This window comes from Lycium ferocissimum, chromosome 9 (assembly GCF_029784015.1).
Source record: "Lycium ferocissimum isolate CSIRO_LF1 chromosome 9, AGI_CSIRO_Lferr_CH_V1, whole genome shotgun sequence".
NCBI classification, from domain to species: Eukaryota; Viridiplantae; Streptophyta; class Magnoliopsida; order Solanales; family Solanaceae; genus Lycium; species Lycium ferocissimum.
In genome coordinates, this window is record NC_081350.1 from 31,445,502 (window position 1) to 31,517,590 (window position 72,089).

Consider the following 72,089-nt stretch of genomic DNA (forward strand, 5'->3'; position numbering starts at 1 on the left):
CAAGAAATAGCAAGATACAAATAAATGTAGCAATAAATAGTAATACACATCAAAGAATAAGAGACTACGCGATAACTGAATACTAATACTAAAATATTTTTCAAATTATTTTTCAAATTAATTAATTACACAAACTAATACTTTCCAAAAGTACTCACGGAATAAGCTATAGATCATTTCATGGTCGACCATTGAGAAGCCTTGTCTTTTTCCTTCCTTGCCTCAAAGCATCCAATCACCGACGTTCCATCACGACACCTTTTTAATATTTTGTAAATACTCAAAATTCAAAAACTTGTGCTCGAGAATAAATCAATAGCGTCTGCGTTGTGTCTATGGATCAATTGGAATAGATTTCTCTGACTTGTAATGGGTCCAGTGAAAAATGAAATTCCTAGAAAAGGAAAGCAAAGACTTTGGGTGTATTCAGTATGGAGAAAAATATTTTTCTCTATTTAGTGTCAAGATATTTTGATTTTTTTTAGAAAAATAAATTTCTTAAAATTAGTTGAATTAACTTTTTTAGTCAAAGTAGAAAAACAAATTTTATAAGTTACATTTCGCGCCAATAGTCTCCTCTCCACCTTCAGACATCCCATCTCATCCCACCCTCACTCCTATAATGTTGTTTCCAAAATACACATAAATGTTCTTGCAACACTATTTTTTACTTACTTACAAAAACAACAAAAATAAATAAGAAAATCACTTATTTTCTATTAAAAACATTTTTCCGGACATATTTCCTTCTTAACAATCACGTCATTTACTTTTCCATAAATAGAAAACATTGGAATAGAAGTTGAGCGAACCCAGTAACTTTGGATCAAAACATGTATTTTTGTTAAAAAAAAAATTACATAATATGTAGAGTACAAAAAATCAATTCACATCTCAATCAACAAAATAATAGTAGTTCAGAACTCATAAATTAAAAATCTTGACTCCGCGTGTAAATATAAAGAAAAGGAAAGATATTTGCATTGGTTAACGTAAGTATGAAGTGCAAGTCTTGTTTTGTTTTTTAGTTATAGGCCACGCAGAAGGTAGTACGTTTTGTGGGGTTTGCTTAATTTTGCAAAAGAAAATCATTCATTGATTATCAATTTATCACCACCACAAATACGGCTGAGAATTTAGTGGGGAAAGCAAACCAAGGACAAACACTTCAGTATATGCCCTCCATTCTTTTGACTGTGTGACATTGTTTTCATATACTGTGCACCTTTTTTCGTCGATCACAAAAAGTTAATGAAAGTTGAGATGCATCTTGAAGTTAAAGGTCTTGGAAATACCTAGAAACATTGTGCAAAATATCTTGAAGTTAAAGGTCTTTAGAAATATCTACAATTATCGTGTCGACTCTTTTTGGCAAATAATATCTTACAGTTAAGCATATTCTAAATACTGCTTCTCATTGGCATTTGACCTTTTATTTTATTTTTATTTTATAGTTTCTTTCATCTCAGAATTTGAGGAGGACTAATAAGGAGGATTATAGCTAAGATATCCTCACTCAAATTATGTTTAGTTTAAGGGTTAAAGAATACTAATTGGTACATGCCCAAGTGAAGTACCTCTCTTATATATATTTTTTTCCCCTCCTTAAAATCATTCGATCGTAGAAGTAAAAAATCTCAAATCATATTGTTTAATTCCCACACCTGAAACTTTTTCATCCTAGCCTTTAAAGCCCTGGGCGGCCCTATGTGCATACAGCAATCGCACAAGCTCTAAGGGGTCGTTTGGTGCATGGTATAAGCTGGGATATCCCAAAGACTAATTTTTTGTACTGTGTTTGGTAAAAGGCATAAATTTATCCCACTACCAAACACGGTACAAAATGAAGCATAATCCCAAGGGTGGATATCCCTTCTTATCCCACTTATCCCGGGATTATTTTATACTATCTTTTAGATGGTATAAAATAATCTCAAGAGATTGGATAAATTAGTCCCGAAATTATAATCCCGGTATAATTTTGGCTACCTACCAAACGACCACTAAAAGTCTTAAAAGGTTAAAATTCATAGAACTTGAATCGTAGGCCTCCTCTAGCTCTATGAAGTCAGAATCAAATATTTTGATTTACCTTGGCCAGAGGCGGATTTAGGATTTAAAAGTGACGGGTGCCATAATTTTCTTCAATATACATCTTATTAGGAACGTGTATTTGAGTCGGATCCATCTCTTTTTAGTTTATTAGGGTCAACTTAATAGGCCTTTTTTAATTTGCAACTATGAAAATTACATCTCAAAAATAAAAAAAACGAACATAATTAGCATCTTAAACAAGGAATCACACCCATTAACAACAAGGTAAAATCAACATTTTCACCAAGGGACTTGCATCTTTTATGTATATTAAAAAATGAACTTGCACAAGTAAAACAACATTTTCAATAAGGAAATTACACCAATCAAAATAAGAAAAATAATAGAAACTCTTCAATAAGTAATTACACCTCATAAATAAATGTAGAATTAGATAAACTACAAGTTCTACAAAATAAATCATAAATTTCATGTCTTTTCTAAGCAATGCTTACGAAATTTCCATCATAATTTAAATAGTAAAGTGATTTAAATTGAATTTAACAATTATAGAATAGCACAAATTTTTATAATACACTCCCTCCGTCCATTTTTATTTGTCCACTATATTAAAAATATATGTCCACCTTTACTTGTAAGTTGTATAGTTTGAAAAATCAAGACACAATTTACCATTTTATACCTATTTTACCCTTATTATTAAGTACTCCAATTTGTTTCTCATTTTATTTATTGCTTATTAAGAGTATCTCAAGTCAAATATAGACAAGTAAACATGGACGGAGGGAGTAATAAACAAAAGAAATTATTAAAAAAAAAAATTGAATGTTAATCTCAATCCAAAATTCTCATTGAGACCCAAGTTTTTCGATTTAAATACTCATAGATTTGAGATTAAGAGAAATTATTAAGTTAAGGGATTTTGAAGTTTCTATTTGTGTGTTTTAGTTAAAGATCACAGATAAAATAATAGAATAGAGGAAATGCAATATGAATAATAAAAAGATAAATACAAAATTGGGAGAACCGAAAAGGAAATTACTAGTCATGTGAATCGCTAGAAACATGTGAAATGTATGGCTAACCCAATAACGAAAGTCTCGTAAGGGGATTGGAGCAGGCTACCATGAGACAAAAGATCTTCTTTCTAAAGAGATTCGATTCGGAACTAACAGCCTCGGTTAATCCTGTCTTTCTTTGATAAGAATCAATACAATCTGTACAAAGGAACTAAAAAGCACAAAGAAAAACGGGAGTAGAAAAATGTTCAAGATGGATTCAAACTTGTGTCTACCAGCCATGTCACCTTTGTCTAATTTGTGACTATGGGTGGCAGGATCAAATATTTAACTTAGTTTAAGCAAATTACAACATAAGTATATAAAAAATTTATCAATCTAGGGAGTTTCATATCACCCCACCCTAAAGGGTGGATCCACCCTTGACCTTGGCAACTCTTCGTGAATAATAATTCAAGAGCATGAAAGAAGTACCCTTGAGGACATGAGGGAAATTCATACATCTTTACTTTTACTCTTCATTCTTCTTTCACCTCCTTTTTTTTTTATTTTTTTTGATAATTGTAGTGTTCTGACCAGCTTGCACGCACCTCGACAGATTCTACGAATGGGGTACCTGTTACCTCCCACCAGCACAGATAACCAAGTGTTTTCGTCTCTACTGGAATTTAAAATTGAGACCTCATTATTCTCAATACACTTCATTGATCATTAAATCATAGCCTCTAGTGCCCTTCACCTCCCTTTTTTCACTCCAGCAAACTGTGAAAAAAGATGGGGGAAGGAAGTAGCTTCTCTAATTTCTACTATAAATTTACCATATTAAACATAGCCAAAATGTGAATGACACATTGGCAGTATACAGTAACGCGTTTTTTCTAATGTCTCTATTAGTACACTGTAATTTGGTCTTGGAATGCGACAAGTAAAGATAACTTGGACAATACCGACATAAGATGTGCCAGGTGGATTACTTATATTCTCAAGGACTTAACTTACGAGCATCATTAATAGTTTCACTTATTATAAACAGTCTATCTGCAGTTGTTTCTAGGTAACTTCATAGTGTAAAAACAGAAATTAGACTGTTCTCAGAATAAGAATGTAATTTCCCATAACTGCTTCTCTTTTAACAGCTGCAATAAGAAGAATAAAAAAGTAATATGAGTCCCCTCCTGTATCAAGTGAAAGTAATAGTACTATTTAGACATCAGATGATATATGTGTAATTTGAAATATCTTAGACACATTAAACTGAATCTTGGTGTAATGTTAGAGAACATAAAGTGGGCGTTATACGTGTCACCACGTCAAGTAGGGGGAAGACTGAGAAAAAGAAAGCTGACACTTTTTTTTTAAACTTTTTAACTTTCTTTTTTACATTCTAAGTAGAGCCCAGCACCAGACTTGTCTCCATCATGCACCTGAAACCTTGCTTATATAAATACTCATGCCTGCATCTTCAATTATCAGCACAATCCTACATCTTCTATTATAAAAAAAACAACACATTACATCTTCTATTATCAAGAACGGCAACAACGAAATGACTTTAACACTTCAATTATCAACTTCCTTCATCAATTTAAAAGAAACCAAAAGTGTTAAAACAGCTGATGATTTCTTAGGCATGGTTTCTTTTGCACAAACCAAGCCATCTTGCCGTCTCATAGTAAAAAGTTCGATGCAAGAAGATGAACTCTCCCATGAGAGAATCATGGCTAATCCCATGGAAGTGAGGGAAAATGAGAAAAGAGAGAAGCTTCATGGGTTAAAAGCTACTCACAGCAATAGCAGTACCAAGGTACCTGTTTTTGTGATGCTGCCACTTGACACCATGACAATGGGAGGGAAGTTGAACAAGCCACGAGCGATGAATGTGAGTTTGATGGCCTTGAAAAGTAGTGGAGCTGAAGGGGTAATGGTGGATGCTTGGTGGGGATTGGTGGAGAAAGATGGACCCTTGAAGTATAACTGGGAAGGATATGCTGAACTTGTCAAGATGTGTCAAGAACATGGCTTGAAGCTTCAAGTTGTCATGTCTTTTCATCAGTGTGGTGGAAATGTTGGAGACTCTTGCAGGTACTGATATACATAGGTCTTTTTTTCTGTTTATGTTTTATGATTTAAACTATAGCACAATCATTTCATATCGGTCTTTATCAAGATCTAGTGATACTCTATTCTATTTTCATTAGCCTCTAATAAGCTGCAGTATTATAAAGTTAGTAAAACTTCAAACCCCATGTAAATAGCAATCTGCACTAATACACCATTATTTTCATAGATTCATAAATAATCTAGTTAAGTTCTGATGAACTAGGAATTTCACCTTTTCAATTCTCATAATTAAAATCACGACACCAGTAAGGCACTTCCTGTCATGTTAGTACTGTTTCTTAAATCTTCTCACTATTCAGACTCTTCAATTCTAGGAGAAATCGAACAGCCACTAAGAATTGTTATGGATTTTGCAGTATTCCCCTACCTCCATGGGTACTTGAAGAAATCAGCAAGAATCCTGACCTTGTCTACACAGATAGATCAGGCCGGAGAAATCCCGAGTATATTACCTTAGGTTGTGATCAGTTACCAGTGCTCAGTGGAAGAACACCCATTCAGGTGTATACTGACTATATGAGGAGCTTCAGAGAAAGGTTCAACGATTACTTGGGAAACGTCATTGTGGTAAGATTTCTGCTTTACAGTATCTTGTGTTATTACTTCAATAGTACACTTCCTATTAATTCACCATACCTTAAAGCAACATCAACTGAAAACTCCAAGCATACACTTTAGAACACACACAAGAAGGCATAAATCGATATATCTTTCTCTAAGGGAGAATATGAGTTAGTTGGAAACTGAAGCTGCTAATTAATGTGAAAAAAGAAAAAGGTTCAAGCATAAAAACCACTGCAGGTCATACTGTCACAATTCCCTTTTAGGATAGAGATTAAACAATTCATCCAAATCCAGAAGAAATATCAGTTGAAGCTTAAGTTGAAGTAATCTAAAAAAAGTTACTTTATGTCAGTGTCATGTAGAGTGGCGGAACCAGAATTTTCACTAAGAGAGTTCAAAATATGTTGAAGTGAACACGCGAAGAAGTTAAAGGGGGTTCAACATCTACTAAATATAAATAAAAATAATCTTACTTAGTATAATAGGTGTAATTTTTCGAGGGGGTTAAATGCTAAGCTCGCCTGGTCATGTGGTCCACTTAATTTGTTGGTTACGGATCTAGGTGGACCACTAAAGAATATATAGTCACCCAAATGACACAGGGGACCTCCTAATATACTCTTCAGGCTAAAATGGTATGAAAACTTGAAATTGACATTCTGTTTTCTTCTACAGGAAATTCAAGTGGGATTGGGTCCTTGTGGGGAGCTAAGATATCCATCCTATCCAGAAAGCAATGGTACATGGAGGTTTCCTGGAATTGGAGAATTCCAGTGTTATGACAAGGTAACTACTTGCATCTATGGCTTGAAATATAAAATAATCTTGTTGATTACATGACTAGTCTCAGAAAAAAAGTAGGAAGACCATCAGATGCTGGAAAACAAATAACAACTTCTTTGTTTATACAGTTATCAAAAAAAAAAAAAAAAAAAAACTAACTTCTTTCTTTTGTCAACACAGTACATGATAGCTTCATTGGCAGCAGCCGCCAAGGCAGCTGGAAAGGATGACTGGGGCAAGGGAGGACCTCATGACTCTGGGCAGTACAACCAGTTTCCCGAGGATACTGGATTTTTTCAAAATGATGGAACATGGAACAGTGAATATGGACAGTTCTTCCTAGAGTGGTATTCAGGAAAGCTACTGGACCATGGTGACACAATCCTAGCAGCAGGAGAAAGTATATACCAAGGTTCTGGGGCTAAACTATCTGGAAAGGTAGCTGGGATTCATTGGCATTACAATACTAGATCACATGCTGCAGAGTTAACGGCTGGATATTATAATACAAGAAAAAGAGATGGTTATCTACTTATAGCACGTATGTTAGCGAAACATCGTGTTATTCTTAACTTTACATGTATGGAAATGAGGGATGGTGAACAGCCCCAGAGTGCAAACTGCTCACCAGAAGGCTTAGTTCGACAAGTGAAAAATGCAACGAGAATTGCTGAAGTAGAACTTGCTGGAGAAAATGCTCTAGAGAGGTATGATGAGGAAGCCTATTCTCAAGTTTTGGCAACAAGCAGGTCAGATTCTGGAAATGCATTGAGTGCATTTACATTTTTGAGAATGAATAAACGATTGTTTGAGCCACAAAACTGGCGGAATCTAGTGCAATTCGTTAAGAACATGTCGGAAGGAGGTCGAAATGCTGGACTTCCAGAGCGTGACTCCAGCGAGACAGACCTTTATATCCATGTAGGATTTATCAAAAAGAGTCATTCTAAGAAAACCAAAGAGGTTGCAGTAGTGTAAAGATACGCATCTGTATACATGTAATATAGTCATCCCATTGTAGGTTAGCGGAGAAGCACAAAGTATTAGCGCCATACTCATAGAACCTAAATGATTCCACAAGAATTCGAGCCTGTGTCTGAAGCTAAACTGAAGAAAACAAGAAAAAAGAAGCTAAGTATGTCAATATTTGCCATCCTGGTTCAGAGGTTGTGAAGCTCTGGGTCATTGGGAAGATGAGACAGTATCAATGTATCATACAAGTATTTGGATGAGCATATTATTTTTTTTTTGTATTCTGCCTTCCACGTTTATTATTGAAAAATAAAGGAGCTAATATTACTGCTTCCTACAAGCATTTTCCTGTTAATATTTGTGCTTTGTTCCTTCGTGGTATTAATTCAACGAGCAACTTACTAGAATGTAACATACTGCTAGCCCAACATACATTTCAAGTAGAGAAGATCACCAATACCAATTCATTGTGGTAACCCTTTGACACAACAATCCGTGCTGACATATTATAAACATATCAGCAATATGGTGATAAGTCAGCTCTAGAGCCTCCGCGGAATTATTTTTGAGCTCTTAGCATTATCTGTTTAGCCATGTTTAAGAGTATCTGACAGTATTATTGAACAAAGTACACAGCTTAATGATAATATGGGAAAAATTACGCAGGCGTTCTTACATCTTCTTCCGAGTATTTACTATCATGACTTCTCCTCACATAAAGAAAATTTATGGACCGCCATTTGCCATACTTCTTGACTGAATTTAGCTTGGTCAATAAATGGAGACGGTAAAAGGCATTTACAGGGACACAAATCAAGAGAAACAGAAATAAAGGTACCAAAAGAGGTCTTCCGTATTTGGGAGATAGAAAAAATAACTTTTGGAACAAAACATCGTTACAATAAATTACAACATATTAATATACATATCATTACAGAAAAAAGTCAACGGTCAAGAGGTCACAATTCGAATAACAGTGTCATAGTCAGAAATCAGAATCTAGTGACTAGAGCAAAGCTTAGCAATCCCAGAAGACGTGATTCAGAACCGTTCAGCAATTTGACAGTGAGGTTGATCCCACTTTATTTTTAACATTACAATGAGTTTAAATTTTATACACTGTCAATATAAATAATTTTTTATATTATCAGATCATTCAAGTCACTAAGTTTGATAGAGAACAATCAATACAAAAAATCTGACTGTGTTTTGTACCCTTAATTGACGGCAATTCCCTGCCTTCCTTCATTTGCTTTTATCCATATTGCAAATGTGTGCTTGCACTAATGAATGCATATTGTTATTAATGAATTCATATCGAAAATCCTGGAATATAACTTGTCGGTAATGTTTCTGATGGATTTGTTGGAAATCAGCGATTTTCTGGTAGTTGTGAGAAGCTTTTTCTCATTAAATCGTTTCATAGTCCCACCATTGAGAAACTTTTTTTTTTTCTTCCTTGCTTCAAATTTTGACCGACGTTAAAAGTTTAATGCAAACTAGAAAATATCCAAAACTACGGACAATCCTTCACGGCACCTTTTAAAATTTTTGTAACTAAAAATTCAAAAAGCTTTTACTCGTTAACAAATCAACAGTGTGTGAACTCTGACTTGAAATGGATTTTGATAAGAAAAGGAAAAAATGAAAATCTTGAAAAAAGAAAACAGTGGAATATAAGGGAAAGTGAAGATTCTTTTGTTATGGTTGTCCACGTATGTATGAAGTGAAAGTCTTGTTTTTTGGCTGTAGGCCACGCAGAAACTAAGGTAGCTAAGTTTTGTGGGGTTTGCAAAAGAAACCACTCATTGATTATCAATTTATCACCACAAATATGACTGAGAATTTGAAGGGAAAAGAAATTCAGGGACACTTCATTATTTGACCTCTATTCTTTTGACTATGTTACATTATTTTCATACATACACCTTTTTCGTCGATCAAAAAAGTTAATGAAACTTGAGAAGTATCTTGAAGTTAAAGGTCTCTGAAATATCTACAATGTCGTACCGACTCTTTTTTTTGCAAATAATATCTTACAGTTAAAGCATATTCCAAACATTGCTTCTCATTTGCATTTGTGCTTTTATTTTTATTTTTATTTTTATTTTTCTTTCATCTCAGAAATTGAGGAGGACTAATAAGGAGGATTATAACTAAGATATCCTCACTCAAATTATGTGTAGTTTAAGGATGAAACAAAACTCATTGGCACTTTCCCAAGTGAAGTACTCTTCTTTCTTACATTTTTTCCCTTCCTTAAAATCATTCGAGTAGAAGTAAGACATCTCAAATCATATATTAATTCCCACACCTGAAACTTTTTCAATCTTGCCCTTAATGACCTAGAACAGCCCTACACGCAGACAACAGTGACACCGGCTCTACGCACAGGCGAATAATTTAAAAAATACACTGAGTTCAATACTAAGAATCTTGCGCTGACTACAGAGAACCTAAATTCTAAATCCCCTGTGACTCCACATAGTAAAGATCAAATATCTCTATTGACTTTCACAATTTATCCGTGAATAATAATTCAAAGGCGTCAAAGGAGTACTCTTGATGACATGAGGAGAATTCATACATCTTTACTTTTACTCTACAATCTTCCTTCACCTCCCCTTTCTTTTTAATTGTAGTGTTCAGACCAACTTTAACGCACCTCTACTAATTCCACGGGATACTTGTTACCTTCCACCAACACAGATAACCTAGTGTTTTTGCCATTGCTGGGATTTGAACCTAAAACCTCATGGTTCTCATACACTTCATTGACCACTAAGTCACACCCTCAAATGCCCTTCACCTTCCCTTTTTCACGCCGGTAGACTCTGAAAAGGATAGGGGGAAGAAGCTGCTTCTACTATAAAAATTACCATATTAAAACACAACCAAAATGTGAATAAGATATTGGCAGTATCCAGTAACGTGTTTTATATTGGCAGTATCCAATAACGTGTTTTTTCTAATGTTTCTATTAGTACACTGTAATTTGGTCTTGGAATACAACAAGTACAAATAACTTTGAAAATACCGACATCAGATATGCCACGTGGATACATTATATTCTCAAGGACTTAACTTACAAACATTATTAATAGTTTCACTTATTATAAACCGTCCATCTGCAGATGTTTTTATGTTAGCTTATAGTGTAAAAAACGAAAACCAGAGCCCACCACCAGACTTGTCTTTTCATGCATGCACCTCAGACCTTTAGGGATCTTGCTTATATAAAAACTCATGCCTACATCTTCTATTATTAGCACAATCCTACATCTTCTATTATAAAACACAACACGTTACATCTTCTATTATCAAAAAAGAGAAACAAGAAATGGCTTTAACACTTCAACCATCAACTTCTTTTATCAATTTAAAAGAAACCAAAAGTGTTAAAACACCTGATGATTTCTTAGGCATGGTTTCTTTTGCACAAACAAAGCCATCTTGTCGTCTCATAGCAAAGAGTTCCATGCAAGAAGATCAACTCTTCGATGAGACAAACATGGTTAATCCCATGGAAGTGAGGAAATATGAGAAAAGAGAGAAGCTTCATGGGCTAACAACTACTCAGAGCAATAGCAGTACAAAGGTACCTGTTTTCGTGATGCTTCCACTTGACACCATGACAATGGGAGGTAACTTGAACAAGCCACGAGCGATGAATGTGAGTTTGATGGCCTTGAGAAGTAGTGGAGCTGAAGGGGTAATGGTGGATGCTTGGTGGGGATTGGTGGAGAAAGATGGACCCTTGAAGTATAACTGGGAAGGATATGTTGAACTTGTCAAGATGTGTCAAGAACATGGGTTGAAGCTTCAAGTTGTCATGTCTTTTCATCAGTGTGGAGGAAATGTAGGAGACTCTTGCAGGTACTAATACAAGGCTCTCTGCTGTTTATATTTTATACTTGAACTAACGGACAGTTACTTCATATCTTGCTTTATCAAGATTTAGCTATTTTCTGCTATATTTCCACCAGGCTCTACTAAGCTGCACTATTATAGAGATAGTAAAGCTTCAAACCCCATGTAAATAGCAATCTGTACTAATACACCATTATTTACATAGATTCATGAATAATCTGGTTAGGTTCTAATGAACTAGGAAGTTTACACTTTTTGTTCTCATAATTCCAAATCACAACACCAGTAAGACATTTCCTGTCATGTTAATAGTGTTTCCCAAAGCTTTTAAAGGGAATAAATACTTGCATAGAATCTTAGTATTCAGGTTCCAATCATTAATTTGAAATAATTAACAGATTTATAATCTGCCAACGATCTATTCCACTGCGATCTAATTATCTAAAGAAATAGAGTTCATAGCTTTTAAAGGGAAAAATTCAAGTGGAACTAGAATTTCTTCTCACTATTAAGACTCGTTCTAGGAGAAACTGAATTGTCACTAAGAATTGTTATGAATATTTCAGTATTCCCCTACCTTCATGGGTACTTGAAGAAATCAGCAAGAATCCTGACCTTGTCTACACAGATAGATCAGGCCGGAGAAACCCCGAGTATATTTCCTTAGGTTGTGATCAGTTACCGGTACTCAGAGGAAGAACACCCATTCAGGTGTATACTGACTATATGAGGAGCTTCAGAGAAAGGTTCAACGATTACTTGGGAAATGTCATAGTGGTAAGATTTCTGCTTTACAATCACATATCCTATTAATTCACCATAACTTAAAGCAACATCAACTGAAAACTCCAACCATAAGCTTTAGAACACGCACAAGCAGGCATAAATTAGAGTATGAGTTAGTTGGAAACTGAAGCTGCTAATTAATGTAAAAAGAAAAATGTTCAAACATAAAAACCACTGCAGGTCATACTGTCATAGTTCCCGTTTAGGATAGAGATTAATAATTCATCCAAATCCAGAAGAAATATCGGTTGAAGCTTATGCTGAAGTACCCAAAAGAGAAATTGGTGAATAAGAAAACAAGTGAATAAGCAAAATCAGTAAGTTACATTATGTCAGTCTCATGTGGTCCACTTAACTTGTTGGTTACGAATCTAAAAGGTGGACCACTAAAGTATAAAGAATCACCCAAATGACACAGGGACCACCTATTATACTCCTAGTACTATATGTATTTCAGGCTAAAATGGTATGAGAACTTGAAATTGATATTCTGTTTTCTTCTTCAGGAAATTCAAGTGGGATTGGGTCCTTGTGGGGAGCTAAGATATCCATCCTATCCAGAAAGCAATGGCACATGGAGGTTTCCTGGAATTGGAGAATTACAGTGCTATGACAAGGTAATACTTGCATCTATGGCTTGAAATATTAAAATAATCTAGTTGATTACATGAGTAATCTCAGGAAAAAATTAGGAAGACCATCAGATGCCCGAAAAAAAACCTAACTTCTTTCTTTATACCATTATCAAAAAAAAAAAAAAAAAACTAAACTTCTTTTTTTTTTTTCTCAACACAGTACATGATAGCTTCATTGGCGGCAGCTGCCAAGGCAGCTGGAAAGGATGACTGGGGCAAGGGAGGGCCTCATTACTCTGGGCAGTACAACCAGTTTCCTGAGGATACTGGATTTTTTCCAAGGGATGGAACATGGAACAGTGAATGTGGACAGTTCTTCCTAGAATGGTATTCAGAAAAGCTACTGGAGCATGGAGAAAACATCCTAGCAGCAGGAGAAAGTATATACCAAGGAACTGGAGCTAAACTATCTGGAAAAGTAGCTGGGATTCATTGGCATTACAATACTAGATCACATGCTGCAGAGTTAACAGCTGGATATTACAATACAAGAAATAGAGATGGTTACCTACTTATAGCACGTATGTTAGCAAAACATCGTGTTATACTTAACTTTACATGTATGGAAATGAGGGATGGTGAACAGCCCCAGAGTGCAAACTGCTCACCAGAAGGCTTAGTTCAACAAGTAAAAAATGCAACGAGAATTGCTGAAGTAGAACTTGCTGGAGAAAATGATCTGGAGAGGTATGATGAGGAAGCGTATTCTCAAGTTTTGGCAACAAGCAGATCAGATTCTGGAAATGCATTGAGTGCATTTACATTTTTGAGAATGAACAAACGGTTGTTTGAGCCACAAAATTGGCGGAATCTAGTGCAATTCGTGAAGAGCATGTCGGAAGGAGGTCAAATTGCTGGACTTCCAGAGCGTGACTCCAGCGAGACAGACCTTTATATCCATGTAGGATTTATCAAAAAGAGTCATTAGATATGCATCTGTATTCATGTAATATAGTCATCCCATTGTAGGTAAACAGAGAAGCACAAAGTAGTAAAGTGACATACTCATAGCACCTAAATGAGTCCAGAAGAATTTGAGGCCGCATCTGAAACCAAACTAAAGAAGACAAGAAAAAGAAGCTAAGTACGTCAATCTTTGCCACCCCCGTTCAGAGGTTGTGAAGCTCTGGGTCATTGAGACGATGAGACAGTATCATAAGCATATTATGTTCTTTGTACTCTGCCTTCCACGTTTATTATTGAAAAATGAAAGAGCTATTATTGCTTCCTACAGGTATATTCCTGTTAATATTTGTGCTTTCTTCCTTCGTGGTATTAATTTAACGAGCAACTTACTAAAAATGTCTGATAAAAATATCGCTAGCCCAACGTTATTTATAACAACAACAACATTTGGGGGCAGAGTTAGCTCATCGGATGCGGGTTCGGTCGAACCCAGTAGCTTGGAACAAACCTTATATTTGTATTAAAAAATCTATTAAACATATACAAATTATTAATTTAGAACCCATTAAATTTAAAAAAACTAAAATCCCGAACCCATAAAAGTGAAATCTCACAAAGTGGGGTCTGCGGAGGGTAGAGTGTACGCAGACTTAACCCCCACCTTGGGAGGTAACTAGGTTGTTTCGGCACAAGGACAAGCAATTCAAAGCAGTACGAAAAAGGAAATAACGGAAGCGAATAGGCCATGGCAAAATACTATGGTATCGATCTTTCATATTATGTTGTATATTATATGTTTTTTATAGCAGCATTTCGCTATAGCAACCAAAAAGAACAAACGACGCTGATATATAGAGTTTTGACTGTACAGACTTGTATCTCGAAAATAAAGGCAATTTAGTTATGACGAACAAGGAACTAAATTTTCCAGCAGAAGAAGGTTGAAAACATGAAATCTAAGAGATTTCTAGAAACGTCTATGTATCTTTAGTTGTCAATGAGGCATCATTCTCTTCTATCGATCATCTTACTCCTCCTTCTCAATTTGATACACTGCTAGAAGAAAAAACATAGAAATTAACAGCTCGTAATTTCAGAAAAATAAACAAAATCAAAAAAGAAAAGGGTTAAGACAAGTAATGAGACTAACAGTTAAAACTTCGAAGCTACTGACAAAAATTACTGATGTTTCTTTTAGGATAATATCATAACTAAACTGTCACTATTTTCCTCAAAATATATTAAACTCAAAAATCATTTTCTCCTTATTGGTATGTCATATCATTAAATCTCATTTTATTTTTTAATAATAAATCTATTTAACTCATCAAACTCATTAACTAAACTCATATTTTATACCCGATCAAACATGACCCGATTAAAAAGCAACAAAGGAATCAAGCCATACTTTCTATTAAACCCCTACATGTTCAACCAAAGATTATATCTACTGAACTAAAGATCACGTTTTGTTTGTATGTAATGTAATTTTTGTGGTATTATGGACAAATTCACTCTAAGACGAACTCGTACTTTTTAGTTAATTCGGGAATTAATTAATCGTTTATCAAGGCGATAGGTGATTGTTTCCAATTTCCATAAGCTTCTGATTTCCGAATCTTTGACTAAATAGAGTGAATTTGGGCTTTCGCAAAATAAAACAAAAGATCAGGTGAATCAAATAAGCAGTCTGTGGCCTACTGTCCCTCGAGGTTAAATAATGGGGAAAGGGTCAAAAATGTCCCTCTGCTCGTGGAAAAGTGCTAAAAATACCCTCATTATAAATTTGGATCAAAAATACCCCTCCCATCATTAAAGTTTTTAAATATACCTCTGTTTTAACGGAAATCCCCAACATAATCTGATTTCATTTTTAAACCCGCTCCATTTAAATCCAACCCAACTACATAAAAAATTCATATGCGACCAACTTGTTCCCGAGTCCTACATCTGGAGCCACTAGGCACAGGAGTCGGTAACCCATATGCGTTTTTTATTTAGTTGGGTCGGGTTTAAATGAAGCGTGTTTACAAATGAAATCGGGTTATGTTGGGAATTTCCGTTAAGACATGGGTATATTTGAAAACTTTAATGACTGGAGGGGTATTTTTAACCCAAGGGGATATTATTATCCCTTTTGCATAAGTAGAGGGGCATTTTTGACCTTTTTCCCTTAAATAATTACTTACACACAGACAAAACGGAATCAATTATCAAAAGGCATAATACATAAACGGACTCTCAATCTTGGCTTCAGCAGGCAAGTATGCCCTCTAACTTTGGGTGTGCACAAGTAACCACTTCAACTTATCTCCACTTTATCAGTTGAACACTCCAACTTACAAAATGATCATCAAGACACCTCTAAAATTTATGTATCACGTCAGCATTTGTGTTTATATGTTTAACTTTTTATACATTGAGATATCTACTTGTGCATACCAAAAATTAGAGGGCATATTTATTAGCTGAGATCAAACTTGAGGCCCTGTTTATATATTATGCCTTCAGAGAACTAATACAAATTAATAAACGTATTATGCCTTCAGAGAACTAATACAAATTAATAAACAATCGTTGTGATAAATTGCTTAACGCTTTTGTGGCTTGAATAGTTAAAACTTGGATTGTATTAATGCTTCTTAATAGAAAGTAAAAGCTTTTTTTTTGCGCGGATTACCCTTCATTTGGAGAGGTCTTTAATTTTTGTCTTTTAAATTGGTGGTCTTTAAATTTTGTCGTTCGTCTAACACCCCGAGATTGAGGGTTCGAATCCCAGCTTAGTCAAAAAACAAAAAACAAAAAAATCTCAAGTAAATTCTGCCTTAAGGCAGAATTTCTGCATGAAGGACAAAATTTAAAGATCACCATTTTGAGGGATAAAAATTAAAGACCACCCCAGCGAACGGCAGTCCTGCAAATTACGGGCAATTCGCAGAATTGCCCTTCGTTTGGAGTGGTCTTTAAATTTTGCCCCTCATATTTGAAATCTTTAAATTTTGCCCTTCGCATAAACCCTTAGGTTCCAGGTTCGAACCCACGCAAATAAAATTTTAAAAAAAAATTCGCAAGGCAAGTTTAAATTTCGCTATGCCCCCAACGGCATACACTTGTGAAGGAATTACCAAAGTTACGGCCGACCCGCATACTTATGCCTTATGGGGCAGATTTGAGATAAGTATGCCGGGTCCCAAGATAACTTTGATAATTCATTCAAAAGTTTATGCCCATAAAAGTTTGCCCATTAAAAGTATGCCCTCACCGATAACTTTGTGAAGGAATTACCAAAGTTATGCCTGAACCGATACTTATGCCTTATGTGGCAACGTAGAAGATAGCGGTCCGCATAACTTCGATAATTCCTTCACAAAGTTATGCCGGTCCTATGATAAAAGTTTGCCCATTAAAAGTATAAAACGCCCCACCGCATAACTTTGTGAAGGAATTATCAAAGTTATGCTTACCCAAGATACTTATGCCAAGTCCGCCCATATACGAGTATGCCGGTCCGCATAAAAACGTAATTCCTTAACAAAGTTGTACGTCGTTGGCGGATAGCGAAATTTAAACCGCCTTTGCGAATTTTTTTTTAAAATTTTGATCGCGCGCGGGTTCGAACCCGGGACCCATGGGTGTTAGCCGGCGGGCAAAATTTAAACATTTCAAATATGAGGGGCAAAATTTAAAGACCACCCCAAAAGAAGGGCACTCCGCGCAAAAAAATGGCAAATTACCCAAGTAAAAGTATGATTTGGTTTTGTAGATAGAGAGCCCCTTTGGATGGGCTTTTGGTTTTTATTTTACGGAAAAGGGCCAAATATACCCCTGTACTATCAAAAAAGGGTCAAATATACCCTTCGTTATACTTTGGGTCCAAATATACCCCGATCGTTATATGTTGGGTTTAAATATATCCCTCCACAGTTAAAGTTGACCTAAATTCTACATGGATTAATATTTTAATAAAATAAATATTATGTGGCATGTCACCTCACTTACAAAGCCAATTTTACCCCTCCCCTCCCTATCTTCTTCCACCACACCTCCCCCTCTACTACTAACGTCCTTAGAAGACTCTATTAGACAATTTCTGTACAATGTCAATTGATCTTGCACATAAGAGTAGTGATAGTTTAAATTGCGGAAAATGTGCCTGCCGTTATGTCTCTTTTCCTTGCCCTTACCTTTTAACGGTCTCTCTCTCTCTCATATAGTTTACTAGGAATAGGGAAGGCCCAACTGGGCAGCAGTGATCATGAGGCCACTGAGATTCGAACACAGCGATTCATGTGGCCTTTTGGCTATTGTGTTGTCCCCTTATGTACTTTTAAATGGAGATTTCATCCCATAAAAGAAATGTGAAAGGAATAAAGATTGTGAATACTCCAATTGATAATTCTCTTTTGATGTCATTATTCCTAGCAAAATAAAATAAAATGACTAACCAACTTCCTTTTACATTCTGGAGTTATTGTTGTTAGCCATCCATGTACCTAACATGAAGTATTGAGACAACTCTAGAATTTGCCAGGTACTGAATTCTAAGGAGTGGTGGAAGAAGGACAGTAGTAGTAGAGGGGGAGGTGTGGTGGAAGAAGATAGGGAGGGGAGGGGAGGGGTAAAATTGGGTTTGTAAGTGAGGTTGCATGCTACATAATATTTATTTTATTAAAATCTTAATGCCATTTAGGAATTGAGTCAACTTTAACTGCAGAGGGGTATATTTGAACCCAAAGATAACGGCGAAAGATATTTGGACCCTAAGTATAGCGAAGGGTATATTTGGCCCTTTTTCGATAGTACAGGAGTATATTTGGCCTTTTTCCGTTTATGTTATTTGTTATTTTAGCTTAAAAACAAGCATTTAAAAGCACTTTTTTATTTTATCCAAACACTACAAAAGTGTTTAAAAACTAGTTTGGCTTAAAAGCACCTAAAATAAGTCGATCCAAACAAACTCATAATCTTTAATTGAAGATGTAATGACTTAACAGAAAGTATGTTTTGATTCGTTTGCTTCATTTTAATCGGGTCATATTTGATCCGATATAAAACATGTTTGGTTAATGAGTTTGATGAGTTTAAATAGGTCTATTATTAGGGGAAATGGAGTTTTAATGACATGGCAGGATAACTAAGTGAAAAGAAGACTTTTGAGGTGCTTAGTATATCTTGAAGAAAATTGTGATAGTTGAGTGATGTTATTTTCCTAAAAGAAATAAAGATGATTTTTGTAGGTAATTTTCAAAACTTGGGTGACTATCAAAAGAATTAACTCCATTGCGAGTTGACGGTGTCAGGAAGTAAAAGGCTTTTTTTCTGTTTTATTTGTTTATTCTTAGGATATATACCAGTGTTATTTGGCCCGTGCTAAATTCGGGCCCAAAATTAATATTAAAATTAAATTTACAATTACTTTTTTCTCTCTCTTTGTGATATTAAGTTATTAAAAGATTAGTTCGACCTTTTCTGCAAATTCCAAAATACTAAAGGTTCTCCAAAAATTAAAATTGCACCCAAAGTATTTAAAAATTGAATAAAGACTTTTTTGTCCTTATTTTAGACTTCTTTTTAGCATTATTTATTTATTGAATTTTATTTAGATTTAGACTTTGGAAATTTCTTGAGATCCAACTTAGCTGTAACATCTGTGTGATTAAAAACATCCATTATGAACTATAACACTTTCTTTCAAAAAGAAGAAAAATAATTTGGTTCAACAGACATCAATTTTATATGTTATATTTATTCTTTCGATGAGTTGTTAGTAGATGTTATTTTCATTTAAGACATACAAAACTCAATGAAAATATGAAGAGAATTAATGACTTTTCGTAATATAATTAAATCCTTTTGCTTTCCAATAACTTATGTGATGAGGAAATAACATTTCTTTCTTTTGTTAGTTTATAAGTGGCACACTATTTTATAAAATGTACATTCTAATCATTTTTTAAACAAAAGTAAAGCTTCAACGCTCCATGCTTAATTTAATCATGTGTCCCTATGCTAAACAGACAACCTCATCCTTTTTTAACCCCCTTCCCCCGCCCCGAAGGAAAAAACGGTACTCAAAAACCTTAAATATGATTGATCCTTTTTGTTATAATTGTTTGATATTTAGTAAGTTTTGGCAAGTTTTAGACCACAAGATTTAAAATATAACAAATATCTTTAATTTAAGACCATGAGATTCAAAAGTCTCCCTTTATTTCTTAAACTTCATGTCCAACCAAACTAATACACTTAAATTGGGACGGATGGAGTATTACTATTCCTTGAAAAATTAAAAATTATGTAATATTTAGGTACACAAGAATAAAATATGTCATTTTTTTTAATTATACACATCAGTTATAGTTGGAACGATTCTAAGGATTTACAGGTTATTGAAGCTAATGCGTATATTAAAGGAGGTAACATATTTTAGGTAGTTAATTTATCTATGTAATAGACTGAGAATACACGCAAAAGTATTTTTAAAATTTAAATAGAAAATGTCTAATAGAAACAACATAGGGGGAATTTCAATAATGTATAATTTAGCACACAAAATTATATTTGCATAGCCAAATTTTTAAATTACAAACCTATGACCCAACAAATTATGGTTGCAGCTTGTATATACAGCATTATACAACAATGTACAACTTTATACAATAATAAACAACTTTATACACCTACTGTAGACAATGTATAAACCTTGTATAAAAATATATAATAACGTATAAGAGTTATTTATACACACTTTTACAGTGTTATGCAGTGTTATACAGTGTTTATACAATGTTAAAAGTGTAACATAATGTATGTGTTTTATACACACTTTACCCTTAAAAAAACACAAACATTAGAAAGAGATTTGGAAGGAAAAATAGCATCTTGGAGTTTGACATGGGGGGGAAGGGGGGTGGCTATCTCGGGTAATTATTTTTTTAAAAAAAATGGGATGAAGGCTACAAAATGTAAAAAAAAAAAAAAAAAAAAAAAAAAAAAAACACTATGGCCATTTCGGGTAAATACTTTACCCAAAATGCCATAGAGTGTTATTTTCCCAACATAGTGTCATGTGTTCGGGTGCTTAATTGAAATAAGTCGCAATTTATGTGTTCATTTAAAATTTATTGACAAATTTTTAAAAAATATTAAGCCAATAAAGTAATATATAGTAGGAGAAAAATGAAGCGTATAAAAGAAGTTATAGTACATTTCACGTCACCCTCTCAAGTAGATAAGCAACCAAGGACAACTAAAAGGTTGAATTTCGAAGAGAAGTCTTTTGTTTAGTAACCATTAGTTAGAATCTAACTAAGTAGTTAGTAATCATTAATTAAAATCTAACTAAGTGACTACAAAATCTTTAGATTTACTCTTATTATTATTATTATTATATATAAGTGGTATAGTAAAGTTTGATGAATGTTTCTGAGTTTTCATTTCGGTGTGACATGACAAATAACACTGATGACATCCTCCAGATATTCTCAATTTTGCGTATGCTTAGAGGAGGCTCCAACAGGTGGAAGGAAAAACAACAAAGAGGCGGCTCCTGCGAATTGCCCGGTGGTCTTTAAATTTTGTCCCTCATATTTGAAATGTTTAAATTTTGCCCTTCGGCTAACACCCATAGGTTCCGTGTTCGAACCCACGCGCGTCAAAATTTTAAAAAAAAAATTCGCAAGGCAGTTTAAATTTCGCTATGCCGCCAACAGCATACACTTGTGAAGGAATTACCAAAGTTATGGCATACTTATGCCGGACCCGGCATACTTATGCCTTGTGGGCAGACTTGGCATAAGTATGCCGGGTCCGCATAACTTTGATAATTCCTTCACAAAGTTATGCCGGATCCGGCATAAAAGTTTGCCCATTAAAAGTATGCCCCCACCGGCATAACTTTGTGAAGGAATTATCAAAGTTATGCCGGGTCCTAACAGAAATAAATATTTGAGTGATAAGTCATAGCATGTTTTGTTACCAGTTATCCCAGAAAGTGGTTCAAAATATTCATCATTCTTGTGGAAGCTTGCTAGGTGTATCACGTGGAGGACCTAAAGTTTCTGACATTGTGGATAGCATTCAGGTGCTTGACTGACCATCTATAGCTAGCTTACTTACACCAGAATTATTGTGCTGGCTTTATCTAAGATTTACTTCTTGACAGGAATAAACATGCTCTTGTCTTTGGGTGAAAATGGCAGATACGCCTTTTTGGTGCAAATGCAATTCATGATGAGGTTGTCAATCGTGCGGATGTGTTAATATTGTTAAGTTTGGATTCATTTATTTTAATTAGGATGGGCATGTAGTTAAAAATTATGTGAAGAACTGACTTTTTCTTGAATACTTATGCCTTATGGGCAGACTTGGCATAAGTATGCCGGGTCCGGCATAACTTTGATAATTCCTTCACAAAGTTATGCCGGTGGGGGCATACTTTTAATGGGCAAACTTTTATGCCGGACCCGGCATAACTTTGTGAAGGAATTATCAAAGTTATGCCGGACCAAAGATACTTATGCCAAGTCCGCCCACAAGGCATAAGTATGTCGGTCCGGCATAACTTTGGTAATTCCTTAACAAAAGTATCACGGTCCCATAGCGAAATTTAAACTCGCCTTGCGATTTTTTTTTTAAAAATTTTGACTGCGTGGTTCAAACCTGGAACCTATGGGTGTTAGCCGAAGGGCAAATTTTAAAGATTTCAAATATGAGGGGCAAAATTTAAAGACCACCCCAAAAGAAGGGCACTCCGCGCAAAAAAAATGCGGCTCCAACACCAAACAAGTACTTTGGGCCCGTATAATTTGAGGCCCATAATTACTACTACCATTAAATTTTAATGGTTATTTATGAGATAATTACATTTTTGGACCTCTCAAAATAATAATAGCCAACAAATGTATATTTTGTATATAAGTATAAATATACATATTATATACAAAAAAAAAAAAAAAAAAAAAACATATAAGTACATATGATATACATAGTCAGTTTATAGGTTTTATATATTTTGATTAGTGCCCATAATTAATTTCAGCCGACCACACATAAAAAATTTAAAGTTTGATAAATCAAAGATATATTATAATAAATTGATTATAGAGGAATTCCGCATCTAAAAAGTTAGAAGAATAAATTTCAAATAACAATATACATAAATTTTATTAAATAATTTAAGATCTCATATTCACGTTTTATTTTGCACTATCCATTTCCATTTACCCTTTGTTTGGATAGTTGTTTCCCGTGGTTCATTATGTACAATATGGTATGGTACAGTATGGTGTTGTATTGTATTGTACTGTATTAATGAATACAATGTTTGGATAGACTATATCGTTTGTTGTGGTTTAATAACATTTGTATTGTTTGGTTTGACTGTATGGTACTGTATAATAACTTGTAAGTTTACTAAAATACCCTTAACTCTTAATTAGAAATAATTTATATATATTAATAAAACTCAGGTAAAGAATAAAATAGGAACTTTAAAAAATAAGTAGGTAGTGGGTGGGGGAGGGGTGGGTGGTGTGAGGTGGGTGATTGTGAGATAAGAGTGGGGGTAGTGGGTAGTAGGGTGGGGGTGAGTGATTGTGGGGGTAGGGTTGGGTGGTGGTGAGGGGTAGTGGGTAGGGGTGGGTAGTGTGGGATGAGGGTGGGGGTGAGTTGTTGTGGGGTGGGGTTAGGCGGTGGTGAGGGGTAGTGGGTGGTGGGGGTGGGTGGCAGAGGAGTGGGGTAGTTGGGGGTGGGCGTGGATGGTAAGGCGGGGGTGGGGTTGGGGTGAGTCGCGGGGGGTGGGTGGGGGTGAGTGGTGGCGTGGGGCAGGCGTGGGGGTGGGGGTGAGTGGTAGGGTGGGGGTGGGGTGGGGTGGGGTGGATGGTGGAGGGTGGAGGGTATAATGGAGAAATGAAATACGTAACCACGGAAAAACCACCAAATTCGTGGTTTCAAAAATTGGGACTTTCATGGTTATATAATCATGGAATGAACCACGGGTTTACAACACCATACCACATAATTTTAAGAACAATGGAAACAAACATGGTTTCCTAGAAAACCATACATTAATGAACCACCGGAAACCACCATCCAAACAGGGGGTTAGTCACTCCTGAGTAATTGAGAAATCAATTAGGTGAGCCTAAAGTTACGTTGTTGCGTTATATTTTACAAAGTTGGATTCTCACGGAGCTTTTTTTTTTTTTTTTTTTCCATTTTTCTCCAACCTGAGCGTGTGCCAACACACACAAAAAGAAGACGATAAATAGATTAATTACCTAGTTTTTCCTTAGACAAAACAAAAATCTGTTTTTGTATATTTGTAGTTTTGTACTCGAAAAATTCCAAGAGTCAGTACTGCAGACCTATTTATTTGTCTCCACTTAAATTTAGTGTGCAGTATGCTTCAAACCTACTACTGTATGGTATTACTATTACCTATGACCCTTGTTTAACCTATACATTACGCACTGTGTTCAAAGTAACATAATACCAATTACCAAAAAACGATTAAAGATTAGATTAAAGATGTTGATAAGTCTTCCTAGCTAGGATCACTTCGAGAGAACAAAAACAAAGGTCGCATGTTGTAAAATAGAGATGACACCAAACAAGTAGAGTTAATTTGTACGTGGGGTTTAAAGTTGTTCACGTTTCAAAGAGGGATAGCCACAAAGCAGAATAAGAAAATAGCAAATAAGCTCTCTTATAGGGGGGCCATTATGATAACCATTTGAAGGAAAGGAGGAGGATTGCCATGTTTAGCCCACGTGAACATTGCATGCAAACAAACAGAGTCATAGTCCTTGTGGGAACAAAATGCTAACATCCTCTGATGCAAGAAAATAGACAATCAATGAATATGAAAGATTGAAATGACTACGACGATGTTACTTAAGGGTATCTTACCATTTTTAGCCAGTCGACTTGTGAAAAATTCACTCGTATAGTCATTATAGATCGTAGTTGTTGTTATATACTCAGTGAGTATAAATAGTGTATGATCAATACAATACACACTGATTACTGACTTATATGCATAAAAGATTAAAAACAAATAGGGTTATTTTTTTGTCGCGACCTTATTGGGTTGTTGTGAAAGGTAAAATTCTCATTATTTCGTACTAACTTAGATAAGATGAGATCCTACACTTTACCTCATTTACCCCACAAGATCGGAGGAAATAAAATGAAAGAAATATATGACCAATTAATGCACATTTTTACGGAAATACATTGTCATTCTAAATTGTTTCTTTTTTAATTTCAGAAGCTTGGCCAAATATATATGAATTGTTCACTAATGAAATTTTAAAAATAAATATTTGGAACAAAATAACGTTACGAGAAATTACAAGGGTAATATATAAAGCGTTCTAGAAAAAATCAATGGTCAATAGGTCATAATTCAAATAGCAATATCGAACAGTCAAGATTTAGTGACTTTCTTGTCTTGTTTTTTGTGTATGTTGAAACTGAGCACAGCTTAGCAATTCTATAAGATGTGATTCAGAACTACATAGCGATTTTGACAACAAGGTTGATCACTTGATCCCACTTGATTTTTAACATAATTGTAAAAGATACTATATAGGGGTGTTCATGGGTCGGTTTGGATTGGTTTTGGGTTAAAATCAAAACCAAACCAACCTAGTCGATTTTTAAAATTATTAAAATCAAACCAAATCAAATATAATACATATCTATTAGTTTGGTTGTAGTCGGTTTGGGTCGGTTTTTTTATTTTTAAAAAAAAACTACTGGTATTTCTCTCTTTCATGTTTTTTTTTTCTATAATTAGGAGAGAATTTTCTACCCTTTTCCAACTTATAATTCGTTATTATCCTTTTATTGTGGTAGCTATAGTTTTCTTGCATTATGGAGAAAATGTCTTAGAATTTATAATTTAATTAAGTGAAAAAAAGTTTATAAGAAATACAAAAAATAAATTTAGGTAAATCTCATAATAGTTGTTTCTTTGAATAAATGAGTTTGAATTCATGGATTTCTTTTTAAAATGGGCTTAATGTATAAATTTCATTGTCTATTAGAGATAAATAAAATTTTGCTAAAATGTGAGTGTATAAATTATTTAAAAGCATTTATAAAATTAATATCTTGTATATACATAATTATAAAAAGTATTTATAAAATTTGTCGGTTAGGTTCGGTTCGATTTTTTCTTCGGTTTGCTTTCAGTAAAACCATAATCAAACTAAATACTATCAGTTTTTAAAATTTTAAAACCAAACCAAACCCAACCCAAGTAAATGTCGATTTATTTAATCGGTTTGATTCGATTTGGATCGGTTTTTAACCAAACCGTGAACACCTACTATATAAAGTGGATTCTCAAGTCACATTTTTTTTTTTTTTTTATATAGAAGAATCACTAGAAAAAATCTGACTGTGCGTTGTGCCCTTAATTGACTGCAATCCCCTCTCCTCCCTGACTTGCCTTATCCATATTGCAAATGTGTGCTTGCATTAATGAATGCATATTTAATTATTTATTCGTAATAATTTTGTTTTGTGTCCCTTCACGAGGAGATTGCTCTCATTGTTTTATTATCCCAATCCTAAGTTCTAAACGAACAAGGGACAGCAAATTTCACAAGAAAATTGGCTATGACTTTTTTATCGATATATCAATAAGTAGTGGAACTAATGAAATTCTCTCTCTTTTTTTTTTTTTTTTGGTTAATGAACTGAACTGATGAAATTCTATAACAACGGAATGTGAATAATAAACAAATAATAGTCCAAATGCTGAATCCTACGACGAAGAACAAAAATTATAGTACCATTAAATTGGAATAATTAGGAAAATGTTTGAAATTCGAAAACTTTGGTCAAACATACTATAAATAATATTTAGAGACTCAAGTTTTGGATTTTCTCTCCTAAACTATTCAATAGCAATATATGAAGTTTAACATGATAGACTACAAGAAGCTGATAAGATTTAATCCCCTCCACAAATGATTAGCTGGCAGAAAAGGGAGATACGTAGGCTAAAAAAATAGCCAAAAGAGAACAAAATTTGTCAATTCACTAATAGCTGTGACATATTGGTATTTTCCCCGCAATTGAAGATCTAAAGCAAAATCTTTTGGTACTCTTATTTTGTTTTCATGTTTTTATATTTGACCTTAGAATACCTATTCACCGACAACTTTCGGCCTTCAAATAAAAGTTTACATGATTGATGAATTGGATGATTTGATAACCTAATTTCGAAATTCAAACCAAACTTATAAGTGGCATTTTATTGCATTGGGATCAAGAAAGGGAAAAGGAGAAGAGAACAGTGACAATTGAGCCTACCTGTTTTATGAGCGACAGATTCTCAGTTGATATTACTAGAGTGTAAATCTTGATGATATTAATCATAAAAGTGTTTTTCTTTAGGATTACAAGACTAGCTTACATCGAACTAATTAATCCTCAAATTGTAATAGCGAACGAAGTAGCAGTAGCAGTACTATGAAGCACTCACTCCCCACCTAGTTCTAATGTAAATATTGTAATGGGAGATGCACCAGTTTGTATGTAAGTAAGTTTGTTTTGATATAAGTCCTTTCAACACCCAAAAAAAAATCCTCAAATTCTTGTATCTTTAATCTTAATTATGTCTAATTGGTCTTAGGTTGAGTTGGTGGTTCTTGGTGATTTTGTTGAATAACCCTACATGTCAAATTGCCAATCATGGTCAATTAAGCTCTATAGTAGACTTTTTTTTTTTAAAGAAATTAGAATGCCCTCTTAGAACATTGAGAACAGAAATCGAGTTATTCGAGCTGTTCAAAGAAAAAAAAAAAAAAAAAAAAAAAAAAGGTCAATGTTTCCCCGCAAAAATATATAAAAAAGAAATGTTTGAAAACAAGAAGCAGCATTTATTGTTTTCTTGTTCTTTCCTTTATTTTGGGAGAGTCATGTGTAGTTTTTGTTTTTCAGAAGTTATTAAGGGAATAGGGAAAATCTCATTTCGCAACAATGATCAGGAGCCAGGAGGTCCTAAGATTCAATTTAGATGGATGATATTTGCACCCTCTATTGTTGATCCACGTATTTGTGGAACAAAAATGAAATATATGGCTAGGATTAAAGTCATTTATTGAGAAGGTTTTCCATTTATAGCCTATTTTGGAAAGTTGAAGCATTTGACCAAATTTTTCGGAAAATAAGTGATTTTGAGAAATAATAGAAGCTAAAAGAAGAAGAAGGTTTATTCACAGAAGTTTTTTTTTTGTTTTTGCAAATTGGTTAACCAAACACAAGTTATTATCCTTCAAAAATATTTTTATAAAATAAACAAAATTTTGAAAGTTTAGGCGACATCTATAAATCATTTTATAGTCCACCATTAAGAAGCTTTTCTTTTCCTTCCTTGCTTCAAAGCATGCATTTCACCGACATTAAAAAGCTTAATGGCAAACCAGATAAAATATCCAAAAACTACGGTCTACGGCTAATCCATCACGGCAACTTTTTAAAATTTTGTAATTACTCAAAATTCAAAAGCATTTGTTCGACAACAAATCAACATTGTATAAATATGGATCAAAAGGAGTAGTCTTCGCTGACTTGCAATGGTTCTTGAGAAAAGGGAAAAATGAAATTCTAAGAAAAGGAAAGCCAATACTTTATTACTTCCGAAAAATAAAACAGTGGAATATAAGGGAAAGTGAAGATTTCTTGTTTTGGTTATCCACGTAGGAATGAAGAGCAAGTTTTGTTTTTTAGTTATAGGCCACGTAGAAGGTAAGCTATGTTTTGTGGCCTGTGGGAGTTGAATAATTTTGGCAAAAGAAAACCACTCACTGATTAACACCACAAATGTGGCTGAGAATTTAGTGGGAAAAGAAAACCAGGGACACCTCATTATTTCACCTCTATTAATTTGACAATGTTATTGTTTTCATATAGGGATAAGGCACCGTTACCCCCCCCCCCGAACTATACCCGACTTTTAACACACACCTTACCTTCCTGCGGTCCTATTACCCCTAAACTTATTTAAAACGGAATAATTCCCCCAAACGCTGATGCCCACTCTCATATGGGAGAGTGACATACACTCTCCTTGCCACATGTGTATTTATTTGTTTTCTTTTTTTTTTTTTTTTAAATTTTTTCAGCTTACGTGTCAATTTTTTTTAAAATAAAAATAAAAAACTGAATTTTCATTAAAAAAAATGAGTTTTAAAACCCGTCTTTTTTTTTTTAATTTGAAAATTTGATTTTTTTTAAACCCATTTAAAAATAAAAATAAAAAACTAAAAACATGGATTAAAAAACAGAATTTTCTTTTAAAAAAAGGATTTTTAAAACCCTTTTAAAAAAAAAATTGAATTTTTTTTTTTGGTTTAAAAACCCGTTTTTGAAAAAGAAAAAAAAAACTGAAAAATGATTTTTTTTTTAAATATGGAAAAATGGATTTGTTAAAAATATGGAAAACTTGATTATTTTTTTAAAATGTCTTAAAAAATCTTGATTTTCATGATTTCATTTTCTTAGGACACTTTATTTTTCAAATAAAATCCGGAAAAGTGTTTTTCTTGCCAAAATGTGAAAAAAGCTGAATTTTTATAAAATTTTGGAAAAATTGATTATTTTCTTAACATGTGGAAAACCCGTTTTTTAAAACTAAATGTGGAAGCCTAGATTTATTTTCAAATTTTTAAGAAAATGCATTCTTAAGAAAAAAAAATTAAGTTTTCCCTTTTTTATGTTTTCACTTCTCAAAGAGAAATAAACACACTCTCTTTGCCACATCAGCATTTAGGGGTAATTATTCCGTTTTAAATAAGTTTAGGGGGGTAATAGGGCCCGGGGAAAGGTAAGGTGTGTCGTAAAGAATTTATAGTTCGAGTATAATGGTGCCTTATCCCTTTCATATACACTTTTTTCCCCAATAAAAAAGTTAATGAAACTTGAAACTTGAGAAGTATCTTGAAGTTAAAGATCTTAGAAATATCTACAAATATAGTGCCAAGTATCTTGAAGTTAAAGGCCTTAGAAATATCTACAAGTATTGTACAGACTCCCTTTTTGCAAATAATATCTTACTGTTAAAGCATATTCAAAATGCTGCTTCTCATTTGCATTTGTGCTTATATTTTTTTAGCTTCTTTCATCTCAGAATTTGGAAGGACTAATAAGCAAGGCTATACTAAGATATCCTCACTCAAATTCTGTCAAGTTTAAGGAAGAAAGAAAACCAATTGGTACTTGCCCAAGTGAAATACCCCTTCGTTCTTGCGTTTTTCCCTTCGTAATATCATTCGTGTAGAAGTAAATTATCTCAAAATCATATCTTAATTCCAACACGTAATACTTTTTCACCCTATGCACAGACACCAGTCGCACCAGCTCTACACAAGGGTGAATAATTTTGAAATTACAATGACTTCAATACTAAACATCTTAAAGATTAAATTCATAAAACTTAAATCTTAGGTCTCCTCTGCTCTTCGAAGTCAAGATCAAATATTTCAATTGTCTTTCGCAAATTCATTCGTGAATAAATAATTCAAGAGCATGAAAAGGGAAAATTCATACATCTTTACTTTTACTCTTCATTTTCTTTTACCTCCTTTTTCTTTTGTTAATAATTGTAGTATTCAGACCAACTTGCACGCTTTTCTACTAATTCCACGAAGTATTTATTACCTTCCACCAACACAGATAACCTAGTGTTTTTGTCTCCACTGAAATTTTAACATGAGACTTCGTAACTCTCAACTCATTCTGTTAGCCCAGTACACCACACCCTCGGTGCCCTTCACCTCTCCTTTTTCACCCCAGCAGAATGTGAAAAAAGGATTGGGGGGAGAAAGCTGCTTCTACCATAAACATTTACCATATTAAACAGAGACAACATGTGGCTGACTGGATGACACATTGGCACTAAGCACCAAAATTGTCAAGGAGGTGACTCAGCAAACACAAGGACTTCTTCTTTCATGTTTATCCAGTAACGCGTTTTTCTAATGTTTCTATTACTAATAACACTGTAATCAGATCTTAAAAACGAGTTTTATAGGACAGGTACAGATAACGTGGAAATTACCTCAAAACATTAAACATGCCACGTAGATTACCCTCATATTCTCAAAGGTTTAACCAACTTTTACACTATTAATAGTCCATTTATTATAAGCAGTTCATCTGTAGTTTTTTCAAGGTAACCCTGATACCGATAGTGAAAAAAAATAAAAAAAAATAGACGGTTCTCAATCAGATTAAGATGCTAGTATTTCCCATAACTGATTCTTTTGTTTACAGCTGAAATAAGAAGAATGTAACTTTACAATAAGTCAAACTCCTATATCAAATGCAAGTAATATTTAAAGGACAGTAGAAGAATAATCTCTGAATGGATGTATAATTTGACAATTTTTATTTCACATTGAAATTTTTTTTAATTGACTTGGTGTAATATTGAGAACATAAAAAGAGTAATATAAAATGGTTGTTATATGTGTCACCACGTCAGGTAGAGGACAGACATTGAAAAGTAAGCTGACTTGTTTTGAACTTTGCACCTTTTTTTACATTCTAAATAGACCCCACCAGCAGACCTTGTCTCCTTCATGCACCTCAAACCTTAAGGAATCTTACATTATAAATACACATCTACAACTTCTCCATGCCTACATCTTCTATTTATCAGTACAATACTATATCTTCTATTATCCAAAACAACACATTCCTATTTCCTACATCTTCTGTTTAAACATATTCTATTATCAAAAACAGCAACAACAAATGACTTTAACATTTCAATCATCAACTTCTTTTATCAATTTAAAAGAAACCAAAGGTGTTAAAACACCTGATGATTTCTTAGGCATGGTTTCTTTTGCACAAAGTACCAAGCCTTCTTGCCGGCTCATAACGAAGAGTTCGATGCAAGAAGCTCAACTCTCCCATGAAAAAATCATGGTTAATCCCATGGAAGTGAGGAAAAATGAGAAAAGAGAGAAGCTACATGAGTTAACAACTACTCACAGCAATAGCAGTACAAAGGTACCTGTTTTTGTGATGCTGCCACTTGACACCATGACAATGGGAGGGAAGTTGAACAAGCCAAGAGCGATGAACGCGAGTTTGATGGCCTTGAAAAGTAGTGGAGCTGAAGGGGTAATGGTGGATGCTTGGTGGGGATTGGTGGAGAAAGATGGACCCCTGAAGTATAACTGGGAAGGATATGCTGAACTGGTCAAGATGTGTCAAGAACATGGCTTGAAGCTTCAAGTTGTCATGTCTTTTCATCAGTGTGGTGGAAATGTTGGAGACTCTTGCAGGTACTAATATACATAGGTCTTTTTTGCAGTTTATGTTTTATACCTTAACTAATGGCCAATCACTTCAAATCTAATTTTATAAAGATCTAGTTATATTCTGCTCTATTTCAATTAGGCTATAATAAGCTGCACTACTATAGAGTTAGTAAATCTTCAAACCCCGTTTAAATAGCAATCCGTACTAATACACCATTATTTTCACGGATTCATGAATAATCTAGTTAGTTTCTGATGAACTAGGAAGTTTACCTTTCTGTTCTGATAATTCCAAATCACAACACCAGTAAGGCACTTTTATCATCATGTTAGTAGTGTTTCTTAAAAACATTAACGGAAATGAAGAATAGTCTTTTCCTCAAAATATCCAATACACCTATAGAATCTCAGTTTTCTTCAAATTTCCAATCCTTGTGCTTTGAAATAGTTGACAAAATTACTATCTTCGACCAAAGACCTATTTTGCTTCAATCTAAAGTAATAGGTAGGTAGCTTTTAAAGGAATAATTCAAGTGGAATTAGAATTTCTTTTTACAATTCAGGCTCTCAGTTCTAAAAATCAAATGTTATGCATTTTGCAGTATTCCTCTACCTCCATGGGTACTTGAAGAAATCAGCAAGAATCCTGACCTTGTCTACACAGATAGATCAGGCCGGAGAAATCCCGAGTATATTTCCTTAGGCTGTGATCAGTTACCAGTACTCAAAGGAAGAACACCGATTCAGGTGTATACTGACTATATGAGGAGCTTCAGAGAAAGATTCAATGATTACTTGGGAAGCGTCATAGTGGTAAGATTTCTGTTTACAATCACATATCCTGTGTCATTACTTCAATAGTACACCTTTTTTTTTTAATAATGGTAGTACACTTCCTATTAATTCACCATAACATCAATCAAAACTTCAAGCAACATCAATCAAAACTTCAAGCATAAGCTTTGGAACACACACAAGCAGGCATAAATTGACGCATCTTTCGTCAAGGGAGAATATGAGTTAGTTGGAAACTGAAGCTGATAATTAATGTTAAAAGAAAAAAGTTTAAACATGAAACCAACTGCAGGTCATACTGTCGTAGTTCCCGTTAGGATAGAGATTAGATCATTTATCCAAATCCAGAAGAAATATTGATTGAAGCTTAATTTGAAGTAATCTAAACAAAAATAGATCAGGCTACTTACCCAAAAGAGCAAAAGGTGGATAAGAAAGCAAGTGAATCAGCAAAATCAAAAAGTTACTTCATGTCAGTCTCATATGGTCCACTTAATTTGTTGGTTACGAATCTAAAAGGTGGACCACTAAAGTATATAGAGTCGTGCAAATGACACGAGGGACCTCCTAATATACTCTTGTTATATTTTCCAAGCTAAAATGGTAAGAAAACTTGAAATTGACGTTATGTTTTCTTCTACAGGAAATTCAAGTGGGAATGGGTCCTTGTGGGGAGCTAAGATATCCATCCTATCCAGAAAGCAATGGTACATGGAGGTTTCCTGGAATTGGAGAATTCCAATGCTATGACAAGGTAACTACTTGCATCTATGGCTTGAAATATTAAAATAATCTTGTTGATCACATGACTAGTCTCAGAAAAAAAAAAATTAACATTTTTTTTCCCGTTGCAATGCAGTACATGAGAGCTTCACTGGCAGCAGCCGCCAAGGCAGCTGGAAAGGATGAGTGGGGCCAGGGAGGGCCTCACGACTCTGGGCAGTACAATCAGTTTCCCGAGGACACTGGGTTTTTTCAAAGGGATGGAACATGGAACAGTGAATATGGACAGTTCTTCCTAGAATGGTATTCAGGAAAGCTACTGGAGCATGGTGACAGAATCCTAGCAGCAGGAAAAAGTATATACCAAGGAACGGGGGCTAAGCTATCTGGAAAGGTAGCTGGGATTCACTGGCATTACAATACTAGATCACATGCTGCAGAATTAACGGCTGGATATTATAATACAAGACACAGAGATGGGTATCTCCCTATAGCACGCATGTTAGCAAAACATAGTGTTGTACTTAACTTTACATGTATGGAAATGAGGGATGGTGAACAGCCCCAGAGTGCGAACTGCTCACCAGAAGGCTTAGTTCGACAAGTTAAAACTGCAACAAGAACTGCTGAAGTAGAACTTGCTGGAGAAAATGCTCTAGAGAGGTATGATGAAGGAGCGTATTCTCAAGTTTTGGCAACAAGCATGTCAGATTCTGGAAATGGATTGAGTGCATTTACATTCTTGAGAATGAACAAACGGTTGTTTGAGCCACAAAATTGGCGGAATCTAGTGCAATTCGTGAAAAGCATGTCGGAAGGAGGTCGAAATGCTAGCCTTCCAGAGTGTGACTCAACCAGGACAGACCTCTATGTAAGATTTATCGAAAAGAGTGATTCTAAGAAAGCTACAGAGGTCGCAGTAGTGTAAGTCATCCCATTGTAAATTAGCAGAGAAAAGCGGCACGAAGTACTAAAGTGCCATACTCATAGCACCTAAAAGAGTCCAGAAGAATTTGAGTCTGTCTGAAACTAAACTATAGAAGACAAGAAAAAGAAGCTAAGCATGTCAATCTTTTCCACCCTGGTTCAGAGGTTGCGAAGCTCGGGGTCATTGGGACAATGAGACAGTATCATACAAGGATTTGGATGAGCATATTCTTTTTTTTTTTTTGTACAAGAATAAAAATGTTCTGCCTTCCACAATTGTTATTGAAATTATTGAAATTAAGGAGCTAATAATATTGCTTCCTACAGACGCATTTTCCCATTAATATTTACGCTTTTTTCCTTTGAGGTATTAATTATCAACAAGCAACTCACTTGAATGATAAACGTGTCACTAGCCCAATGGATATTTTAAGTTGAGAATATCACCACTACCTACCCGCAAGGGTGCTCAGTTGGTTGAGCATGGGACTTTCATAATGGAGGTCTCAGGTTCGAAACCCCTCGCTCCCCGCCACAACAAGAGGAGATTTGCCTTCCGGTCGAGCTCGTCGCCGCCCTTGAGCGTAGTGCGAGTTATCTCTCCTATGTGGTTTGCAAACTATTGCACAGGAGCTGGGTTTACCCTGTACGCACCCGAAGGGTAGCGGCTGCGGGTTCCCATGTCATAAAAAAAAATAAAAAAAAATATCACCACTACCCAATTCATCATAGAAAAACCATCTAATGCAACAACTCTTGCCTACAGATTATAAAGCAACGTGGTGATAAGTCAGGCTTTCGAGACTCCAAAGATTATTTTTGAGCTCTAGCATTGTTTATTTAAACATGTTTAAGAATATTTGACAGTATTATTGAACAAAGTTCACAGCTTAAAGATATTTGTCACACATATATTATCTTCTCAGCCATAATAAAAATGCAAGGATCTTTGGAGCTTTTTTTATAAAAGAAAATAGAAAACAAAGAGGCACAAAATAACAGCAATATTGACTTGCTATATACATGTCCTACAGCCTATGTACTTTAATAGATTTATTCCATGGTTTCTGTGGCAATTACTAAATTAACCTAAAGCAGAATGATAATATGAGGAAAATTATGGCAGACGTTTTTAGATCTTCTTCCGGATGTCTGCCTATCATGACTTTTTCCTCCCACAAAGAAAAAATTATGGACTGCCATGCGCCATACTTCTTAACTGAGGTTTAGCTTCGTCAATAAGTGGATGGAAAAGGCATTTACCAGGACAAAAATCAAAAGAAACAGAAATGAAGTTTCCTCGCATCCAAAGGTATTGACACAACTTTACAAGATCTTTCGAGATTGTCCCTTTTCTCACCCTTACAAGAGGAACAAGATACCAGTGTCAATGTCCCGTGAAAGACAAAGCCCAAACAGGATGAATCTATGATGGACAGATCCCATTATATGCCAAAACCAATATATTAGAGTCCTCACCTTTTTAATCAAAACTAGAATGGTGACTAAATAATACTTCTAACATGAAACTTCCAGATAGAGTTTCTACTGCAGAACTTACATAATTGCATGGACTGGACAAAACAAGCCAGTAGTCAAGAATTAATATCTGATATCCAACACCATTTTACTACTTTCTTCTCAATGAAGAACAACACAATACAGACTTCTGTCTCACTAGTAAAGGTAATTTAGTTATCATGAACAAGGACGTAAATTTTCCAGCAGAAGAACGAGAAAAACATGAAATCTAAGTTGCTGTCACACACTCAAAGAGCTTTGTACCAACATCTGTGTACCTTCAGTTGTCTCAGCTTCAATAAGAAATGAGGCATCATTCTCTTGAGTCATCCAAACTCAAATCATCTTAGTTTTCCCTAGCACCTGCAATTGAAGACAAAGATTAAAAAGAAGATAGCTTTTACAAAGATAACAAGATTAGTTCTGGTGAGGAAATGTGATAGAAATTGCTTTTGTCCATTAAGAAGACGTGGCCGGTTCATTAATTGAGAATCGTGTCTGGATCATTTTGTTTAAGTACCAACTAATGGGATCAAAGTAATGACTGCGCAAAGTCAATAATGACATGCAATTCAAGTATTCAAGAACTCTGAAAGCTTTCAGTTCATCACTATTTGACTTATTGTTGCAACTGATTAAAAGAGGACAGGGTGTCCTCAGTAATACAGAAAGGCAAAGTAAATCGCCCCCAAGCCTTTGGTCTAGTGGTTAGAGCGTGGGATGTATGGGTTAGGTGTACATCACGAGTTTGAACGCTGCTGCATATAGAAGCCTGGAATTTAAGTGGAGAAGATTATGGGGGCAAAGAAAATCACCGTGTTTCGAACCATGCGCCATGGGCTCTAGATTTCTTGGTTATAAAAGAGAGGCAAAGAAAAACATAGCAGCTAGTATGCCCCAGAATTCCCACATTGCAATTATTCCATGATTCATCAGACAATTCCACCAAAATCTCTAGAACGCACTTTTTCTAACTTTTCTGGGTGATTAACTAACTAAATAATTTTTTAACTTTAGAAACCAAAGATATAGCAATCATATCTATCCTTTTTCTCAAATGAATGTCTTAGCTATTCCACGCTAAAATGAAAGTAATACTTGTTAGGTGAACTTTTATAAGGGTAGAGACCATGTCATATATCAAAGTCCTGCTCATAAATAGAGCTGATAAACCTAAGAAAAGAAAATAAAAATAGGAAAAAGATTGCCCCTCTCACAAATCCTTCAAGAATTTGTATAAACTAATTGAATCACAAGAATCAGTAGGAAAAGGAGTAATTTTACCTGCATTTGTTTCAAAAAACTTACCTACCTTCCTGTATTTATAGAATACCTTACTTTTTTTCTTGATAAGGTAAGTTATAAAATCTCTTACTTAAACCTATAAGATTAAGAAGCGTAAACAACCAAAATGGGCAATGTTCTCTTGTCATTTTCCATCATATACAAGCATCCCTCAAGCACAATGTCATTTTCAAACTAACAAAATGGTAACAGCAGTTTTCGTACCCCATACAAGCATACCTAAAGCATAATGTCAGCTTCAAATTAACAAAACTGTAACAATAATTTTTCAATAGCCCAAGCATCATAAATTAGTAGCAACTGCATTGTAATCACCAAAGTGTAATCATGTCTATTCATCAGAAGTCGACATACTACAACAGATGGTAAAGTAAATAATCGCATTCATACCGTAACCTTTTTCCAAGTTTCATGATTGAGCAGCTAAGGCTCCTAGCACATTGCAATCAAATCCAATCCAATTAACACAATACATCTAAGTAAACCTAAAATTATTTTACATCTACACCAAATTGTTTGGCAATCTTCCTTTTTTTTTTTTTTTTTTTTAAAGTAAGAACATTATTAATAAAAGGGCATTCACTAGCCCGTATACAAGAAGTATACCAAAAAGTAGAAACATTACACAAACACATGATTTTCTACGAATGCCACCCAATCATCTATCACTATTCGGAAGTTAATATGAATCCCTCCTTTTTCCGTATACAGAAGAAATTTGTGACACATACTTATCAAACAGGGGGGGAAAGGTAAACAACAACAACATACACGGTGAATCCCACAAGGGTGGTGTCTAGCGAGGGTAGGATGTACGCAGATCTTACCCCTGCCTTTGTGAGGTAGAGATGTTGTTTCCGAAAGACCCTCGGCTCAAAACGAAAAAAAAAATGTTGAAAATTGCGTTAGTTACTACTGATTTACTTGAACAATAAGTAGTTAGTTGTAGGATGAGTCTACTTTATTTGAATTTAAATTTTAAACAAAGATTAGGCTGTTGAAATTATTCTGCAGATTTTATGCAGATTTCTGTTGTTAAATTGGCTATGTAAAGTGGGGAAAGATCACGCATGCCCCCTCAAACAAAAATAATTACCCGAGCATACCCCCATTACTTTCGTACTCCCAAAAAAAATCAAAAATATTTACCCGAGATGCCCCGCATTTATGATACCAACATGGTATATACTGAAATGGTATCATGGAAGATGCTTCAGTCCTTCTCTTTAGTCCTCCATGATACCATCATGGTATATAAATATACTGAGATGGTATTATGAATGATCGTGTTCATTTATTCAAAAAGCAAGATACAAAGTAAATACGGAGTAGATAGTAATTCCCCCGGGGGGGGGAGGTGTGTGGGGGGTGAAGGTTATATAGAGAAAAAAAAAAAGAGTGTAGAATACCTGCTACTCTTGAGAGTGAGAAGGAGGAGGTGAAACGGTGTTGGAATTGGAATTGCGAAGAGTTTCAATCAAACCTTCTAGATCCTTCCTAGCAGATTCTCTCCCGAACACGAATCCATACCTAATAACAATAACAAATTCGTAGATCCAACAAAATAAAAAACACAATTCAGATTTTGTAACAGAAATTGAGGTGAAAATAGCTTTCTTTTTACATTTGTGCGTATGCGAGAAAATAATAATAGAGGTTATTATTACCAGCCAGAAACGGCAGAGAATACACCTGAAATAGCAATTGTCTGTAGGAGAGTGAAGCTCTTCTGCATATTTATCGAATTATTAGTATTGAGTGTTTGTGTCTCCTCCTCTGGCAAGATCAATTAAGAACTGGGTTTATTAAGGTAGATTTCAAGATTCAGGAAGGGCCACAACTGAAATATTTTTACGCACACTTGAGTCCCATTACTTTTTGTTTTTCTTTATCAATATCCTTTTCTCTTTTCTTTTTGAATTGGGAGGGAGGAATGAAATTTTCCCATTAGCAATAAATGGAAGATTTTTAACTATTTATTTGCTCTAATTTGAGGAAATGCGGCCAGGGCAGAGCGCGGCAGAGGGTTCGAGAATAGGGTAGGATCCTGTCGAGGTTGTCCTTAAGATTCATATAAGAAAAGGATTTCAAATCTTTATGCATGCATCTCCGCACAAGTATTGTATACAAGTTTCGGTCAAGATGATTGAGAAAGAATTAGCTAAGCTTGATGAGACAAATAAAAATAATTTTAAAGTTATTTCTAGTAAGTAATTACTTATATAAGCATGTTTTATTGTTGTATACCATTTTATTTTATCTCTATCATTGGAAGTGTTCGACATATTTGCAATTGAATTGACGAAATTAGACTATTTCACAAGTTCAATGGTAATTTGATTTTATTTTTATTTTATTAATTTTTTGTAAAAAAGACTCATGTGTTGGAAAGCTTCCACTTTAATGAACAAGAACATATTTAGATCGATCTTATAAAATAGGGGTATATTTGACTCACACTATTAACGGATGACAAATTTAGACAATTTCATAAAGATCGAGGAACAAAAATGACCATTTTTCTTTGTAAAAAAAAATGATTCATGTATTGAAAAGCTCCCACCTTAATGAATAAGGACATATTTGGACCAATCTTAATTATGAGCCCATTTGGATTGGCTTATAAGTTGGTCATAAGCCATTTTTAACTTATTTGGGTGTTTGACAAAAATAGAAAATAGCTTAAATTAAGTTAAAAAGTGCTTAAAATAAGTCAAAACCAAAAAGTTGTTCAACCCTAACTTTTTTTTTTTTTTTTGACTTAAAAGCCATGTTGGTTTGACCAACAACTTTATCATTTTATCCCTTATATTTTATGTTAATTCCAATATTACTCTTACTTCTAAGAACCCTTTAAGCACTTTTATCCAAACACGTAACTGCTTATTTATGCTTAAAAGCGATTTTTTTCAACTAATCCAAGCGGGCTCTATATCAACAGGGGCCGATTTATGTTGGTCCGAGGGGTGTCACGTGACACTGTTTCATCGATGACACGAATCGATTTGGGGGAAACACCAAATCAATCACAAAAACACTGAATTAAAGGATAACAAGAAATTGGGATGAGAATTGAAGAAAAGAGGATGAGATTTAGAAGAAAGAAGGGAATTAATCAAATTATAATTGTGACTAATCAACATAGGAAGGAAACCTACACCTATTAATCAACAATCTAAGATTATTTCATTCAAAGGAAGAAAAGACTTAAACTCATACATGGAAATCTAATCCTAGATTATCCAAGAGAGATTCAAGGTAAGAGTTAAGGGAATCCACCCACTATCTAAAACTAGCTAATCCTAACATAACCTAAACTCCATTGAAGGAGAACTACACTCGTAAGAGTTTCATCATATATCTCAAGCTAATTGTAAATGAAGACTAAGGAAACTATTTATAGTAAAGCTTATTACAACAAAGGCCCTAAAGTGGCACTTTGCGAAAATAACCCACATGGGCCCTTCAATGCTTCACACGCCCATGCCTTGCAATTATAGCCTCGAATTGCACCCTTAGCCTTGAATTGTATTCTTAGCCACGAATTACACACCTTAGCCATGAATTGTACTTCTAACCAGGTTTGCATTTCTAGCCGCTTTGTATGGCTTGATTCAATGGGCCTTCATCTCTATGTCTCTTCCAAGCAATCATCCACACCCTTGTGGCTTACTCTTCAATGGCCTCCAGAGGCCCCATCTTCCTCTTCCAAGGGCGTGTGGCATGGAAATGCACATCCAAAGCTCTACACAAGTTTTAGCCTTCATAATCGCCAATGAGCTTTTTAGGATCATATCAGTCTAATTTTTTTACTAAATATACATATATAAAAAATAAATGGTACGAAAGTAAAAGGTAAAAAGAATAAAGTGACACCGCTTTAGCACAAAGGTGTGTGTTGGTACGGTAAGGAGCTCCACTTTTAAGGCGAGGTCGCGAGTTTAAACTCGCCTGGCCTTATTTATTTTTTTGCTTATACTATATGATTTAAACCTTAAATCAATAAAACAACTAAAATATAACTGGAACAAAATGGTAGTGGGTCCTAAAACTAGTAAAATAACTTAGCCGTTTCCTACTCTAATTCTATACCAAATTGGTCAAGTAACTTAAAAGCTAAAACCCTAAAAAGAACTCATAAGTCATAACTGTCACGACCCAACCCCGTAGGTCGTGACTAGTGCCCGAGCTGGGCACCCAAACGCACTTATCAAACAGAATCACATACGGATGGCTTATATATCTATAAATATCAAACGTGGCTCCAAATGGACGCATACAAATACATAAACTGTACAGAAGCCGGTAAGGCTGTCATAATATACATAACATGTCAAAGCATATTTACACGCAGCCGACAAGGCCGCACCAAGGGATTCAAGCCGCCTAAACACAACTCACACGTCGCATCCGAACAAACCGTACATAACCCACATCCGTGTCTACGTACCCCACGGAACAACGTAAATCACGACGACGCACGGGGCCCCGCCGTACCCCCGAACAAACATAAACATGTACACCAAAGAGTATATACCCAAAATATCGGCTCCGAACAAGGGGAGCACTCAAAACAAACAGAACGGAAATCCTACGCCGATGGATCACCAAAACGCGTATCCGTACCGCGGCACGAAACGCGGCTCTAGAAGAAAGGGGGTCGGTACGAATACGTACCGAGTATGCAAAGCAGAATATAGTAACAAATCGAATCATGATCGAACAGTAGTATAAAAAGTAAACATAATAACCAGAATCTCAAAATCTCGTCACCCGACACGCAAGTCATGCAACGGGAACAGAAACAATTATAATAATCGAATACCAACACGCTTACTCCCGAAGTATAGATTATATATATACACCGAAGCACATCATAACATCATACCTTATCATATGAAATTTACGACATTAACCGATGTGGGATTCGCCTAAACCAACGTGGGGATTTGCCTAGACTGATGTGGGATTTGCCTAAACCAATAGTGATTTGCCTAAACCAATGTGAAATTTTGCGTCATCGCCGGGTTTTCCCCACCATCGGGTTTGCCCCACCACTGGGTTTGCCCCACCAGGATGCGAAACCCGAATCGATCATATTTCCGAGTCCATATATATAACATACAACATAGCATACATACCCAAGACCACCGAAGGGGGCTCGGCGTACCGGTCATATCATAACACGAATATATACGCGTCGGTAAATACGACCATCATATCATGTTTCGGAATACACATCATATTTGTATCACAACATAGTGCGTGCGAAAACATAACGGCCGGGACTTGGCGAAAAATGTAACCAAATACGGCTTCAAAACAATTTCGAAGACTTACTATGTTAATCACAACGACACCGTCATTTATAAGCCAAAACAAAAATCAAATCAGATTTTCTTTCGAATATCACTCGGAACATCTCACAATCGATTCATAAATCATAATTACGTACCAACGTCATGTGCATAAGACCATTGTCATAAATCCAAAAGATAAGTAAAATAGTCATATTTGAAATCTAATAATAATTACAACATTCTCTTTTTCAAAAGTTGTCGAAATTACATAAAGGAACATCGCGGGACCCGTGGACGGCGTAGGCCCGAGCCGGGCCCGCCTATGGAAAACATACTCGTCTAACATCATACAACCTTTCTACGAAAATCTTCAAGGCAATCCGAGCTTTTAAATGAAAGTTATGGGCGTTTGTATTTTTTGAATCGTTAAAGAATAACTTTTTAAAAACCAAACTTTCTGGCGCACTTTACAAGTCAAGAATTCCAAGAACATAGGATCAATATTTCATAACATCAACATATGGATATCAAGAAACAAATGCGTATCATAAACATGCTCGGATTGCGAGAGTAGAGTTTTCTCAAAGTTCGTGTCATAGCCAAATTTGAACTAAGGCATGCCAAAGAAAGAAGGTTACTTTACATACCTCAAACGCTCTCCAATGAAATCCAAACTCAAGCTAAATCCAACCTACGTCTCGGGCTGCCCAAGGTCTACAATTAATTCATAATATGCCAACCATTAGATATAGCCATTTTGGGCATTTAATTCCAAATTTGCCCTTAATTCTACAGAAATTTGAAAAAGATTCCCCCTGTAAATAGGCCACCCCGAGAATTTAACTCGGCTAAATCAATCAACAATAACAACAACAACCAACCTAGCAATATCAAAAACCAATCCGGAAGGCAATACGACAATAATAACTCTCTTTTCCATTATTCAACAACATTCATAAATTCAATTCAACGGCTTACCTTCAAGCCAACATCGATACTTATACATTCAAATACTAACCCGAACCCATACCAACCATATTTAAAGACATTCTAAGCAATTCGTATAACATTTCCAACAATCCAAAAATTGCTCCAATTTACCGAATTCAAAATTTCCACACAGGCAGAACCTCACTTTAATGCATTCTCATTTTCAAGTCATGATTTGCATCCACAATTCACATTCTACAATGCTATTCTCATCAACATACAAATTACATTAAATATAAAATAACCTCCAAATCGACTCCGCAACAACTACAACAACATCAATTTGAGTCATTCAACATTCATTTCCAACATAGAATTCATAGCGACGACGACTAAAACACTAAGCGACATTAATGCGTTCTTTGTCATATTCCATGATCATTTTCGGCCAACACCACGTATGTACACATACTTATGATTCTTATTCATTTCTCCACCCTACAACAATCCCAACAAAGTTTCAACTAGACATTAATTCGTTGCTCCAATACCACACAACACACACCCACTTGCACTACGCTAGAACATCATGCACACAACTCACTTCCAACATACTATTTTTCATGATTTTTATTCATATTAGCATACTACAACATACATACATACAACCTCTATAACACATAAAACATAATCAAATCTTACCTTTCCTCTTCAATTCCACAATAGGCTAGGGTTTCCAAAGATGAAAACTAGCGGGTTGATCGCTCCAACGACACTTCCACGCTACTTCGGGACCTCAAAATAGTAGGTTTGCATCAACAAAATAATTTTGGAAGGGCTTGAAATAAAGTTGATTTTTTTTTTTTTGGTTGGCCGAGAGCCTCTAATGGTGGTTCCCCAACTTCTTGTTTTTTTTTTTCTAAGTGTTGGAATGACTTAGGATGACTAGAAGTCATCTTTTAAGCTCTAATATAATTCATCCAAGTGTCCTTGGCCACACAAGTGTGACTAATTAAAATTGTCCACAAATTGTGTGGGCCACTCCCACTCTACACGGCCACAACAAGGAGAAAAAGCATGATTTTCAAGTTCCACAATTTCCATTTTTGTTCCCAAATTTTCCTAATTGTTCCATGCCAACAAATTCATGAACCCATTATATTTCAAAACAAAATCAAAGGCGAAAAGTCCCGACTTTGTATCCCAGAATGGTTTGGACCCTAACTTATCATAGTTAACCCGAATTGTCCCAATGTACGGAATACGAGATATAACAATAACCTTAAAAATTCTTTTATCAATTAGAATATAATTGATGGCTGCCCACCTTTCAAATTAGAATATAAGTTCTTCTCGTTCTTTATCCCGATTGCCACATCAGGTTAGCACTTTCTTCACCATAATATTCTATTAAGTGCTTGCAATTTTTTCATGACAATAATTTATTTCCTTTCTAATTTCTACAATGAAATTATTTAGTGTTCATTATATTGATATTTAAATTTACCTATGTTTTATTTTTTCTTTACGGTTTTTAATCCTCGTAAGAGCTATTGACATGAACTTTTTATTTTACGTCTTGCTATTATCGAGATGGTTAAAATTTCAATTTGAGAACAGAGTTTGATTTTATTTTCTGAAGGCATCCATAACACAATATTTAATGCAATTATATATTGTAGTTACTGAACTAATCAATATTATATCCTATTTATGTATAGTAGGCGAATCCTGTCGAATTTTAAAATAAAAAATGAGAAAAAGTCCAGATTGTCAAAGGGAAAATGATTAATAACTTTTTATGTCTTCTAAGTTATAACCAAAAAAAAAAAAAGTTAATTCTATCATATCATTCTATCTCTAAATAAATATTTGATCCTTAATTACAAATTGTGTAGATTACATCACATCAGCCTAAATTTCAATGGAGCGATATTATCATAAAGTATCTTCCAAGCGTCCAAAGCCAAGTTCAACAACGCCATATTCAATTGACTTTGGAGAAAAAACTAATGAGTCGGAACAACATTGACAAAATGAAGGAATTGATTTAAATTCCTTACCAACTGATCCTGGGGAAAAAGTAGCTATTCGAAAATATCATCCAAATGACCATGATGCAATAAGGAGATCATATATTCATCAAGGTCCCTTCCAACCTCGAAAGAACTTGTTTCCTAAGAGATATATGTATGGTAAGTGGCGTCATTTTAATTCTAAATGGCTTGATGAGTATGATTGGTTGGAATATCTTCGTAACAAAAGATCGACTTTTTTGCTTATCGCTATTTGTTTCAAGATGAAAACATCAATCAAGGGGGAGAGGTATTTTCAAGATAGGTTTTACAAGTTGGAATAAGAAGAAAAGTTTTAATGAGCATATTGGTGGACCAAACAAAGTGTTCATAATCACCAAAAGAAATCTTTGAAGATTTGATGAGACAAAAACAATCCATTCAAAGTGTACTTGCTAAACAGTCTGATCAATAAAAGTTAGAATACCGAACAAAGTTAGAATACCGAACTCGTTTAGAAGCTGCAATTGATGTGATAAGATATCTTTTGAACCACGAATTATCATTTCGGGGGCATCGTGAAGACGAATCGTCTTTTAATAAAGGTAACTATATTGATGGGAAAATACATAAAAAAAATCTCCAACGTATACTCGGATTAATTATGACGCACTCAACCTTTGCGGGTGACCTATTACCCCCCTGGCCTTATTTTTTATGTATTTTTGTACCTTTTTTGGCTGACGTGGCACCAAAAAAAATTAGTAGCAAGTGAAAGCAGTAAAAATAGTTTTTATATTTTAATAAAAATTAATTTTTAAAAATTTATTTATATTTTATCCTCTCACCCACCCCCACCCTCCCTTTCTTCCACATTTCAATTGTTAAAGCTACTAATTGCAATTTATTTTTCTCTTTCTTCTTCTTTCTCCTTTTTCTCTTTCTTCTTCTTTCTCCTCAACCACCCCCACCGCCACCGCCGCCACCATACCGACGTCGCCATGATTGAACATAGCCCAGTTCGTGAAATCATGGGCAGTTCGTGCAATTTCTACATTGTTGTTAAATTTCATTCCCCATGAATTTCCATGAAATTTAACAAATGGCAAGAGGAGCGGGTTGGACAATTTTCATGGAATTTAACAAACAACATTTCCATTGTTGTTAAATTCTAGTCCATGATTGAACATAGCCCAGAAAGGAAGAAATTGCACAGTTGTCCTTCAAATAGCAATTTCTTCAAATGGGTGGGGCAAGAGGAGCAGGTTTGGGAGGGGGGGGGGGAGCTGAAATGAAGAAGAAGAAGAAGGGGGTTTATGATGAAATTGAATGTGTGTGTTGATAGAGGAAGAAAATGAGTTGAATGTTTCTTGAAAATAAGCTCTTTATGATTGATGATTAAATTGAATGTGTGTTAATGGAGGAAGAAAATGGGTTGAATGTGTGTGTGTTAATGGAGGAAGAAAATAGGTTGAATGTGTGTTGTTAATGGAGGAAGAAAATGGGTTGAATGTGTGTTGTTAATAGAGGAAGAAAATGGGTTGAATGTGTGTGTGTATTAATGGAGGAAGAAAATGGGTTGAATGTGTGTGTTTTAATGGAGAAAGAAAATGGGTTGATGAATTTCTTGAAATGAAGAAGAATAAGAAGACGAAGAAGAAGAAGAAGAAGAAGAAGAAGAAGGGTTTAGTGATGAAGAAGACAAAATTAATGGTTTGATGGTTAATTAGTGTAAATATAATTAATAAAAGAAAAATCAAATGAAAAAAAGAAAGAAAAAGTGGCAGTGACGTGGCACCAATGTGGCGGAGAGTGTGCAACACTCTCCACCTCTGAACGCATCAATTTTTTTGGTGCGTCGCCCAAAAAGGTACAAAAATACGAAAAAATAAGACCGAGGGGGTAATAGGTCGCCCGCAAAGGTTGGGTGTGTCATAATTAATCCGAAAGATACGTTGGGGGGTTTTATATATTTTTCCTGTTGACACCTAATTTTGGCTCGCCATGCTTAAAATTAACGTTTTGGGGGCCCTGATTCGTTAAAGTGCACAAAATATCATTTTTTACACATTTTTGCATTTTTTGACAATTTATCGATAATTATCCTTATTTTAGGAATTTTATCAATTTATTGTCATTTTTAGGAATCATTATTTTTGCACATGTACAGCGTAATACTACCATTTTGTGTAATTAATGATTGTCTCTTTATTTTATAGCAGTACATTTTTTATATCTTATACATTAATATTTATATTTTATACTTACATTATTATTTATAGATGTATTAGTTAACTATATTTTATTACAGTCCGTCGATGTAGAGAAAATCGGAGCAATTAATTCTTCAACGCAGAGCAATAATTCGATCAAGTCAAGGTCTTGTCACTTTTTAAAAGATGACATTTGAAGTGATAGATTGGATTCTTCATCCATTGGTTAATACATCTTTACACATTAGTTAAAAGAAGTAAATGAGACAAAGGGGTGCAATCTTTTATTCTTTGGACAAAGCAACGGGCCATTTTGCATTATAAGAAAAGGGAGGGATTAATTTAACCTTCTACACAATCTTCCACTCATAAGACACACAAACATTTTCAGATTTTTATTCTAAACAAAAGCCATAGCTATCATTCTCTTCCCTTCTCCATTTTCAGCCCCTACACCGCCCACCTCCCTCTGTTCTCCGCCATTTCGCCGCCGCCGGATTTGATTACCGGACGGACGGAGACAACGAGCCAACAACAACCACCACACCACAGTCGCGCCTCTCACTCCCCACTTCGTCTCCCTCTATTAGCGCCGACACCACCCCCACTGCCCAGCTCCGGCGAACCCACGGCGCCGGAGATATCAACGAACCACCGCGAAACAGCCACCACGACCCCCACAAATAGAAAACACTGCCCTTCATCTTCCTCACCACACCCCTCCGTCCAGCCCAACCACACCACCACTACGATGCCGCCAGCCACCACCGCTAAGCGCTGCCCGCCTCACCTTCTTCTCTTTCTTTCCTTTTCTTCGTTGTTTTATTTTTGATTTCATGGGCGTACCTCCCTTTGTTTCTTGCTTTTCCAGATCTGGCCGGAGTCTTTGTGCTCCGGCGAATGGGTGTTTTTCGGCATCCGCCATGGCTGGTTTCCATGGCCTCATCCTAAGCTTTTTTTTTATTTTTTTCGATACCCAGTTGTTCTTGTCTCTGTTTCGTATAGTTATTTGTGGTTTTCTACAGCTGATTCTTACATTTTTTGCTCGCTTACGGTTGTTTTGGTTGCTGGATTTTAAGCAAAGATTTGGCCGGAGATGCCATCGTGGCTCCGTATAGCTAAATGTGTTTTTTTTTGTGTGTAATGATGGGCTGATTCTCCATTGGATTCACATTTTTGGCTTGCTACTCACCTTTACAGTTGCCACTTTCGGACTATTTTACATTACTCTTGTTGGTTTATGCTCAGAAAATACTCCTTCGGTGGCCAATGATGAATACTGGACTGTTTTTACATTTTGGTTCACTAATATCTTGCTCTTTTTTTTTTCCTTTTTTTTTTACTGTGTTGCTAGTTTAAGTTGTTTCATTTTTGTTTGGTTGCTGTCCCTCCAATAGTTGGACTGTTTTGTCATCTTTTAATTTGATAAAGAACCACTACTATACTTGAATGGCCGATGAAGAAATTTCCGTCGATTTTCAAGGCCTCCCCTGTATAAAAGACGGGTTTTTTATTTTAAGTTTATTCATTATTTCTTTAATTCATTCGATAGTTATTTATTCTCTTACTAACACTTTTACTAAGTGTTTATACAGGTTCCTGGAGATACATCCCGAAGACGACACTCGGAAGGAACCCAAAGACTTCATCGAATCACTATTTGTATTTACTTTTCGCATTTTTTTTTTATAACTGTACGAAACATAAACTCATGGTATAGTAGAAACTTTATTTTTGGAATGACGGGTTGATATATTTATTTACTTGTCAAATTGTTTGTTAAATTTAAAATTATCATTTACTTTAGGTAAGACTTAGGCCGTCAATACTTTCATAACTAGATTAAATTGACTTGCTATAAATACTTTGCTAAATAAATTCACACTTTTGACGTTTAGACAAAAATACTAGTCCATTCTTTATACACTTTTAATACAACTTACATTTTATATTGTTTCGTGCACACTAATACATATTTTAATTAAGTTAAATCCACATTTTGACGCTAGGCAAATATTAAGTCGTTCATTTACAAATCTTTTATTCTTTAGAGGTTTTACACATTTTCACTCATTTTTTATCCACAATTTCTTATACTTATTTTTACCAATTTTTTTGTTCCTTATTCTTTTGATATGATATTCATTAAACAAACATTTTTTTTTTTTACGAAACGGTAGAAACAAGTCAAATCGACTTCACTTTCTTTTTTTGAATTCTTTTGTTATATAAGATCTCTACACTAATGAATATTCTTAAAGTCTTCTTACATTCTTTATGCATTGATATATCTAGTTATACAATTTTTTTATACATTTTTTTTATTGATATACACTCTTTTATATTTGAAATACATTCTTTATATGTTTCACATACCTACATTCCTTTATATACATAGACATACATTCTTTATATACATGATATATTTATTTTACATGCTCTTGAATTTTTTTATACAATCTTTACACTAACATATATACACTCTTTATACTAACAGATACACTTTTATACTTACGAGGTACATTCTCTGTATACTCCTTTATATATTCTTTTTTTTTAATATATATTCTTTATGAATACTTGATATAAATACATTTTTATACACTGTATACACTTAGTATATTATCAACTAGTGTAGCTTTTCATGAAGTCATAACATTTTGAAAACATGTAATAATAATAATAATAAACAGATAGATAATCCCCCTCTAGTGTTCAGTTAAATTAAGTTTAAGGACTGTCTTCGGACAGGCTCTGATGGATGCTTAATACCTTCCCCTCGGGGTAAATAAAGCCCTTATCTAGAATCTCATATGTTTCAAGGACTAAAAAAGGAGTAGACACACAAATACATATAGGTTTCCTATTTTTTCTTAAAAATAAGGTGGCGACTCTAACCCTTTTTAAACTAGTTAGAAGAACCGGGAAGTTGCAAACTATCTTGGACCAGTTCAAAATAGGGCGTAACATTCCCGAACTTCTTAGACGGTATACTAAACGATGTGATAATATTGTTGATGCATTTAAAAAAGCTTCAAAGAGTAATCAGTTGACTTCTCCATACATTCAAAGGGATATTATCACTGCATGTAGCATGGAAACAACTAAGTATATCATTGAGGATTTAAATGATGATTACTTTTCCATATCAGTTGATGAATCTCATGATGTGTCATGTAAGGAGCAAATGGCTATTGTTTTGAGGTATGTTGATAGAAGGGGGAGTATAATGGAGCGGTTTATTGGTATTATTCATGTTCGTGATACTAGTGCTTTGTCCCTAGGAAATGAAATTGTTGGTTTACTTGCTCAACATTCTTTAAGCCCATCTTATATACGTGGACAATGTTATGATGGAGCAAGCAATATGCAAAGAGATTTAAATGGGCTTAAAATCTTGATACAAAAAGAAAGTAAAGGTGCTCATTCTATTCATTGTTTTGCTCATCAACTCCAATTAACTCTTGTTGCGATTTCTAGAAGATGTGATGAAGTGCCTGAATTTTTGTCGTTGGTTTTACGATATATTAAATATGGTTGGAGCTTCTTTCAAGCATAGAGATGAACTTCGTGAATCTCAAGCAAAAAAAAAATTGAAGAGGCATTACGTAAAGGCGAGCTTGAAACTGGTAGGGGCTTGAATCAAGAATTAGGTCTTGCTAGAGCCGGTGATACTAGATGAGGATCTCACTACAAATCCTTTAAAAAAATTATTCTTATGTTTAGTCCTATCATTGATGTACTTGATGCTATTGCTGTTAATGCCCGTTTTGAAGAAAAGTGTAGGGCAAAGGGATATCATAAAGCATGTTTAACATTTGAGGTTGTCTTCATGTTGCACTTTATGCGCACTGTTTTAGCAATCACAAGTGAGCTTAATGCAACTTTTCAAAAGAAAGAGCAAGACATTGCAAATGCCATGCTACTTGTTGGAGTGGCAAACGAGCAACTGCAAAAACTAAGAGAAGAAGGTTGGGATTCACTTATTGATGAGGTATCTAAATTTTGTATCAAGTATGATATTTCAATACCTAAATTTGATGAGTTTTATGTTATCCTTGGAAGATCATTCGGAGAGTTGCTGAGTATACTGTTTTACATCACTACCAAGTTGCAATATGTTATAAAATTATTGATTGGCAACTTCAAGAACTCAATAATCGCTTTGATGAGGAGACAACTGACTTGCTTCTTGGAATTTCTTGTTTGAACCCATTTGACTCTTTTTCAAGCTTTAACATTGAAAAAATATTGATATTAGTTGAGTTGTACCTTGATGATTTTGATAAACATGCTAGCATTGACCTCCGTTTTCAGCTTGAGAATTATATTGTTGACGTCCGTGATCATGATAAAAGGTTTTCCGATCTTAAGGGACTTTGTGATTTTTCCAAGACACTAGTAGAGACAAAGAAGCATGGAACTTATCCTCTCGTGTTCCGACTAGTGAAATTTTCTTTACTTCTGCCAATTGCTACGGCTACAGTTGAAAGAGCTTTCTTTGCGATGAAGTTAATTAAGACTGACTTACGAAATCGAATGGATGATGAGCTTTTCATTGGTTGTTTGGTGCCTTATATAGAAAAAGAAGTATTTAGTAATATTTCTAATGAGGCTATTATGGATACCTTTCAAAAGATGAAGGAGAATTGTAATAATGTACTTGTAACGAGTTTTATTAATATGATTTGAGTTATCTTTTTATAATGTGATATCATTGTAGTGATTTATTCAGTTGTTCACTCTTTTATATGGTGACACTGCTTATGAAAAATCCTGCGTACGCAACTGTATATCGACATGGAAATATTTGATCAAAATTATTAACGGATGTCTACTTTAGACAATTTCATAAGATTCAATGATAAACTTGACTATTTTTCTTTGTAAAAAAGATCCACAAGTTGAAAACCTCCCACTTAGTGAATAAGGGCAATTTTTAAACCAATCTTATAAAGACGGGGATATATTTGTCCGAACTATAAATGGATAACAAATTTAGATCATTTCACAAAGTTCAATTGCAAATTTGACCCTTTTTCTTTAATAAAAGATGCATGTGTTGGAAACCTCCGCCTTAATGAATAAGAACATATTTGGACCAATATTAATAGGATCATTCACACAAATGCCCTATTTCAAGGGTAGTCTTTAACTTTTGCCCTTCAAATTGCTGGTCTTTAATTTTTACCTTCAACACTTTTAAGTGGCCGAAACTATTTGAACCCCAGCAAGATTTCGTAGAATTATGCCTATTCGAGCAAAAGTTATGTCTTAAGGCGTAAGTTCATACCTTAAGGCATAGTTTGTATGGAAAGTATGCCTTGTCCGGCATAGTTTTGCAGAAATTAAGTTCTGTTACAAAACTATGCCGGAAACGGAACTACATAGAATATAGAACTATGCCTTTTCAGTACATAGGCAAAAGTTATGCCTAAAGGCAAGATCTCATAGGATATTTAAATGCCTTAAGAGAAGATTTCATAGTTATGCCTTTTCAATACTACAGAATTATGCCTTAAGACATAACTTTTGCCTGAATCGGCATAATTTGCCATGAATTCCTGTCTTGCGATTTATTTTTTCCCTCTGCTATGGTAACCCGAGTCTCTGGTTTCATAGACCAGCGAATAAGGTTACTTTGGCCCATAAATTTTTATTAAATGAGAAGTAGAGGCAAAAATTAAAGACCATTCCATATGAGGGGAAATCCGCACAATTTTTTGTTATTGATAATAATGTGTTGACATAAACTATTAACAAATGACAAATTTAGATCATTTCACAAAATTTGACTATATTTCTCTACAAAAAGACCAATGTATTGGAAAGTTCCCATATTCATAAATAAGGACACATTTGGACAAATCTTATAAGGATGAGATATATTTAATCCAAACTATTAATGGGCGATAAATTGAAATCATTTCACAAAGTTAAATAGCTAATTATTCGCAGAATTGCCCTTCTTTTGGGGTGGTCTTTAAATTTTGCCCCTCATATTTGAAATCTTTAAATTTTTCCCTTCGCCTAAAACCCATGGGTTCCAGGTTCGAACCCCCACTCAGTCAAAAATTAAAAAAAAATTCGCAAGGCAGAGTTTAAATTTCGTTATACCTCCACCGGCATAAACTTGTGAAGGAATTACCAAAGTTATGCCGGACCCGGCATACTTATGCCTTATGGGCAGACTTGGCATAAGTATGCCGGGTCCGGCATAACTTTGGTAATTCCTTCACAAGTTTATGCCGGGTCCGGCATACTTATGGGCAAACTTTTAATGGGCAAACTTTTAGTTAAGCCTTAACTAAAAGTCTTTTCCTAGTTATGCCTTATGAGATAGACTTTTAGTTAAGGCATAACTAAAAGTATGCCATAAGGCATAACTTTTCCTTAAGACATAGACTTTGTCTTATAAGGCAAATTTTTAGTTATGCCTTAAAGAAAAGTTCCGCCTTATGGGGCATATCGGGTCCGGCATAACTTTGGTAAATCCTTAACAAGTTTATGCTGGGTCCGACATACTTATGGGCAAACTTTTAATAGGCAAACTTTTAGTTAAACCTTAACTAAAAGTCTTTTTCTTGTTATGCCTTATGGGGCATACTTTTAGTTGTGCCTTAATTAAAAGTTTGCCCCATAAGGCATAACAAGAAAAAGACTTTTAGTTAAGGTTTAACTAAAAGTTTGCCTATTAAAAGTTTGCCCATAAGTATGTCGGACCCGGCATAAACTTGTTAAGGATTTACCAAAGTTATGCTGGACCCGGCATACTTATGCCAAGTCTGCTCATAAGGCATGAGTATGTCGGGTCCCAAGATAACTTTGGTAATTCCTTAACAAGTGTATCGGTCCCGGTGATACAACGCGATCCAAACCTTGCTATGCAATTTTTTTTTTTTTTAATTTATGCTTGAGCGGGAGTTCGAACCCAGAACCTCATGATTTCTACGTGAATGCTCAGGGTTGCAACGCAAAGGGCAAAAATTAAAGACCAGCAATATGAGGGGTATAATTTAAAGACTACAAATATGAGGGGCAAAATTTAAAGACCACCCAAAAGAAGGGCAATCCGTGCAAAAAAAATGAACATTTTTTCGTAAAATCTTCACCACTGTTTTGATGTATCATTACAATGAATATTCTATTGATTTTTTTGGTGCATAAAATAAGATGAAGGAACATAGAAGATGACATAATTAACTCGGCAAATTCATCCCATTGACCTTTATATGAAACGGTGAAATTACTGTTGTTTTCGTGTGAACTTATAGGTCACGAGTTCGAGTAGTGAAAGCAATAGGATAAATTGTCTACGTCACACCTCTAGAGGCGCGGCCCTTTCTCAATTCTGCTAATACTGAATGTTTTATGCACCGGGTTGAACTCTTTATATGAAAGGATGAAATTACTGTCATCGGCAAATATAATACTTTATGATAGAAACATAATTCCCAAGCGAAACGATTAGCGCAAAAAAAAAAAAAGGAAAATGGTCAAATATACCCTTGTACTATGAGAAAAGAGCTAAATATACCCTTCGTTATACTTTGGGGCCAAATATACCCCTATCATTATATTTAGGGTTCAAATATACCCCTCATCCGTTAAAGTTGACCAAGATGAACATCCGATCCTACGTGGCTACCACACATTCGATGAGATGGCTGCCACGTGGCATGCCACCTCAACACCCCTAACCCATTTTACCCCTTCCCTCTATTTGTTCTTCCACCACTAAAATTTTTTCCCCTCCACCATAATTGCCACCATTACCGCCACCAAGACCATCTCTATATTATTCAAACAAAACACCATTCTGAATCCAACAGTTATATCCATGAATAACAAAAATCGACCCCTTGCAAGTGTTTGATTTCCTTTGTAGTGTTCTTACCGAAAAGGATGGTCACGTCGGACAAGGGTGTGTTCGTATTCTGTTAAAAGGGAACTCACAAAAATTTTCAACAGGGAAGCGTTTGGCCAAAGAAATGTCATGCTCTCAAAAGGTTCCAACTTTGTCAGCAGCTCAAGGAATTGGTTCTTGCCTTCACTTATCTAAAAAGAAATTGATTGGTCTTGCCTTAAATTCAGAAATCCTGTTTAGATATTTTTTGAGCAATGTTGCTTAATCAATTTTGTTTTCTTTTTAAAATTATGATATTAGTAACATTAAGTGGAAATTTAAGTTTGTTTCCAATTTGGCTGTGGGTAGTGACGATGGGAAGTAGTAAATTGGAGGAAGGAATAATAATCCCGGAGGGCGTGTTCGTAGTGGCGGTAATGGTGGCAATGGCAATGGAGAGAAAAGAAATTTTAGTAGTGGAAAAACAAATAGAGGAGAGGGGTAAAATGGCTTAGGAATGTTGAAGTGGCATGCCACGTGGCATCCATCTCATCAAATGTATGACAACCACGACTTTAATGGATGAGGTATATATTTGACCCCAAAATATAACGGTAGGAGTATGTTTGGGCCCAAAGTATAACGAATGTTATATTTGGCTCTTGTAGTAACTACATTTTTTTGCGCGGAGTGCCCTTCGTTTGGGGTGGTCTTTAAATTTTGCCCCTCATATTTGAAATCTTTAAAATTTGCCCTTCGGCTAACACCCATAGGTTCCAGGTTCGAACCCACGCGCAACAAAATTTTAAAAAAATTCGCAAAGCGAGAGTTTAAATTTCGCTACGTCGGACCCGCATACTTTTGTTAAGGAATTACCAAAGTTATGTTTACCGCATACTTATGCCTTGTGGGCGAGACAGACAGTCGGTCCGCATAACTTTGATAATTCCTTCACAAAGTTACGCCAACCGCATAAAAGTTTCGTTCATTAAAAGTATGCCCCCACCGATAACTTTGTGAAGGAATTATCAAAGTTATGGCCGACCTGCAAGATACTTATGCCTTTATGTGAGAGGCATAAGATGCCGGTCCGCATAACTTGATAATTCCTTCACAAAGTTACGCCGGATCCTAAGATAAAAGTTTGCCATTAAAAGTATGTTTCACCAAGCATAACTTTTATTTAATTATCAAAGTTTACGCCGGGACCCGCATACTTATGACAAGATCCAAGCCATTTATACAGTAATGTGTATACGGTCCGCATAAACGTAATTCCTTAACAAGTTGTACGCCGTTGGCGTATAGCGAAATTTAAACCGCCTTGGCGAATTTTTTGTAAAATTTTGATTGCGCGTGGGTTCGAATCTGGACCTACGGGTGTTAGGCGAAAATTTAAACATTTCAAATATGAGGGGCAAAATTTAAAGACCACCCCAAAAGAAGGGCAATTCTGCGAATTGCCCTAGTAACTACTCAAAATGGGCCCATGACAAGTAATCTATGTTTCGGACCATTATAGACACAAACCACCTGAAAATCCGAAACAAAGTAAACGCTCGGTGGACCCTATCAATCATTTTCATGCAAACCCGTTTTGAACTGCGCAAACATCGGTTAATACTAAATTAATCCATTACGCTAATTTACTAAGCTTTGACTAATTATGAGGCTTATTACATAGTCAGCCCCTTAAATTTGTAAGGATATTCCACTTAGATACTTAAATTAAGCCATCTTTTAATTGAACACCTTAACTCCTAAAAATTATTCCAGCTAAACATTTTTTATTCAAATTATAGATTTTTTTTTACGTGTTTTCATTTGTCTAGTAATTAAGTTAATCATATAATATGTCATCTCCTTTAATTATACGTATCAACCTCAAACAAAAAATGCGCGGGGGGTTCAAATGTGTATAATTAAAGGAGATACATATTTTATGTAGTTAACTTAACTATCTAATAAACGAAAGAGAACACACGTGATTTTTTTTAAAATTTTGGACCGAAAATATCTAATAGGAACTCTTTATAAAAAGTTGAGGTGTTTAATTGAAACATGATTTAGTTCGAGCGGCCTAATGAATATCCCAGGGGCTCACTATATATTAAGCCTACTTAATACTCTTCTGTCCCAATTTGGATACTCTTCTGTCCACACTTCTCATTTTTTGATAGTCAAACTTTCTTAATTTTGATTGTGTGTTTGTACATAAAATCTCTAAAATTTTTGAAATAAAATTTACATATTTGAAAACTACAAAAAAGTACTATAAGCCACCATAATTAACAATTTAAAATATTTAAAAGACATACTCCATCCGTTTACTTTTACTTATCCACTGTACTAAAAATAAATTTTCACTTTTAACGTCCACTTTAGCATATCAATAAAAGATAATTTTTTTCTTGTTTTACCCTTAACATTAATTACTCATATATACTTCATTTATTAAATCTTAAAAAGCGTGCAAAGTCAAAAGTGGACAACTAAAAGTGAACAGAGAAAGTATGTAAAAATTACGGTCAAAGAATAACTCATTTGACTCTCGAAAAGCGAAAAATGTCAAACAAATTGAGCCGGAGCGGGTAATTACCATTTCCATTTTCCTTTCTTCCCTTTTTTTAAACCTTGTCCAAAAACCCCTCCAAAACGCTCAAGCTTTTAAATTCTCAAAAAAATTATTGGCCGAAAAAATATAAAATATTGAAAAAAAAAATGCCTGCAAAATCACGAGACCAGCTCATACATTGTGGTCACCTTCTCATATCCCTGCAATAATAATAAACAAAAATTAAAATTTTCATACCCTACAACCTCAACTTTCATCAGATCTACAATTAGATCCATTAATTTTCCTAATTTTGTTTACCCGATTTGAATCTGCATTGTGTGATAATCGAATTTGGAATAACCGAAAGTTTCAAATTGTTGAAAGTTTTTTCGATCCGATCGTTGAATTTTCGAGGAGTTAGATTGTTTTTGCGATGTTTTGAGTTGTTTTTCGATCTTTTAAGGATCGACATTGTTTGTGTTTTGGTTGTATTTTTGTTAACTTTGAGGAATGGCTTCGTTATCTGGTCTTAGCGAAGAGCTTGGTGAAATTGAGGGACAGATTTCGGATCTTTTTCGAGCTCTTTCGTAAGCATTTTTAGTTTTCCTTTCTAATTATTTCAGTAAAAATGTACCCCGCTCTGTCCTAATTTATGTGATACAGTTCGGATTTCGAGAGTCGTACAAGACGATATATTCATATGCCCTTTAAATATTTGTTAATTATTATTGTACTTAATTTTAAGATAGTTTCTTATTTTTTCGAAAAACTTAAAAGATTGTATGCCTGAATGGTCAAAATAAAGAGGTTTGACTCTCGAAATCTGAACTATATCACAAAAATTGGGACAACGGGAGTATTGCATGAATGTTCATATTTGTGTATAAACACCTTTTATAAACTTTTATACAAGGTTGATACATTATGTATGATGCTTTCCCTCATGTATAAGGTTGTATGATATTGTATATTGGGCTACATGCTGTAAATATTTTATGTTGGGCTGTATATTTTTGAAAAATTCCCCTTATTGGTTTTTTGTATTTTGTTGAAGAAATGGATTTCAGAAATTGGAGAAGATTAAGGACTCGAATAGGCAGAGCAGGCAGTTGGAGGAGCTAACAGGAAAGATGCGAGAATGTAAGAGGTATTGTTTGCAGATTCCTTTGGTGATTTATTTATATGTTTGATTTTGCAATCTGCATTTGCATATACTATATACTATAAGTATGGGAAATGGTGAACTTTATTTTCGATGTAGAAGAAAGTTTTGATCTTTTTGCTTTCATGAATTGGATTTTAGACAGAAACTGTCAATAAAGGTGCTTACTTGCAAATGATACAACAATAATGGTAACAATTGCTAGTATGCGTCCATCCTGAAGCAGTTGGGGTTGACTTTATGAGTCCTCCATATCCATTTTACTTCAATATTGTGGATTTTGACTAGTGTTACTCTGCCCCGTGAACCTCCGTAACAATCCTTTATTCGAGTTGAAGTTGAACTAGCAATGTAAGCTCATATAAGATGCAAAGCTCAGGTGGGTGGAGTTGGTTGCAGTTCAAATTGTGTCCAAGTGCTACATATTTTGGATTTAAAAGAAACAAAAATACCTGTCAGGAATTGTCACGTTCCAGTAAATGAAAAATTACTAAATTAGTGTAGTTTAATACCATATGCCACTAACTTAAGAGTCACGGGGTTTTTATCTGATGTTGGAAGATGTAATCTCTAGGATGAAATGGAAAATAAACTGATTTTTGTATCGTAGTTTTTGCAAATTCTGATTAGACTTTTCAGAATTCTGATGGGTGAGATCAATATGAAGTTGTTTCATGTTGACGAACTGTCTCAGTTGATCGTTCAATGAGACGCCAAATAATTACTATTCCTTTGTCAGTACCCAGAAGAAAGCAAATACAGTATTTTGCATAAACTTCCTGCTTAAGAGCGTAGCATTTTAAGATGTACATCAGGTTGGTTGTAGAATGCCAAACTATACCACTTGTAAGTTTGGCACATAGCTAGGTTTTGGAGCTTGGAAATTGCAGATGAAAGGAAAAGTAGTTTCCCGAGAAAGTGTTTTTCTGCAATTGGATGCTAAGAAATTAGTCAGGAAGAGCACCCAAGGGTCAATAAAGGGGGTGCAAACCTTGGAGACTAGAGTTCAAATCCCATCAGAGACAAAAAACATGAGGTGATTTCTTCTTATCTGCCTAAGCCTTAGTGAACAGAGTTATCCGATACCTGTACTAGTGGAAGGTAGCAGGTAACTAGTGAAATAGTCTAGGTGCGGGCAAGTTGGCCTGGACGCTACCATTATATATAAAGAAAAACAAAAAGAAATTAGTCGGGGAAAAATTGGGGGAACTGGTGAAGAAAACATTATTGTTTATAGAGAAAAATCCACAAAAAAAGTGTGAGAAAACAAACAGAAAAAATTTGGCTCTCACAAACGAATCCGAACCAGAAGATTTGTCTATCTGGGTTTTCTTCTCATTTACCATTTCCAGCTCCTGTTTGAGCATTCATTTGATCAACTTCACGGTGAAGCCAGTTGAGATGGGCTCTGAGCCTCTGACAGAGATGAACTTAGCAAAGAATATTGATTGGCAACCATAATCAATTTTCAATCTCTCCACAACGAGAATAGTGATCCTCATTGATGCCATCATTGATGGTTAGTATTATATTCTTGAACATCCAAAGAGGTTGAAGAACATAAAATTGTTGGATTGATTTGCTTTCCATTGTCTGGTTTTTTCCTCACAAAGTTTTGAGATCCAAATGAAACGACAAAGCGTTAATGTTTTTGTAGTGTGTAATTGGAATCCTTGTGGTCAATTTGGATTATGACAAGCATGCAAGAGTGATTTGGAGAATTGTTAGTTGCTTTCTCCTTTGTTTTCCTTGAAAATTCTGGTAACAGAACTATATTGATATACAACCATGCACTGACAGACAATTAATTGCACATGCAATGATGACTAATTTTTTTGACAGGCTTATCAAGGAGTTTGACAGAGAAGCAAAGGATTTGGAATATAAAAGTGATGCAGACACCACCAAGATGCTGACTGAGAAGAAGCAATCAATGGTCTGGTTCATTCGGAAGCTTTTCTATAATGTTGATGCCACAATGAATGATTCTTCTTTTTTCTGAACTGATCTCGTCTTTTCTCATCTTACTTTGCAGATCAAAGAGTTGAACTCTTATGTTGCTCTGAAAAAACAGTAAGTGTTTTTCGGATAGCTTTACACTTTTGCTACTTCATTTTATTAGTACGCTGATTTTGAACTGCTTTACTTTTAGTTAAGTTTCATCAATCAAAATACCTGCTTTCTTCAAATATCTTTGCATAGAGAGATTATACTTGTTCTGTTCTAGAGCAAGTTGTTTGTTAGCACCTTTACGATTTTATGAGCACCTTTACGATTTTATGAGTCTTTTCTTTCCCACCATGAAGCTGCCTTTGGGATTTAATATTGTGAGCTTTGCCTTGTGGTAATTGACTGTAATACTGGTGAAAGCGGCTGCAACACTTTAAACAGTATTTCCTTGAATGTGCCTGCAAGGCTATAAAAGTGAGTTTTCTTCCCTCAAGACTTTAGGCCCACAAATGAACCCAGGAATATGCAGCAGAGTTAGAATCATTAAATTTAACAACTGATAAAAACATAGTACGGAGTATATCACTTGTATATTAACATGGGGTTCCTGACTTGGACATAGTAAAGGGTTTCCAGCTTATTTATGAGTTATTTATACTCAATATACTCCTTAAATTTGTGATACTAGTTGAGGAAATCGACAGTAACTTCTGTTTCAGGAGTTGGATTATACATGTTGATAGTTACTCTTCAGTTTTCTGGGGAGATGAATTTGGTGAGGACCTAAAGGCTAGATATAAAAATGAAGGTCCAAGATTATAGTTTTTATTGCTAAGTACGCTACTCAAGGATGGTTAGAGATTAAGACAATGTTTCTTCCTTTGGTGAACACGCAGAAGTAGCACTTATGTTTTTTTGTTGATAAAGTGAAGTAGAACTTATGTTTGTATCAGACGAACAAGAAACCCCAACTTTGGTTTTATTGTATATTCTTTCTCTTATTTTTCTGCACCGTTGACTTAATTTTTCTGTCTGTGATTCTCTAGATACGCAAGCAATATTGAGAACAAGCGAGTAGATCTTTTTGAGGGTCCTGGTGAAGGGTTTGCTGAAGACAATGGCTTGCTAGCTTCAAGTAACCATATCTTTCATTTTTGCATTTTATTATATTCATCCTTCATTTAACTTATCATTTTGTTCTTATCTGCTGCAATTCGAGTTTCGAAATATATTATGCTTTCTTTTGGACTGAAGTATAATGTATTTCTTCTTGGCTCTCATCTGGTGATTGGTAGTCGTATCCTTCTTAAAAAAAAAATTGTTCTCACTTGTTTCTAAGCTGAAGAGCTGGTTTTGAGGTTTCTTTTCTGTTATTTTGTTGGTTGGGTGGGGTAGTGGAAGCTGCCATTGAAAGAATGCTACTTTTTGCTGGTAGGATCTGGCTGAGATTGATACACAGTTTAGAAGGTTACCTTGCATAATCCATATTATAATAAGCGTCTTTCTACAATTGATGAAAATGTCTTATAACTTAAATTATTAGAAAGGATATTCTTCCGTGTTCATTATGTTTGGGCTTATGGTTGGTGTGAGAATTGAAGTTACACTAGACAACGCTTATCACTTTCCAAGATACAAAAGGAAAGTTATTGACACTTCATCTTCCTTAACATTAAACCAATGTACAATTAACCTTCACTTTATGAATTGCCGCAAGTCAAATTGCATAGTCCTGATCGGAAGACTGTAATAATGAAAGAGGCATCCTCTGTATATGTGAGAGTAGTATGGGAGGTGCAATTATGTGCCAAAGCTAATGGAATGAAAAATATGGTCAAGAGGGGTGTGATTCAGAGTGACATTCTTTTGTCTGGTTCAAATATCAGGAGCTGTTTAAGCCAAATCTGAAAGTAGAACTAGGTTGCCTTGTGTACATCATCATGATTCAATTTGACATATTAATGACTTGTCTTTTTACATACATAATTGACACACATTTATGTACATATACGTATATAAAGACATGTAGAACTGTGCCGTTCTGATTTGATTCTCTTGAATCTTTTGACACTACTAATTCAAGCTAATCATCCTATTTAACAAGAGCTCATTTCTCCCTCTCAAGTGAATGAATCTCTTTTGCTGCATGTTGCGTTGTCATTGACTTTTGCAATACATGGCTGTTTTGACAACTTGCAAGGGAACTTTGACCTCATTGATTTTAATTCTTACCTAAAGTTTCAAAAATATTTAAAGCAATTGTCCCTATAGCTTTCTGAGTGCTAATGTAACATTACAGATATGAGCAATCAACAGCTGATGGATCAAGGGAATAGGATGATGGATGAGACAGATCAGGTCATTGAGAGGTCAAAAAAGGTTGGTATTTCCTTAATGAAATGTTTTTGTATTGCTAAGTCGAATCTCAAACGGTATCACCAGTTGGTGAATGATTTTTGTAATGCTAAGTCGAATCTCAAACAGTATCACCAGTTGGTTCATGATGATTTGAGTTTCTCTTCCCTCCATTTTCTGACTAACAAATTATACAATAAAGAAATGAAATGCTGTTATGGTCCTTGCTTAAAATCCTTCAGTACCTTTAAGATGAGAAACATTTTGCTTCTTTTCATTTTATTTCCATTTTTCAGTTTTGGGGTTGTTGTTTCTTTTGAGATATTTGATAGTGTTTTGGAGGTCCTCTGATCAGGACTGAGTGAGAGCTAGCTTGTTCTGAATTCAGTAGAGTGCACATCCCAATATTTTGGGATAAAAGTTGGTAATTAATAGGACAGTCTAGATTCATTTCACTCCAAATGGGGAACTTAGCGTGGAACCTAGCTGGGATTTGGTTTGATACAGAAAAAAAGGATATGGCAACTTAATGTGGAACCTAGCTGGGATTTGGTGTGATACAGAAAAAAAGGGCATGGCTTCTAACATCATTTTTAACTCATTGCAACATCATACTATATGGAATGCTATCATCTGCCTTTTTTGTGAATGTTTTGGACTAATAGATTCCCAAGTTAAGGTTGAATATAACATTGATTAGGTATATATTATAGCCAAAGGACTAAATGAAATCTGGATCAAACGAAAAATAGTTTGTTCTCTTTTCTTTTTTTGAAATATAGATTATGAACTATACGGTTTTTCATTTGCTCCACTTTTAAGAGATTCCATAACAACGCCCTAATATTTCGTCATCAGGATTTGAAACTACTGAAATGAGCAATGATTTATTGTAACTTAGCCAGTAGATTAAACAGACATTTCTTTTCCTGCACAATCCTCATTTGTATTGGGAGCTAGTTAAAGCAGGACATATGATACCATTTGAGAAGTGAGTCCTGTGAACTAGGGGTTTTGACTCTTTGCTTCATGTTCTGTAGAATGGCTTTTACATACTCTTTTTTCCGCAGGTGGTTCATGAAACTGTAAATGTTGGAACTGAGACTGCTGCAGCATTGAAGGCACAGGTATATTATTTGGAGAAAACTGACATGTTTAAGATGCAAGACCATGATCTTATATTTTTTCTTGTTGCCCTTGCTTTGTCCTAACTCTTATATGTACCTGCTTGCCCAGACTGAACAAATGAGCCGGATAGTGAATGAGTTAGACTCAATCCATTTCTCGATAAAGAAGGCTACACAGTTGGTCAAGGAACTCGGTAGGCAGGTCAATTTCTAAATTTTGCAATCTCTCTTTCATTACCTTTTCTTTTTATGTCATCTGGCGACTCTAAATAAGATCCTTCTTTAGGTTGCAACTGATCGTTGTATTATGGGTTTGCTCTTTCTGATTGTGGTTGGGGTCGTAGCAATCATTATTGTGAAGGTCAGACGTCTTCCCCCTTCTTCTGTAGTGTTACCAAATGTATATTTGTTTCATACTCTTAAACATTTCTCATATTAGGACTACTTATCAAATTTTGTTTTTTCGCATAGTAAGCATATCCAAGCATCTTTTTTGAATTTCATCAAATGTACTTAAATTGCCACCTTCAACTTTATCCAGCTCGCAACACTGTAGTAGTCTTATACTTGACATTAAAATGTTAGTACCTTGCTGGCAATTACATTTTTTTTCGCTTTATTTGGATATGCGCCCATCTAGAACTTCGGTGACAACAACAACAACATACCAAGTGTGATCCGACAAGTTGGGGAGGGTGGGGTGTGTACTCACTCATCTAGAACTTCATGGTACAATATCTTGTCCCTTTTAACCATAAAACTACTATAGAGCCTAATGGCCTACTATCTGTCATGGTAGGTACTTCAGCACATAAACTACAGCTTATGAAGTATCTAGCAAAAGAAGTTCTGTTGCTAGTTATCTTAATAAGGCTTTTGTTATATCTAATATTGGTTGGGAGCACATATATGTAATTTATCCATTGTTAGTGCTGCATTTTATGAATGTTTACTAGCTAGCCCAATTATCAAGTACTCATAAAGTAAAAGTCACAATAGCACATAGAAAAGTGCGGTGCAAGGTGGGTAGCTAATCTTTGAATAGGAGATAATGGAAATTTTGATGTATAGTTTTATGAAGAACAACTTGCATTTCCATTATTTTGTCATTAGTGCAGCATTACCATTCGTTTGTTAGTCATGTGTACCTGAAGGGGTTTTGGTTAGATATATGGCTTTCGACTTAAGTCCCAGTTGTTAGCAGCAACGATGGAAATTAGAAGGCATCAGTTTATAGAAATTCCAGAATTGGAGAAGTACCATTGATGGAACCCACTGTTCAATTCTTCATAAGGCTCAATCATGCTTTGCCCCTCAAAAATAAAATTCTATTTGATGTTATGTTGTCATTGGTATTTGGTGGAATAATAACACACGTTGAGGCTAAAGCTACTTTAATTTTTGGATTTGCAGATAGTAAACCCACATAACAAAGACATCCGGGACATCCCTGGATTAGCCCCTCCAGCACCCAGCCGAAGATTACTTGCTTATCCTTACTGAAATCTCGAAGCAAACCATATTCACAAGGATAATTCATTATTTGCTTCTCGGTGGATTTACTTGGTTTTTGACTTAAGAACAGAGAGTGGCCGAGCACACAAGCAAGACAAGGAATGAAGAAGTACCTGGTTCAGAAAGAAGGATCTCCCACCTTCTGTTTGGTAATGATAGTTTTCCATTCTTTGTGATGTTTAATGGCATAGATTTATATGATATTTGTTTGTATGATTATTATCTGTATTCTAGATAACTATTGGAATTTTTCCATGGAGCAAAATTGAACTACACAAAGCTTTGGTACTGGTTGATTTGTGCATAGACCAGCATTGTATAATAGCATCATTAATCTTTAATATACTTGTGGAACCTATTTTAGTTGTTGTTCTATTATTCTTAGAAGTTGACGCTACATCAATAGCAGGATTATTATTTTCCATTACTTTGGTATTCTTTTCTTCTGGGAACCTTCTATTCTGCCCACTATTGTCTCTTTCCATTCTTTGTTGTTGTTTGATTTGACATAAATCCACCTAAGGATTTTGGGCCGTTCGGTTGGAGGGATTAAATAGTTTATCCCAGTATAAAACTTGGGATTAAATTTATCTTTTGTTTGGTTGATGATATGGTCTAAAATCAAAACAAATTTTATACCACGGTCATGACATTATCTTTCCAAGGTGAGACAGATAATCCTGGTTATAATCCCAGGATAACCTAGTTTTGAACCGAACAATCCCTTAATGTTACTGTTATCTGTTGATGACATATAATCTGTAATGTAGATACTTCAAGCTTTATCGTTTACGTACTTATTTTCCTTTGTTTTCTTTTCCTTCAAATTTATTAGGAAAAGTAACTGTCTGCTAGTTGAGAGGGTTATAATTAAAGAAAACTGCCATTAGTATTGAGCTCCCATCTATTACTCCATCCGTCCATTTTTTAGTTTTCTTGTATTGACTTGACATACCCTTGAGGAGCCGTAAATAGAACGATAATTTTAATAGATCACCCCTAATTATCTAATGGTTGAAATCAATTAAACATATTTTAAAAATTGTGCAATCACTAATGGTACCTTGAAGTTTCCAACTGGTAAAGTATCTCTCGATTTTCCAAGCTGGACAAATAACAATGGACGGAAGTGTACTATAGTTATTGTCGTAAATTCGTAATTGGTGTGATAATATCTGCGGTGCCGTCATTTGCATATCTATTTTTCGAGCATTTAGAAAACCAATTGTTAGCAAGAATAACATGATAATTATTTCTCACAGTTAATAAAAAATTAGTGAGAAGCACAAAATCGAAATCATTAACAAGCAATAAACATCTAACTAGTCTCCAATCTCCACCATCTTTTCTCACTTCCTTTTGACAAAGCCTCGGTGGCAAATAATTAATCTTATTCCTTTTTCAATTGTATACAATTTAGTGCGTTTGTCAAATTATACTTTTAGATCTGAACTGCCTGTGACAACATTATTTGTCCAATACACATAGGTTCCTATTTGCCTTTTTTATTTTTTGGATCAATCACATAAATTTTAGCTTCGTAAAGTGGAAATTTGACCATACATATCACAGAAATAATTGCTATGACCCAACCAAGTCATGATTTCCTGAAAGCTAACAAAAATAGTGGCCTTCCAGCTAAAAATTAAATCTATTTAAATGATCAACCGTCCTAAAGGAACAGTGCTGTAATTAACTGGTCATATTTTCCATTGTGATTGTAAAAAAAAAAAGTATTACGAATTCATGCTCTCAAACTGAATGTTATACCCATTTCATAATTACGCCTGCATCATGACATGAAAATTTAATAAGGGAAACATACAGCTCAAAGGCCGCATAATATAATTTGAAAATAATTACAAAATGATGCATGTCAAAACTCAAAAAGGACATGTGCATGTCCGTATCACCCACATTATGCCATGGAGGCTGAAGCATCTTTAATATAGTAAAGATTTTTGTGCACGGGATATACCAATGAATAATGAGGAAAATCTGGCCCCCGCTGATAGGAATGTTTAATTTTGACCGAAAATCAAATCAAATCGAATTGACATTTTTAATTTGATTATTATAGAGGTTTTTTTGAAAAAAAAAAAAAAACCGACATTATTTAGTTTGATTTGGTTTTAATTTAGAAAAATCGAACCAAATTGACAAATTTTATTAATATCACTTGAGAAAAATACATAAGTTTTAGCGACTTTTTAAGTCCAGTTGAACCTTCTTATATCTTCACAGCAAAAAGGCGTAGGTGTACTAAGTATATCTTCGCAACAAACTAAGTGAAAAAACCACGTTTTTTAAAATTGAAAAAATTCATTCGGCTTAGGGTGTTAGTTTGAGGGCTATTCTTGAGCTACAAAATAGATTGAGGATATATTTAAACCAATAGGTGGATGGAGGATATTGTGAGCCATTTTCAGTATGTCAAGGATATATTTGGCCTTTTCTCTTTAAAAAATTATCGACCAAATCAGCAGGCTGTTTACCGTGGACTTAAGAAGTCAAACTAAGTCCCAAAAATTCATGTATCACTACCATTGCATTTATAATGGTTCTATAGTTTAATAGTATCTCAACTTTTAATTTCTTAGTAAATGGGGCATGCGATGCAAAGTAATATATTATAGAAAGGCATAGGGTTTAGACACCTGAGATTTTAAACAACATCATTAAAATAAAACTAACGTTACACGTAGAAGTTTGACCAAATTGATAACAAGAATTCTCCATTCCACATACACGTGGGAACACAAATTTGAGGACGAAACCTTGTTTCATTATTGGTGCCAGAGATCCAACATTTAAAGGTCGTGGCAATGGGTTCTCATTTATAAGCTGTAGAGCATTAATTAGTCGTGTAAAACTATATTCATGTCTAAAGCGTTAATGTACAGCACAATGAAATTTTGGTCTACGCCAGTGATTACGTAGATTTTTGCATAAGCAATTATCAAATGAGAGTTGCTAAATGGCTACACCAATTTGACCCAAATTTGGCCACACTTATGTAAAAATCACCATAGCCTCTATTGTACAATTTTAAATTAAAATAAACTTTAAAAAGAAGAAGATAGAAATGACATTAAGTAAGCATAAATTATTAAATTTGTCCTAAACAATCATATAAATTTACCTCATTTGGGTCATTGTGACCAAAATAGTGTGGCCAAGAGACCTTTTCGTTATCGAAATTATTTTTGGACTATGAAGTATAAGTTGGTCCGCGTCTAGACGACAATTTAACTTTTGAGGCTTTATTTCTTATTATTATTATTATTATTATTATTATTATTATTATATGGTGTCGACTTGTTTTATGTATACACATTATTTTGGAAAAGATTCTATTGTTTCAACACACACAAATGTAAGAAAATTTATTTAATAATTTGTTATAATTTACGTCAGATAGTAAGCTTTGTGTCTCATTAAATGGTATTACGTACAAAAAATGGAATTGATAGGAGTTTAGAGAAAACACTAGCAATACATAAAATGCAATTTTACGGTAACGCTTTATTCACTTTTTAATTAACCAGTTTTTAAGATTTGTATTTTGTAAATAATTTTTAAAAATTTGTCATTGTCATGACAAAGAAAGTTGTTCATCGATGTGAAAAAAAAAATTAGTAAGAAGGTGAGGAAAAATTAATATTTTGATCCTGGATTTTTTCTTTTAAATTCTTTAATATATCATATGTATACCGACAAGTTAATATCCATCTCAATTAATTAACTGTTCAGATCCAAATATAAGAACCATTGTGTTGTATATATTGGATTTTTTAAAAGCAAAACTAATAACATATTTTTATTAAATTAATTAAAAAATATGTTAATAAGGGGTAAATTAGTTACATTATAATTTTTTATATTAACAATTATAGATAAAAAGAATTGTTACGAGAAATCAAAATTAGAAAGATATATGCTATATCGTAAATCACCAAATTAATTATTAAATAACGTGAAAAGTCAAAAGTAATTGTCCACGTTAACATATCAAGAGAAATAAAATTTTCTTCTTCTTATTTTACCCTTCACATTAATTACTGATTTTCAAATCATTTTTTAAGGCTACTGAGACTATATTACACTAATAAATATGGATATTATGATAAAATATGTATTTCATTTTTTAACTGTTAAAGAACGTGAAAAGTCAAAAGTGAACAAGTAAAAGGGACGGGCGAAATAAATATGTCGGAGAATTGTTCGTCCTCTCTTTACGTTTAAAGTATTGAGAAAGAAGAAAAACGGGGATAAAAGTCGCTCCCTTTATTAGAGAGAGATAGGAGTATGATAGTAAAATACATCTTTTATTTATGATTTTTTAACGGCCATGTAAAACGGAAAGTGGGCAAGTAATATGGGATGGAGGGAGTATATATTTTACCATAATATTCATATTTATTGGTGTATAATGTCAATAGCCTTGGAAAATGATTTGAAAATGAGTAATTAATGTGAAGGGTAAAATTAATAATAAGAAGAAAAATCAACGTGACATGAAAAGTGCACGGACGGTGCATACATGTATACATGAGAAGACAATAAATATTCAAGATCTATGACATATGTTCACATGAAATTAAAAAGTAGTTGGTTAAAGTGTACAATTTATTGTCCACGTGGAATTGAAAGTAATGGTAGTTGTTGAAGTGTACAATTTATATAGCTCTTGGTACAAGTATTTATTGTGTGTGCAATTTGTAAAACTTGTGGTACAAGCATTTTATGTTGTGTTCGTCCACTCACCACACTTATATATAATAGAAATAAAGAAAAATATAGAATGGAAAAATAGACATATATTTTTAGTAATGTAACCAAGTAATATGGGACGAAGGGAGTACTCCATTTATTAATTCTTAAAGAATATGAAAAGTCGGGTATAGTAATGTAGCCAAGTAATATGGGATGAAGGGAGTACTCCATTTATTAATTCTTAAAGAATATGAAAAGTCGGGTATAGTAATGTGACCAAGTAATATGGGACGAAGGGAGTACTTCATTTATTAATTCTTAAAAAATGTGAAAAGTCAAGTAATTTGCCCAAGTAAAGAAGAGAATAAATATTCAGTACTATAACATATGTCTACGTGAGATTTATTAATTCTCAAAGCACGTGAAAAGTCAAAAATGAACAAGTAAAAGTGCACGGAGGAAATAAATAAGTGCATACGTGTATACACGAGAAGAGAATAAATATTAAGTACTATGATATATGTCCACGTGAGATAAAAAAAATAGTTGGTTAAAGAGTATAAGTTATATAGCTTTTAGTATAAACATTCATTGAGTGTACAATTTCTAAAGCTGTTGGTACAAGCATGGGGAAGCTATGTTAGTCCTCCTTCCATGTTTATATATAATAGAAAATCATTTGATGCATTGAACATAATGCTCCTTCTGTTTAACTTGAATCGAAGTTTAAAAAAAAAAAAAAAAAAACATTTGAAATTTGTGATCATAACATTATGTGATTATAAGTCATTTAAAACCAATGATAGTAAACATGAAATAATATTTCTATGGCTATAAATTTCTGAAGAAATATAGAAATATGCTACAGTACTATTTTTCAACGGACTAATAAGGTAATAGTACGAAACAGCGTATAACAGAAGAAATGGTACTAAAACATTGGTTAGTCGACGACTTTAATGTTGACATGCAAGAAAATGAAAGAACTAAAACAACAGCTCATTATTAGCTGTTGTTGTTACTACCTTTCAATAGGAAATACTTATCAATAAAAACAAATAGTATGAATTCAGTAACTCAGTTGGTTGACTATCTGAATTTTCATCTTATCGGTGAAAAGTTGAATTCTTG

The 72,089-nt window shown here is 34.5% G+C and overlaps 6 protein-coding genes across 7 annotated transcripts; 5 read left to right on the plus strand and 1 right to left on the minus strand.

Annotated features, from left to right (window-relative positions):
- Positions 1-4,532: 4,532 nt before the first annotated feature.
- LOC132030271 (beta-amylase 3, chloroplastic-like) lies at positions 4,533-34,772 on the plus strand. Of its 2 annotated transcripts, XM_059419835.1 has the most exons (5): positions 4,533-5,156; positions 5,552-5,762; positions 6,435-6,545; positions 6,723-7,540; positions 34,440-34,772. In XM_059419835.1, exons 1-4 carry the CDS (start codon positions 4,621-4,623, stop codon positions 7,518-7,520), a joined length of 1,656 nt encoding a protein of 551 aa, XP_059275818.1. In that variant the 5' UTR covers positions 4,533-4,620; the 3' UTR covers positions 7,521-7,540; positions 34,440-34,772. The 2 variants fall into 2 exon arrangements, with proteins under 2 accessions (XP_059275818.1, XP_059275817.1); XM_059419834.1 differs by lacking the exon at positions 34,440-34,772 and having other exon boundaries at positions 6,723-7,848.
- On the plus strand, positions 10,677-14,036 carry LOC132030272 (beta-amylase 3, chloroplastic-like). The gene is made up of 4 exons (XM_059419836.1): positions 10,677-11,390; positions 11,951-12,161; positions 12,677-12,787; positions 12,966-14,036. The coding sequence occupies exons 1-4, from the start codon at positions 10,855-10,857 to the stop codon at positions 13,731-13,733; spliced, it is 1,626 nt and encodes a 541-aa protein (XP_059275819.1). The 5' UTR covers positions 10,677-10,854; the 3' UTR covers positions 13,734-14,036.
- Positions 31,322-34,506, plus strand: LOC132030270 (beta-amylase 3, chloroplastic-like). Its single transcript, XM_059419833.1, has 4 exons — positions 31,322-32,025; positions 32,604-32,814; positions 33,440-33,550; positions 33,656-34,506. Exons 1-4 carry the CDS (start codon positions 31,487-31,489, stop codon positions 34,445-34,447), a joined length of 1,653 nt encoding a protein of 550 aa, XP_059275816.1. The 5' UTR covers positions 31,322-31,486; the 3' UTR covers positions 34,448-34,506.
- Positions 34,773-35,983: 1,211 nt separating the features above from the next.
- Positions 35,984-39,223, minus strand: LOC132030273 (uncharacterized). Its single transcript, XM_059419837.1, has 3 exons — positions 38,940-39,223; positions 38,682-38,802; positions 35,984-36,330 (listed from the first exon to the last, which is right to left on the minus strand). The coding sequence occupies exons 1-2, from the start codon at positions 39,005-39,007 to the stop codon at positions 38,685-38,687; spliced, it is 186 nt and encodes a 61-aa protein (XP_059275820.1). The 5' UTR covers positions 39,008-39,223; the 3' UTR covers positions 35,984-36,330; positions 38,682-38,684.
- An 11,601-nt stretch (positions 39,224-50,824) lies between these two features.
- On the plus strand, positions 50,825-52,422 carry LOC132031803 (uncharacterized). Its single transcript, XM_059421704.1, has 3 exons — positions 50,825-50,934; positions 51,457-51,724; positions 51,796-52,422. Exons 1-3 carry the CDS (start codon positions 50,825-50,827, stop codon positions 52,420-52,422), a joined length of 1,005 nt encoding a protein of 334 aa, XP_059277687.1.
- Positions 52,423-58,282: 5,860 nt separating this feature from the next.
- LOC132030274 (novel plant SNARE 11) lies at positions 58,283-66,600 on the plus strand. Its single transcript, XM_059419838.1, has 10 exons — positions 58,283-58,720; positions 59,188-59,280; positions 61,138-61,231; positions 61,331-61,368; positions 62,292-62,380; positions 63,545-63,624; positions 64,671-64,727; positions 64,837-64,929; positions 65,014-65,088; positions 66,141-66,600. Exons 1-10 carry the CDS (start codon positions 58,644-58,646, stop codon positions 66,228-66,230), a joined length of 786 nt encoding a protein of 261 aa, XP_059275821.1. The 5' UTR covers positions 58,283-58,643; the 3' UTR covers positions 66,231-66,600.
- Positions 66,601-72,089: the final 5,489 nt, after the last annotated feature.

Excerpts from the sequence above, each read along its gene's own strand:
- LOC132031803 (XM_059421704.1), top strand. The coding sequence starts at position 50,825 with ATGGAAACAACTAAGTATATCATTGAGGATTTAAATGATGATTACTTT. Across the intron at positions 50,935-51,456 it reads CAAATGGCTATTGTTTTGAG|TCCTATCATTGATGTACTTG; the intron begins GTATGTTGATAG and ends TCTTATGTTTAG. Across the intron at positions 51,725-51,795 it reads GGGATTCACTTATTGATGAG|ATCATTCGGAGAGTTGCTGA; the intron begins GTATCTAAATTT and ends TATCCTTGGAAG.
- LOC132030271 (XM_059419835.1), top strand. The coding sequence starts at position 4,621 with ATGACTTTAACACTTCAATTATCAACTTCCTTCATCAATTTAAAAGAA. Across the intron at positions 5,157-5,551 it reads AATGTTGGAGACTCTTGCAG|TATTCCCCTACCTCCATGGG; the intron begins GTACTGATATAC and ends TGGATTTTGCAG. Across the intron at positions 6,546-6,722 it reads AATTCCAGTGTTATGACAAG|TACATGATAGCTTCATTGGC; the intron begins GTAACTACTTGC and ends TTGTCAACACAG.
- LOC132030273 (XM_059419837.1), bottom strand. The coding sequence starts at position 39,007 with ATGCAGAAGAGCTTCACTCTCCTACAGACAATTGCTATTTCAGGTGTA. Across the intron at positions 38,803-38,939 it reads TTCTCTGCCGTTTCTGGCTG|GTATGGATTCGTGTTCGGGA; the intron begins GTAATAATAACC and ends TATTGTTATTAG.
- LOC132030272 (XM_059419836.1), top strand. The coding sequence starts at position 10,855 with ATGGCTTTAACACTTCAACCATCAACTTCTTTTATCAATTTAAAAGAA. Across the intron at positions 12,162-12,676 it reads ACTTGGGAAATGTCATAGTG|GAAATTCAAGTGGGATTGGG; the intron begins GTAAGATTTCTG and ends TTTCTTCTTCAG. Across the intron at positions 12,788-12,965 it reads AATTACAGTGCTATGACAAG|TACATGATAGCTTCATTGGC; the intron begins GTAATACTTGCA and ends TTCTCAACACAG.
- LOC132030274 (XM_059419838.1), top strand. The coding sequence starts at position 58,644 with ATGGCTTCGTTATCTGGTCTTAGCGAAGAGCTTGGTGAAATTGAGGGA. Across the intron at positions 64,728-64,836 it reads CTGCAGCATTGAAGGCACAG|ACTGAACAAATGAGCCGGAT; the intron begins GTATATTATTTG and ends CTGCTTGCCCAG. Across the intron at positions 65,089-66,140 it reads TAGCAATCATTATTGTGAAG|ATAGTAAACCCACATAACAA; the intron begins GTCAGACGTCTT and ends TTGGATTTGCAG.
- LOC132030270 (XM_059419833.1), top strand. The coding sequence starts at position 31,487 with ATGACTTTAACATTTCAATCATCAACTTCTTTTATCAATTTAAAAGAA. Across the intron at positions 32,026-32,603 it reads AATGTTGGAGACTCTTGCAG|TATTCCTCTACCTCCATGGG; the intron begins GTACTAATATAC and ends TGCATTTTGCAG. Across the intron at positions 33,551-33,655 it reads AATTCCAATGCTATGACAAG|TACATGAGAGCTTCACTGGC; the intron begins GTAACTACTTGC and ends GTTGCAATGCAG.